At 40.3% G+C, this 72,089-nt stretch overlaps 1 protein-coding gene across 3 annotated transcripts; it reads left to right on the top strand.

Annotated features, from left to right (window-relative positions):
• Positions 1 to 24,597: 24,597 nt before the first annotated feature.
• On the top strand, positions 24,598 to 57,825 carry LOC147438367 (uncharacterized). Of its 3 annotated transcripts, none has more exons than XM_086487665.1 (4): positions 24,598 to 25,161; positions 56,395 to 57,364; positions 57,458 to 57,559; positions 57,661 to 57,825. In XM_086487665.1, exons 2-4 carry the CDS (start codon positions 56,813 to 56,815, stop codon positions 57,703 to 57,705), a joined length of 699 nt encoding a protein of 232 aa, XP_086343791.1. In that variant the 5' UTR covers positions 24,598 to 25,161; positions 56,395 to 56,812; the 3' UTR covers positions 57,706 to 57,825. The 3 variants fall into 3 exon arrangements, 2 of the variants coding, with proteins under 2 accessions (XP_086343791.1, XP_086343790.1); XM_086487664.1 differs by lacking the exons at positions 56,395 to 57,364; positions 57,458 to 57,559; positions 57,661 to 57,825 and adding exons at positions 54,725 to 55,280; positions 55,377 to 55,734; positions 55,816 to 56,257; XR_015184976.1 differs by lacking the exons at positions 56,395 to 57,364; positions 57,458 to 57,559; positions 57,661 to 57,825 and adding an exon at positions 26,905 to 27,102.
• The last annotated feature ends 14,264 nt before the right edge of the window (positions 57,826 to 72,089 follow it).

Below are 72,089 nucleotides of genomic sequence, written 5' to 3'. Positions count from 1 at the left end.
TAGAGAGAGAGAGAGAGAGAGAGAGAGAGAGAGAGAGAGAGAGAGAGAAGAAGAAGAAGAAGAAGAAGAAGATCACAAGAGACCTAAAAATTTTAGCCGATGAATGTTGATTCTTGAACTCAAGGGATTACAGCCTCACATACTTATACAAGGAGAGGGGGTCACCATAGGGGGGGGGGGGGGGGGGGGGGGGGGGGGGGGGGGGGGGGGGGGGGGGGAGAGAGAGAGAGAGAGAGAGAGATCAGATTGACGTATGGAATAGAGTACAACATGAAACATGCTTGAAGACTATGGATATAAGGGTGTTCACTGACAATTTTAATCCATGAGGTGGCTAGGAGAGAAAGGTATTTAGGCCATGGTATGGGCTAAAATGTGGGTAAAGCAAGTTTGATGTGATCAAAAGCTGAGCACTCATGTAGGATATGATGATCGCACTCATGTAGGATATGATGACATAATCCGCGCATAGACTCTCCTCCATGTAGTGCCTCAATGCTCTGTCTCACATTTAAGGGAGTGGGAGCTAAGCCAAATGGCTGCTATGGTATAAAATATGGGTAAGGGAAAGCATGTGAATGGTTGAATACAGTTTGCTCTCTCAAAGAAGAACATGCATGTGTGTGTGTGTGTGTGTGTGTGTGTGTACTTTGCAGCACGCTCTTTCTTTTAGCATGATGCCCAAAACTCTTGCAAAGAGAAACAATTGAGTGAACTTTTCTGCTTTCATTGCTCTCACATTTTAAGGTGCCAATGTGCCCAAATGTACACAAACAAACAATATGCGCCTTATATTACTAGCCTGCTTATGGTCAATTGCAAAAGACCTCAACATCCATGCGACAAGTCTCGGTAGATGCAAGTGTACATGCTAGCTAGATTGAGTGCAATCCAACCTGTAAATTTTGAAATTTACTTACATATAGAGACAAAGTTGCTATAGCCATGCAATTACCCCCAGGTCACACACCCATCATGAATACTGCCTTTGCAAAGTGAACGACACACTGCTCACCAAATCAATTGTGGATACCAAAGGAAAAGTTTCTTTTACTACTATGTGGTGTAATGTTGGCATGTTGGGCCATGGCTGGTACATGCATTCTAAGTGCCAACAAATAGCAGTTGATGACTTAGTTGACTGTGATACCCCAAATGCAAGACAAAACTACACGAGAGAAGCATGGGAGAGTTGCTATCATGACCAATGCCTTGATTGGTAAGGATGGTGAGAGGGGATGCTAATGCATCTAAAGAATTCTCCGTTCAATGCAAACACTATAGCCAAAGAAGGATACCAGCTCTCTATTAGTCTATTTAGAGGGCCACTACCACTCACAAGGGTCCCATATCAATTGTGTGAGGGGACGTCTCTAGCCTAATCACAAATTCGTTGTCTCCTTAGAAAGAAACATAGGATGTTAAGAAAAGACATCATGCGAAGGGATCCCATTACTTAATTCATTCCCAAGAGACCTCAAATTGACCTGATCATTCTTGAACTCAACACACACACGCACACACGCACAGACACAGATAGAGAGAAGAAGGAGGGAGGGAAAAACTTGCCATGATTGGGAGGAGTATGCTGGAGCTTGGCATGACCAACTAGAACTACACTTCATTAGTTGTTCGATTTTACACTCGAAAAGGTAGACATAGTGTTGATCCAAAAGATAGATTTGTGCTTGGTTGATGTGAATGTGGAAGGCACTTAGACTTTGTGTGTTGTCATACATTGTCATCTAGAAAGTCGTTATAGTGGTGGTTGATGCATAAGTGTATTAAAGAGCTATAAAATCTCACAGGAGAATCATAGGCATTTGCCAACATTTTCCCTCTCTGCGAAGGAAAGGAGAACAATGGTTGCTTCAATTGACACACATGTAACCGCGGCAACGCACGGGTCACATACTAGTAACAAGTGAAGTGAAAGACATAACGATTTCCTACTTACCAACGAAATATTTCCGTCTCCCAATAAAAGTTTTTTGCATTGAAAGAAAGGTGAGCACCATGTGACTACCACTATCAAGAAAGTAGCTATCAAGTAAGATATTTTAGTAGTCAAGGGACTCTAGTAGCATATCTAAAAGTGACCACCAATAGATATATTGTCAACTCCATTTATCAATAAGTAGAAAACACTCACTTTATTATAGTTTCTAGCGAGTCTTAGTTCTAGTAAATTGATACCTACCATTTTCACATGGTATCTACCGTCCTTGGCCTAGGAAAAATTACTATTAACATGGCATGGTCACAAATGAAGTCATTGTTCATAGGAGGAGACATGCCACGTGCGAGTAAAGAATCTTGGAAAACATACTGTTTAAAATATGTGCAACATATTATGATCATTTTTTTTACACTCGCATTTTTGTTGGGGAGGGGGGGTCCTCACTCATAGGTTTGTTAATAACATGTGAGTTCAACAAACGAGGTTTTTGATTGGGCAAAATTAATAGAATTACACTTACAAAAGAAGGTTTTAATTTCATTTTGTAAAAAAAAATCCTCAAATTTTTTAAGAAAAAAAAATTGTTTTATTACCTTAGAGCATGTAAGTATAGGGGTTTTTTAATATCCTTTGAATGCATATGATATAGGTGATTTCTTGAAGTGAGAGTTAGCGACAAGTTGGTTATTTTGAAGGACCCATCGGCCCTTTCAAAATATGATATGTAGGAATCGATTATGGGACATCAGCGAACCTAGTCTCCAATGGCTACCTCAACTAAGGTTAGATCTTGGTCGCTCGATGCAAGTACGATCTTTGCTAGTAGCTTTGGCTTAAAAATGGCCATGTGCTATCGTGCAAGTGGAACCTCTTTTTCTAACAAGCGAATGTCAAGGGCTAGCGCTATGATTTGCACGCATTTTTGCTCGAAATGTGAAGCGTGCAGGAAAAGCACCCGTGTACAGCTTAAAGGTAGTTATATTGGCCCCTTTATCCTAGGAGATTCCCATAATGTTACTAAGGGTAGTTTTATTAGGAGTCGACTGTCCCACAAGATTTATATTCATACTTGTGGATTCAATTGAAGTGGAGGGAGAATTTGACGCATGGAAAAATATGACAAATTTGATGGCTTCCCAAGACGCGATTCTCTCTCAGCATTTCTACGAGCGACTATGAGAGGGTGATGTTTCCATAGAAGACTGTGTGTGTGCGTGTGCTTTACTGATTTGGGTGAGAAGGAGGTGGGGGCGAGGTGAAGCAGAATGGGGCAGAGCAATAGGGGGCAAAGGGAGGCAACTGGTCGTGACGTTGTCCCTCCCTTGATGACATTCGAGACTTTTTTTAAGAAGTGAGCGCCTGTCAGAGGCAATGTTGCCACTCTCTGTGTGTGTGCGCGTGTGCATGCGCGTACGTCATGCTTTGCGGATTTGAGACGTACGTGAAGGAGACGAATGCGTGGCGGAGGAAAAGGAGAGACAGAGGAGGGCATTACAAGGCACAAGCAAAAATAAAAGCAGAGGAAGGGGTTGAGAACAATTGCAATGGGTTGTAAGCCCAAATGGGTTGGGTGGAGGATGTCGGGACAGCTGCAGTTGGAGCCGGCCCCATGAAAGCTTCCATAAAGAGCTATAGGGAGCAGCTCAAGGTGGATCCTCAATCATGGGGTTCTGGAGTGAGCGACAGAGAGCTAATAGGTTTATGATAGAGTTATGATTGAAAGGAGGGAAGACGTGAGAGCAAAAATGAGGAAAGTGTATGGCATGCCTCGTAGTTGCACGAACAAGGAGAGAGCGGAGCCTTGTCTCTCGCGTTCTCTGAACTTCTCTCGCATTGGCCTTTCAGCCAGGGCACATGAGATTGCAAGGTGTGTGTGTGTTTCTCTTTGGAGTGATGTAGCGTATCAAGTCAGGAACCGATACAAAAATGGGCAAGAGATGTAGCGGGGATTGCGCAGGCACTATAACGTGCACTTTGGAGGGGGGTTTGGGGGGGGGGGGGGGGAACGTGTGCCCTGGTTTGGAAAGGGTGAAAAAGGTGAATCTAAGGAGATTCAACTTAATGAAATTAAAATTGAGCGAGTACGAGTATGAAACGATACATATGTCTCTTCCATGGAGGCGTGGTGTTACTAGTTGTAAACTTTCTCAAGGAGTTGGAATCCATCAAAGAAACGTTTATGCAGCTAGATCTCACTTCAAACAAAAATAGAAATTGCTATTATTGCAATTTTGTGAGCAACAACCAATACATATATTGTCAGCTCCAATTATCAACAAGTAAGTAAAATTTCTAATTATAGTTTCTAGCAAGTCTTAGTTCTAGTAGATTGATACCAACCATTTTCACATGGTATTTACCATCCCTGGCCCGGGAGGAGCTACTATTAACATGCCATGGTCTCGATTGGATTCACTGTTTATAGGAGAAGACATGCCACCTATGAGCTAAGAATCGTGAAAAACCCCCTATTTATAACATGTACAATTTAAGGTATTTATGAATCCTCTTTTTACATTGTGGGGTGGGGTTTCACTCATAGGTATGTTAATAGCACGCGAGTTCAACATAAGAGCTATTTAATTAAGCAAAAATAACAGAATTACACTTAAGAAAGGGGATTTTAATTTCATTTTGAAAAAATATCCTAAAGTTTTTTAAGAAAAAGAGAATGTTTCATTACTTTAGAGTATGTAAGTATAGGTTTTTTTTAATACTCTTTGAATGCATGTGATATAGGTAATTTCTTTTAAGTAAAAAACCCAAACCACCACCACCACCAAAACACCCCCCCCCCCCCCCCCCCCCCCCCCCCCCCCCCACCCCCACCCCCAAAAATAAAAAATAAAAAATAATACATTTATATGACAAATAGGGACCGATATATCTTACATGTAAGTTTTCTTTATGGTTACAATAAGTTTGTTATCTTCCATAAAGAGGATTTGTGCATTTGTTTAAAGGGTACATGCTTTCAAGAAATAAGCCTTTTCTTTCAATGTCTTCCTTTGCTTGCCATGCAATGACATGGAGCAAAACAATCCAAGTGCCTCATATGTTGTAAATAAACATTGGCCTCAATCAGTACCTTGTTTACATTGGTGATGTTAAGAAGACACGAACCAATCTACTTTTATTATATTGCACATTTATAGATTTCATACACAGTGTTCTATATCATTACCAGCCATGTTACCACTAAAGATTGTAACTGCTTGATTGGACAATTTAAAAGATATATTGTGTATCTGAACTTTTCCTGTCCCATGAATCCCATTTTCTTTGTAACTTCATACCATACCATTCCCTTAAGTTTCAAGCTCATAAGCCATTGCTTCGATTGTGATCCTTGGTCGAGATCTTGAGCATGTTATCCTTGATCGGTAGAAGAAGTTGAGGTCCCACCTGGGTCTCAAGAGACTGTCAAAGGAGATAGGGATTATCTAGCCTTTAGCAAAAATGCTTCCTCAAAGTGTAGAACTGGAGAATGCTATCACAATAGTAGTCCCTCCCACTCTGATCAAGAAACAACTAGTTGCCCTAGCTAAATCTACGTTGATCTTTGGATTCATGGTAGGGTACCGGCGAGAGTTGAACTTATCAATTGGCTCCATAGTCCCAATGTCCTGAAACTGGGTGGTTGCATTTCTTACACTTAGTATCTGGAAAAAGTCTTCTTCTCCGTTCATATTAGTGACGAGGCAATGTGGCCAAAATTCTAGCCAATAGCCCGCTATATTTCAATCGGTTGCTGACGTATGTACTCCCTTAGGACCCCTGATTTGAATCCCTGGATGCATTCCCGAATATGTTTCCGGTATGGGTAATTTTTCAACCTCCCGATGTGGTTGAGAAGTAACTTGAAAGACATGGCAGTAGCCTTAGGCACTACATTGTTTGTTGTTGGTAACAAGGCACTAGGCAGTACTGCCAATAAAGTCTGCATCTGGTGGGATCTCAGGAAGCCCCAGCCAAAGAACCTTGTAGTGAATGAAGGGGTTGGGCTTTAGGTCCTTCCCTTGAACTTTGGCACCTTCTTTGGAGTATGTTTCAAGTGTAACAAATTCGGTCACTTTGCCTAGCTGAACGCAAGGTTTGGTGGTAAAAAAAAAGGACCAAATTTTTTTATACCTTATTAGTACTAATGAAAAAGTGGGGACCGGTAAAAGTTTTGTAGTTTGTCAAAAACTTGTTAGAGTTTGGTTTTTTATGTTCTTCTTTCCAAGGTGTATCCAATGATATACAATATGATAAGTGATTTCTATTGGGACTTTGATAAATTGCATTGCAAAGATTCTTCAAAGGTGTTGTCAAGGACAACCAATTTTGTACCACCATCCCTTGCTTTCAGCTACCAGTCTTACCCAGATACTATGGTCACAACCCCAATCACATTTATGGGTGGAAAATGCATACTCGTTACGAGCCAGATGGATACTGAAGATGAGACTCCACCACATAAGGCTATTGAGAAGGAACAAGAAGCTGGACAAATAGATAATAGCAAGGATTCCCTAGGGAATTTGGAAAAAACCAACAAAGCCCATCTTAGCAATGGAAAGGGAACTAGTGGGGATACCGTTCTACATCCACTACCCATAAAAAATGTCATCCCTAGTAGTTCAAAAGATTGTTTTGTCTCCCACATTTTAGGAAGAAAGCACCATGGCCATTCCACCCTTTCGAGTCAAGCCACTAGGTGTGAACTCATCTTTATATTTTTTTCTCTATTTTTTTGTGTGATCTATTGTCCTTCTATTTTTGAATTTTAATACTTGCTGCTTGGCGGAGGCGTGCATGGCACGTGAGAGAGCATTGGAGACCTGAAGAGCTTTGGTGGGAGCCTATGGGTGGTGGCACCAAATATCTAATATTCCATGCAAACGCTTCAAATCCCAGGTACGAGTAGTGGGGCAGTTGAAAGAAGCCCCGCGTGGTGTTCCCAAAACATCCTACCTCTTTGATAATATCTTTGAGATATTTGGGATACCAACCCCAAAAACTTCATGGTTACCAAGGGGGAGGGGAACGGACCAAGGGAGGAGGGAAACAAGAAAGAGGGCAAGGAACGTGAGTGCCTAGCAAAGGTGGAGTTTGCACCCCTCTCTCAATAATGGAAGAGTTTGCACTCCATTTTTGGAATTTGAAGGGTCTCATAACCCAAAATAAGAGCCTCCTTTTTTGGAGGAAGTCAAAAAGGCAAGGGTATTGACTTTTGGGCTAACCTTGATGCTACAAGCAAAAGCGACAAGTTGTAGAAAAGAAGATTCTATTCTATGGGGAAAGTGCTGATGGATACAATGGCATCCTTTATGTGGTGGGTGGATATGGAGTTAGAGCCTAAGGTGGTGCACAATCATCCCTCTAGAAGAGTGTTAGGAGTTAGGATAAGTGGGTAGATCAATATTTCGCCATTATCAACATATATGGACCGTGTTCGACAAAGAAAAGAGAAAAACTATGGGAATACCTAAAAGACAAACATATTTAAGGGGAATGGCTCCTGGTTGGAGACTTTAATATGGTGGAGAAGAGAAAGGACATAATTGGTACATTCAACATGCTGGTTGGATACGAAAGGTCCAAATGGCTAAGCGTGTGTGAGAATTGGGCATTGGTGGGGCCATGTGGGAGATGGGCCCTTGGAGTCACACACGTGGGTTCATATATACTAGTATTCAGTATGTCAGCACAACTTCTCAACTGGACCACTGCTACTTATCTCACCAAGCTAACTTGCTACCATCATTGGTGGAAATGAAGGTGGTAGCCTCATAGTCTCTGTTAGAACCAAAGAAGAAGATCTTTGCCCACAAGGGTCTAAGAAGCTACTTATGAATGGGGCTCACCTTTATAAAGACACGCTATTCAAAAATCTAGCCTTGAAAGCTATGAGCAATGTCATAAAAACTCATATCTAATACTTGCAAATGATTCTCTCATGTTAAACTGATCATTTAATATGGGGAAGTACCAGGGGAGGAAAAGCTATAATATTGGTGAGGCTGTCAGATCGGTCTCTATCAGAAACCCAAAGGAGGGAAAATAGGGATCCAAAGGGGGTCAGTCTTGATGATGCATCTGCCTCTCAAAGGAGAACCTAAGTTACAACGGTAGAAGCCCAACCAAAAGAACGAGAAAGAAGTGAGTCTCCTGCCACCTTGGCGGAGATGGCTCCACAAAGACAGTGGGAAAAATGCTCTCCAACACCCCCCTAAACAGAGAAGACCATCACATACTTCTCTACACCATAATTCAAAGAGGGAAGAGAGAAAACAAAAGAAGAAAAAGGCGAGAAAGAGGTCACCCTCTTCTCCATCTTCCTCGTCCTCTTCCTCTTCTAAAGAAAGTGATGGTGCAGACAAGGAGGAACAAGGGAAGAAAAAGGCGAGAAAGAGGCCACCCTCTTCTCCATCCTCCTCATACTCTTCCTCTTCAGAAGAAAGTGATGGTGCAGCTCTTGAACCACCTAAAAGAAGAGGCTTTAAAGAATCCTATGCCGCCTAGAAGAGGTCATTCAAGCTCAAAAAGTTCAAAGAGGGAGGAAAGAACATCTCTTTCCTTACCTTCGATGGCACTTTTGGTGCTACGGACAAAGTCTTGGCCTTTATCCAACAATTCGATGCGGCTTTTGGAGATAAGGGCTTCATGGAGTCCTCTAAGCTATGTCATGTAGCCATGCATTTTTGAAAGTTTTCCAGGCAATGGTGGTCTAAGTCTACGAGAAAACGGTGAAGCTCCATGACCATGGATTTAAGAGCTTCCATCATGAAGCAATTTTTGGCTACCGATGCCACAGACAAAGTACTCACCGAAGCTTGAAGCTCTCTTCCTATGAATCTAGACAAGTTTTGGGATTTACATCTCAAAGTGGTCTTCAAAATATGGATTTTGGAGAGAAAAGACAACAATTTTGTGCGGGTTTATAACCGAGGATATGGCGGAGTATGTTAACTCCCAAAGGACACGCACCATATCTGCGGTCATAAACCATACCATGGTGGCTTCAAGAATCAACTTCCAACAAGGGGCTAAGAGAAATGTTAAGCCCACAAAAAACAAGGACTGTAACGAGCCTAAGGGGAAGGAAAACATCCAAAAGTCCCCCAAAGGCAACGCCAACAACAACAAAGCTAAGGAGAAGGGAGTTTATAAAGCCAAAAATAAACTCTTTCCTGAAGAGCTAGAGAGTTATCGGAAAGATAACCGTTTCTTCAAGTGCGGGGAGCAAGGGCATGCCTATTGTGCTTGCCCCCACAAGAATACACGTAATGAGCCTCCTAGAGCTACCTTGGTCGAAATTCAAGAAGAGGATGCTCATCACAAAGGATCTCCTCTATGCCATGCTTGGGGCATGATAGGAGAACATGATGCTTTTATTCTCTTTGACCCTGGTTCTACTCACAATTTCATATCCACAGAGTTGGCCACCAAGCTAGGCATCCAAGACTATGAGATGGGAGATGTCCTACCAAGAAGCCTCAGTCGCTCCCTTAATTGGGAATTTGAGGCTCCATGTCCAAAGCTATGTGGACAAGGAGGATTTCTTCATCTCTCCTCTCAAGAATGAGGATGTAATCCTAGGGGCACCATGGTTTGATTGCATGGATGCCAATGTTAAATTCCCTAAAAGGAAAATCTACTTTAGGTTCAGGGGAAAAGATATTTACATAGATGCTAAGGAGTTGGGTAGTACTATACCCCTTGTACATAAGCAAGCTTTAAATAAGTCAATAAAGATCTCTATTTTCATGTACATGATATTTGCTAAAGATTCTCAAAATGAACCTTCAAAACTTCAAATACCATGGCTTGCCAATGTCTATAGTGTTGGCTAGAGATCCTGCAATTTATAACACAAATCTTCAAATACCATGGCTTGCCAATGTCTATAGTGTTGGCTAGAGATCCTGCAATTTACAACACAAATCTTCAAATGCCATGGCTTGCCAATGTCTATAGTGTGTCGGATATAGATCCTAGAATGACCAGTAATTTTTGGAAGGGTCTCTTTGAGAATTTAGGTACAAGGCTAAACTTCTCTTCGGCCTATCATCCCCGAACGGTTGGCCAAAATGAAATAGCTAACCTAACCATTCTTGATCTACTAAAAGCTTATGTCACAGAATTATATCAAAAGTCCCAATGGGAGAAGTACTTACCCTTAGTGGAGTATGCCTACAATAACACTGTACATATTTCCACGGGAAAAGTAGCTTTTGAGGTGATAGAGGGAAGATAAAAAAGTCTTCTGCTACTCAATATACATGGTAAGATCTTCGTTGCAGATGAATATAGCCAAGACCTACAAGAATATTTCCCAAGATGAAGGATGCTATATCCATCTCTCAACAAAGGCAAAAGGCTGTTGTTGATAAGCACAAAAGAGCCCTAACATTTTAAAAAAATGATTGGATCTTGCTTAAGTTTCCCAAGGTTTGATTAAGGCACACAACAGGCAAGAATCCTACAGGACACCAAAAGTACTATGCTAAATTAGCAAAAAGGTACTATGGTCCCTTTCGGCTAATCAATGAGATGACCTATCAACTTAAGCTGCCCAACCATTGGCTCATACACAATGCTTTTCATGTGAGCCTACTAAAGCCTTAAAAAGGAGAGCCACCTCAAGAAGCAATCATTGAAGACCCACTGGAGATCGAGGAGCAAGAAGAGGTGCTGTAACCCGAGTCCATTCTCCGACACGAAGAAAATGTATTACGAGGTGATAAGACTATCCGATCATATCTTATCAAGTTGAAAAATTATCCTTTTGAAGATGCTAGATGGATGCAAGGCATACACTTAAAGGATAACCTAAACCTTATCAATGCTTACAATGATTCCCTAGAGTAAGCAAATGTAAATATATATAAATGAACAAAATTTTTGTCTTATAAGACTCTCTTTTTCTTTATTGTGCACAAATGTCAATGAGTATGCATGCTAAGGATCATGATAAAAAAGTTCTCTTTATATCACAAATCTTCAAATACCATGGCTTGCCGATGTCTATAGTGTCGGATAGAGATCCTAGAATGACCAGTAATTTCTGAAAGGGTATCTTTGAGAATTTAGGTACAAGGCTAAACTTCTCTTCGTCCTATCATCCCCAAATGGATGGCCAAAGTGAAATAGCTAACCTAACCATTCTGATATACTAAAATTTTATGTCACAGAATTATATCAAAAGTCCCAATGGGAGGAGTACTTACCCTTAGTGGAGTATGCCTACAATAACACTGTACATATTTCCATAGGAAAAGTAGCTTTTGAGGTGATAGAGAGAAGATAAAAAAGTCATCTGCTACTCAATATACAAGGTAAGATCTTCGTTGCAGATGAATATAGCCAAGACCTACAAGAATCTTCCCAAAGATTAAGGATGCTATATCCATCTCTTAGCAAAGGCAAAAGGTTGTTGTTGATAAGCACAGAAGAGCCCTAACCATTAAAAAAAATGATTGGATCTTGCTTAAGTTTCCCAAGGCTTGATTAAGGCACACAACGGGAAAGAATCCTACAGGACACCAAAAGTACTATGCTAAATTAGTAAAAAGGTACTATGGTCCGTTTCGGCCAATCAATGAGATGGCCTATCAACTTAAGTTGCCCAACCATTGGCTCATACACAATGCTTTTTATGTGAGCCTACTAAAGCCTTACAAAGGAGAGCCACCTCAAGAAGCAATCATTGAAGACCCACCGGAGATCGAGGAGCAAGAAGAGGTGTTGCAGCCCGAGTCCATTCTCCGACACGAAGACAAGGTATTACGAGGTGATAAGACTATCTAATGATATCTTATCAAGTTTAAAAATTATCCTTTTGAAGATGCTAGATGGATTGAAGGAATACACTTAAAGGATAACCTAAACCTTGCCAATGCTTACGATGATTCCCAAGAGTAAGCAAATGTAAATATGTATAAATGAGCAACATTTTGGTCTTATAAGACTCTTTTTTTCTTTATTGTGCACAAATGTCAATGAGTATGCATGTTAAGGATCATGTTTGTGGAGATGACGTCTCCCGAATACCAAGTAGAGCTTGTTACTCTACTATGGAAGATTGATACGGACTAATGTGCAGACATGCTTGCGATAGCTAACACTCTCAAGCACCAAATGGACTAGTCATCCATTCAAGAACAGTGTCGTAGGGTAAAATAGGGATCCTCTACCCGCTAGCAAACGGACTAATGACTAGGCTTTATCTTCTCTACCTCATAGTCAAGGACGACTATGATTTCAAGAGAGAGGTAATGTCATAGAAACTAATATCTAATACTCCCAAATGATTTTCTCATGTTAAACTAATCATTTAGTATGGGAAAGTACCAAGGGAGTAAAAGCTAGAATATTGGTAAGGCTGCCAGACCGGTCTCTATCAGGGATCTAAAGGAGGGAAAATAGGGATCCAACAGTCTGCAAAAGAGCAATGTGCTCCAATGGGGCTTAAAAGACCTAAGGATCAACCCCATTAAGAATTCCATAGACTAAAGGTCCTAATGTTAATTGTATTGTCCAAAGGCCAAAGTAGGGGAAATATTGGATGGTCATGGGAAGACTAGAAAGTCTTCCCACATCCCTAGGTAGGAGGGGGTGAGTTCTTATCGTAGGGGATAAGAGAGAAACACACACACACACACACACACACTCCAAAGCTCCCCCTTTACACAAAGAGAATACTGGACACATGTTGCTCCCAAATCCTATTGGATGGCCATAGTGGTGGACCAATGAGAACTAGGCTAGAGTAAAATTAGTCTAATCAATTTAAAAATTCTTGATAAAAGAATCAATAGAAATTAAGCTCCCTAGAAGACTATTGGACATTCTACCAAGGGGTCCAATGAGCATCCAACAACCCAATGGCTTGCCTGATTCCTATTGGCCACAAGACAAAAAGGTCCAATGAGAGTTTAGATGAATTATTTAATTACCTAAAGATCTCACAAAAGGGGAAAGGGGGACACTTGTCTAAAGGCTATCAATTATGCTTCTAATTTGTGATTGGCCAAGCTTTACAGGAGCCAATGGGAGGCCAACATGAGCAATTAGGAAGAGGGGTCGACCAAGAAGAGAGAGAGGGCTGCATTTTACTCTAACACAATGCTACACACACACACACACACACACAACCCATGTGTGCAAGAAGAACTCCATCTCCTTCTCCAAGTATTGAGAAGTAGTGGCCTACACCAACAACTCTTGGCTATGGAATGCAAATCCCACCAAGAGCCAAGCTTCAATGGCATGCTCATCTCCTCTACCATGCTAATTACTAATCTAAGCTATGATATTAGAGTGATTATGTGAGGAGAATACTTCTTTCTTGTAAGATATACCTTCTTCCTCTCAATCTATCCTCATTCCCTGCTAGCTTTCACCATTTTTGAAGGTGTGTGAGGTCTTGGGAAACTGAGGCTAGGGACACTAGGTGTGTTTTTCAAGCATAAATTGGTGAATGAAGCTATAATATAAGAATTGCATTGTACAAAAGTCTCCTTTGATGGGAGAAGCATAATACAAAGTGTTTATGGAGGGGGGATCGGCTCCATGTAAATCCTGTCCTCAAGTGTTGTCAATTGTTCTATTTCTCTCTCTTTTCAAGTATTGTCAATGCCAAATTAGCTAGGTGTAAATTTCTATGTTGCTTTCTCAAATTAAGTACTCTCTCTATGCTCATTAGGAACTTGTTTTTAATGAAATGCTCACTATGTTATCAATTTCCGCTACACACAAGTTACTAGTGCATTAAATGTTACAAGCAAGCTTCTCAAAGATGTGGATTTGGCAAGCCCTTGGTCCTGGGACATCTTTGCCAGGAATAATAAAAAAGCAATCAAAATTGCAAGCTTGTGAAGAAAGAAATACAAGGAAGAGTGCCTGAAGCAGCTACGGATGAAGTAATGGTATTAAACTTGAAGAAATAGGAAGGGTCTACCTCAAAAGCTAAGCATAAAAGATGGCTCAAAGCTAAAGGGAAGCTAATTGATCTCCAACGTGAGGAGGTGAGGAGGTGAGGAAGGGTAGAATTCTATCTAGAGAAACCTACCACAAACTGGATGAGGCCAGTCTTGCACATTTTTTAAGGCCCTCAAAATCAAGAGACATCAGGGGGCCTTGTCCACTCACTCACTGATGGAGAAGGAAATGGTGTTAAGGGCCCACATGAAATGGCCCAGTTAATGCTCGACTACTTGGGACAGATTCTTGGCCAGACCGAGACCCACTCCCTTGAGATTGAGAATGCAGATCTATTATTATTGAAAGCATTAAAACAACGGTTCCCTACTCTCAAGCCAACCTTTTGAAGGTGTCCACCAAAGAGGAGTGCTCTCTTTCGCCTCAAGCTTTAGGCAAAGAGAAGTTCCCTAGTTGGGATGGTTTGACTATTGATTTCTTCAAACAATTTTGGAAAGACCTTAAGTCCCCTATCACACAAATGGCTAACCAAGCTCTAACTGATGGAGTCATGGACTTAAGCATTTAAAGAGGCCTCATCAAACCTATCCCCAAACAAGTTTGTTTCTCTCAACTGAAACATTGGTGCCCCATAACTATGATATTAGTAGCTTATAAAATCATTTTCAAAATGGTTTCGTTCAAAATTGCCCCCCTCTTGGACAAAGTCATCACTCCCCACTCTAGTATGGATCTATAAAGGGAAGGTCATGGGCCAAGGATGTGTAGCTTGGTTAGCACACTTGGTGCTGGTAGCGAATCTGAGCTACTGTTTAACGAGAGAATTGAGGGTGCCTTTGAGTTAAAAATATAAATCAAACAAGGTTGAGTGCTAGCCTCTCTAATGTTTGCTATTTATTAAAACCCATCCTCTAGTAACATTACTCAAAGAGAGTGTTGCAAGAGGGGAGATTCAAGGGAAATCTTTGTCAAGAAATAGCCAACTTCTGGCAAAGCTGGTTGCGGATGATTCCTTTTTTTTTTTCAAAGCATGTCCTCAGGTAATTAGGAAGTGTCTAGAAATTGTACACTTGTATGCAATAGTTTCTGGCTCAAAGTGTACTATAGAAAAATCGAGATTGATTTTGCTCTCCAAGAATGACTCATTTAATCCGTCGACGTGGACCGGGGAGGTTGTATCCATAGGAAAAAGAAATTGAGCACTTGGGAGACCCTCTGGGGTGGATTTAACCAACAAGAAAAGATTTTTGTGGGGCATGGAGAAGGTAAGGATCAAGATGAGAAGATGTGAGTTTGTGCTTCTCCCTTTTTTGAGCAGAGTTAAAGTGATTAATTCATTCATGATCCCCTATATGGTCTTTAATGGTCCTCAGCGGCTTAAGCTTGACAAATGCAACTGGAAAGAGTTCTTAGAATCGATGAAAAGATTTTTGTGGAAGAAAAACACTAAAGACTCAACGCCTTGGCAGTGGGAAAAATGGGAGTTGGTTGCGGGATATGTGAAGAAAGGTGGCCTCAAGACGCTTAACCCTAGTATTCATGTGGGGGCCCAGTGCGCCAAGTTTGTGGTTGCACTTGCAAAACAAGACCAGGCATGGGCTATTATGACTAAATTCATGTTGGCCAATGCCAATCTGTGCTTGCAAGGAGGCCGATGGAAAGGATTCAAGCTACATGACAAGCCACTTGCCCATCGGTGGCCCAACCTGAAACTTGGAGGAATAACATGCACAATTGCTAGAAAATGCAAGAAAGCAACAGAGACTCTTGAATTGGAAGAGCTAACAAGGCATTTTCACAATTCAATAACTCACTAGTCCCCTTGTCTCTCTAAGGCGAGAAGCATCCTTCTGAACCCATTTTGGAGGGAAGGGGCCAAAAAGGTCAATAAGAAAGGTATTCAACACCTGGGACAACGTTGGGATTACACCTCTTTGAAAAAGAAATGGGGCAATCATTGCCTGAGTCAAGATGGGAGGCTGTTGTGAAGAATATCTGGTGCCCTCAAAGGCCACACAGGATGAAGGTCTTCTTATGGAAGGTATTATCGAGAGCCTTGCCATAGTGGGGTGAAGGTTGGTATTAGGGATATTGGTCTAGATAGGTGCTCGTAGTGTAGAATAGCTAGTGAAGACCTCTTGCATCTTTGTAAGGGTTGCCAAATGATTTGTGGCTTAGCCAGAAAGATCTGCAAATGGGTCCAAAATGTTGGAAGAAAGGACTCTTTAAAACAATCTTTTCTTGGAAGGGAATGTATTCAAGAGGCAAGAGACCCTTTTCATAATTCAAATTGTTAGATTTTGTTACTTCAAATAGGTATAGAAGGCCAAAAACTATTAAAAGTCTTTGAAAATACCATGGAACATCTAGGTTCACAAAGATAATTCAAGAAATAAGGGGGGTGATTATCACGATTGGCAAACAGATGACCATTACTAAGTGGAACAGGGCTTGTGCTTCAACAATGACTTACTCTCCTAGATAAGGGCATAGGTCCTATCTCTTTCACGGGGTGATGCCCCTTTCAATCGATGTAACTATGGTCTTTCAAAGATGTCATGTCTCAACATGAGCATGGCATGACTTTGTATTTTTGTGGTCTTTATAATATAACCCACTCACCATTGTGAATTTTGAAAAGAAGAAGAAGTGTTGAGCTCATAAGGATAATTATTGGAGGCCTACCCCTAGCTTATACACTTAATGTATCATCCCCAAAAAAAACCTCCCTTGCATTTATATATTTTTGTAAGTTTCCCATGATCAATCCCCCCTAGGCATGGTGTCTACCAACATATGTTAGAGGTCATGATAGACTAGCAATTGCCAACAACAATTTAGTAGCTACCATAATTTCTCTAAAAACTACAAGAGCCACCATGTTGATAGGGTCTAAAACAGCCAGCTTAGTAGATGAATCCTTGTACCACCATCTATATTACAGCTACCTTTACATGCAATGGTACCTTTACAATTGTACCAATTCTTCAGTAGAGTCTAGGAAATTTAGCTACTCAAGTGACAATGCTTGCTAGCAGCTTACATGGTAGCTATATCCTTGCATCTCAAAGATTGGCAAAATTCTGGTATAATATCTCCTATGTTAAGCTCTTGTACTATTGATTAGATTTTTTCTTCTTCATAGTTATGCTTCAATGTCAAAACCAAGTCTATTGTTTTGGCTATTGTGTAAGTTTAGGCACCTTTTGGGCATGATAACAAGACCCAGCTTCTAAATAGACAACTTACACGATGTAGAATATTTGCATTTTTACTTGCACATTTGTGTAAACATTGTGATTATTTTAGGTGTGCAAGAAGTTGCATAAGCCTTGTGATCTTTTCAAGCTAGATTGTGGTCCATCTGTGCTCTATTATGTACAAATGGGTGAAAGCATATATAGGTGGTAACCCTTTTTCTACCTTTGGGTGGTACCACCAATAGCTAAGAGAAGGAAGGAACTTTAGTGTTTTTCAAATTTGTAAAACGGAGAGAAATTTCCACCCTAAGGAAAGAAATTTGTAAAAGCGAGAGAAATTTCCCCCTAAGAAGAGAAATTTGTAAAAGGGAGATAAATTACCTATTCTCTATGTACCTTTTTTGCATGCATGCGAGTAATCATTAGACGAAGTTGGGATCCTCCTCCCATTAATCCGCATGTTTCATCCCCATTAATCCACATGTTGCTTTGCCTTGATTCTTCTAACCTTGGACATGGGGGTCATACCTTCTCTATTACTCCCTTCCTGCCTTCCCTCTTTCTAAGCGCTTTCATGCCCACTCATCCCTTTGTTATCTCGCACAGGTTTTTGTGCACAGAGATGAGTGCTACCACCCCCCCGGGAGGAGCACCCCCTCCAAGAGGAGCAAGAGACCCTTCGAGGATGCCGACTCTGTCATGTAGACCCCTTCCCTGCCTCCAAGGCAAGGTGAAGCCTCCTTGACAAAAAATTCTCCCTCGGCTGCAAAGTCTGGAGCTCAGAAAGGTATTGTGATCTTCTTCCATGTCTGCTACATGCACATATGCATATTACATGTCTCCTCCATTGGATTTTGTTTACACATTGTTACCTTTCAGATGCATGCATTCCCCCTTAGAGAATTAATGTTTTCTTGTTCTCTTTCTTATTGCTAGAATTGTCCGAGCACCCCAAGATCTCCCGATTTTTCAACTCACCTATTGAGCTACATGCTAAGTACAACTTGATCCTAGAAGGCAAGCTGCCTAAAGACTTTACAAACTAGGATTTTCCACCTAAGAAATGGCTGACCGTATTCTTCAAGTTTCCCAAGAAAAAGAATTCAAAGGTCTTCTTGCATATGGTGCAGGATCATCTCTACCATTCTTGCCATTGTTTCTATCGAAAAGTGTACAAGGTTGTGCCCCCTACTATGTAGAATCTCAAGATAAACACAAAAGTCAGAAGATTGCATGGGCTGTGGAGGGTGGTATTGTCTTGGAGAATGTAAATGCCCAAAGGGGAAGCTTGGATCGCAAGGTAAACAAGTTCTTCTTTGATTATGGTGTATCCATCTTACATGGACAAATGGAGTATGTTGTTGACTCCCTACGGTGTGATAGTGTCCAATCACCCTACAAAAGCGAATGAAGTTGAATCCTAGCCCCTATACATATATTGGCTGCATAAAATTACCAAAGATCTTGATGGACATGTTCATATTGTTGAGGAGAAGATCACTTCTACTAAATTTCTCTTAGCAAAGAAGAGGGACTTGTGGCTGCACAACGTAGGGAGTTGCTTGTCTTGTGCTCCAATTATAGTAGAGATGGAAAGACTCAGTGTAGACATGAAAATATTACAAGCATCTCCCCCAGAAAATGAAGTTGTCATTGTCAAGATGGAAGCCGAGATAGGAGTGTTGGACAGGGTCTTGTCAAGGGCTGGTGCCTTGATTGATGATGTACAGGCGAAGGAGGAGGTGTCCACCCTACAAGTACTTTCAAACACCCAAGAGTATTGCTATGTTGAGAGTAGCGGTCTAAGCACTTGCAAGTGCTAAGACTACCTGCAAGTGGCTAGACCATGTGCGGTGTATGGAGCTCATGCATGTTCTTAGACTACTTACAAATGCCTAAACCACTTGCAAGTGCTCATACCATTAGCAGGTGATAGACCACTCACATACATGTTCTTAGCTACTTGAAAGGGCTCATACCACCTAAAAGTGCTAAGACCACTTACAAGTACTTAAACAACTGTCAGGAGATTTATCTTGAGTATTGGCTCTTTACCGCATTTTGTAGAGAGAGAGAGAGAGAGAAAGTCCAAGATGGGGTGGCCAAAGAAGAGAGAGGAGGACGGGATGACATTCTTTTTCAAATTGAACATTATTGCATTTATTGTTGGCGCTATTACCACATTTAATTTTACTAGCACTATCACTCATATTACTTGATTTGGCGCTAAAATATTCAAATTTGGATACTTCTTTCTTTTTTTTTGTGAAAAAATTAAAGAACATTATTTTTTTTTCAAAAAAATGGTATTGAATCATGAAACGGTGGTTATTTGTATAAATTAGTTTGTGTAAGGTACATGGCCGCTCTATCACTAATTCTAGCCCACAAGTAAGACACGCAATGTGGTTTGATGTGGACAACTCTACACGAAATAGAAGAGGCTTGCACTCTTCTTGCAAACACCGCATGCATTCTACCTGAGCGACTACATCCTTGCATTTGACACATATTTTGGAACGCTTTACATAGTGGTGGAAATGAGCTCTCTTGTTATGAAGAGATGTTGAGCAAGAAGCATAATAAAGGAGCTCTTTCTCAAAGTAGTCTTTAGTAGTAGAAGCACTCTTGCACTACACACAACACAAAAAGTTGCTACACTTGCACCCATAACTCTTTATAACAACAAAAAAACAAAATGTGTGAGGGTGGATGTCAGAAAGGGAGAGAGGTTATAACCATCATTATTACCTCTAGCATTATCTTGCAATGCTTTGGAGCCAAAATATTTGAATTTGAGTACTTCTTCTATTTAGGAAAAAAATTTACAAAGCATTTGATATTTTTCATAAATTATTATACAAAAAAGTATAGATCTTTTATCATTAAATTAACCACACCCACTTGATTAACATAAATTAGCATGCTTGATAAATTGAGAGAGAGAGAGAGATGAATGGGCAACATGATAAAACCTTTTCATAGAATAAAATATATAAAATGTTTATAAATCATCTTCCAAAAGATCTCTACAATTAGCATCATCTAAATCTAAACTTGAGGCTCCTAGATCAATAATGAGAGAGACCAAATCGTCATTTGTAGATGTGTTGGCTTCATCATCTTTGAATTCTTCATCTTCCATCTCATCATCATCGTCATGGTAATCATCCTCCGGACTAACATTGGCAATAGTGGGACTTGAATCATTAATCTCTCTCTCCTCTGTCTCCTTCTCATCCAAGGAGGATTCACGCCATCCGAGAAAAGAATTTTGAGCGAATACAAAACCGAGCAACTTTTAACAGATAAACCCTGCAAGAGTAGAGAGTTTACTCATAATAAAAAAAAATAGGGATTAATTTCTTGAACTTATCTATCTGTCAGACAAAGAGACATTTATAAAGTAGTCCTTTCAAAAAAAAATTAGTGATCGCATATTGTCAATATCAAGATAGGAGGCATTTACACAAGCTTTAAACACTTCTCCAAATTTCTATAGATGTGGCATGGTATGTGCACATGATGACAAAATCATAGTCAATCTAACGAAATGCATACCAAACGCTGCAAAAGAACAAGATGTAGTTGGATAAAAAAATTCGAGATAAAGTTCATGGACCCATTCATCTATCAGTCAAAGAGACAATAAAAAAGTAGTCCTTTCAAGATATGTAGTGATCGCATAGTTTTAATAGATGTGATGGCATGTCACACATGACCACCAAAATATATTCAGTTGAACTATTAAACACACACCAAAAAAATATTATATGTGTCAAGTAAATGCACTTTTCAAAAGACATACTATCCAAGTGCTGAGTTCTACGGTAGTGTGGATGTTGTTACACCCCGTAAGGCGTAGAATAACTCGAACTTGGTGAGAGTGGCTTGATGCATAAAATCATGTGCCAGTGGATCCATACCCAAGATTTGCAAAAAAACAAAGTACATATGCTTGCGTGGCACTTATGTGAGCCTCTTACTCTCACGCCACTGGGAATATTCACATGTGCATCATGGGAAGTCACCAAGGGTAATAGAGTAGTCCCATCCTTCACAAGAGACCCATCTATGCTGATATAAAAAACATGGCTCTCATTCAAAACTACAATTGCTTCCTTGAATAGTTTGGCATTCATTGTTCTGTCCGTCTGAATTCTTTCTTGGAAGTCCTTTGTGAGTTTACTCCTCCACTTTACTATCTTACCATCTCGATATCGAGGATGAAATCCACTTGGTACTCTACTATTTGTCACACCCCTATGCACATGTGGATTTTTGCCTTGTCTACTCAAAACAAAGCCATTGGATTGTAGTGTTTCCACCTCAGTTGCAGTCAAACAAACACCAATTGCCACAAGCCACACTCCTGGCACTGGACCTGGCGTTCCTACTATCATGTCATCAATCTGCCATGTGTGTGTGTTGCTTGTATTGCAAAACCAAATGTAGCCTCCCACAACACCAACTGGCTTATCGCCAACAGAGAGATATTTGCAACGTCCCCAAAAACATGGTGCAGAAACACCAGTTTGCATATTTGTTGATAAACCATTGATCATGCGAGCACATCTTTCATTGTGTCCTATAATCCTCCCAAAGCATGTTACTTTCTTGCCTGGTTCTATTCATCAAATTGCCCACATAGTCTTTGCCACTTCTTGCTCATCCCAAAGGCTATTGCCAGATGATGGTCCTACACTCTTCCCTCTTGCACTAGTGGATTGTGTGACTGTAACATACTTTGGACAATGGCTATCATCATCCAAGATGTCATTAGCATCTACAAAGATAGGCCTTTTCTTTTGCAAACTCTGTTCCCTTATTGTGGATCGATTCATTTCAGGACTATTTATACCCATTTCGTACATCGAGGAGTGTGTGATGTCAACTAGCTTCTTTTTTGGACCAATTCCTGATGATTGCATCATGAATCAATTGGCAAGGTCTTGCATTCCTGGCCCTCTGGAGCTATGGATGCCTTTCAAGTATGCAATGTATTTCACACTCCGAAGGACTGTTAGAGCCATGTCTGCACATGTTGCCTCATATAAACCAAGGCTTGCCTTGTACCCCACAAATGGACGCATTCTTGCATGCTTAGTCTTAGAAAGATTTGTTGTTGAGACAAACAAACCTGAAGCATCTTGTGAAACAAACCTGCCTCCCTAGTGCGCCACCCGGACATCCCACCACGACAACCATGTTTCCAAGGACGGGAGCTCAGTGTCAATAGCATGGCCAGCTTTCCAAAAAATTTTGAGTTCACACTTACAAACATCTATAGCATGTTCGGAAGGAGAATCTCTCCATTTGCGACACAAAATCTTATGCTCTTTTTGAAATGGAGGCAATATGCACTCAGTGGTATGGCACACCATGCTCTGTTCCCAATGAAAACCAAATCACCTTTCTTTTTCAGGGACTTGATTCTCTGACCCACCAAAGTACACAGTTCGCACTGCAATCCAATTTGCACTGGCTTCATCAACCATGAAACCCCTAAATATGGGCATCTCATAGCCTTCTTTTATAACAACACAATTTAGCATGTTCCAAAATTCAATTTGTGCATGCTTATTCTCAACAGTGAACTCACATGTTGCTAGTGTGAGAAGCTCACATACATATGGATCGTAAACATGAGATGACATGGTAGGCCATCCAGGCACATGGTGGACGTGATCAAAATGAGCCCATATTTGCTGCAAGTTTCCCCCATGCCGCATTCTATTGACAAGATCAACACCACTGCCAGGGCCCTGAGTGGACATTTTAAAGATGTGTGGTTGGCTTTCTCTTTCTAACTGCCCTGGGTATAAAACAGTATGAATAAAGACATAACAGCTTCTTGCCTTCAGATCAAGTACAACCTCTAGACCTTTAGCAGTGATCCCTTTTGTCCTCTTAGCATCTTGGAAGGAATGCTCAATCCGTCACTTGTTGGACAATGGAGTAAGCGTATCAAGAAATTCTACAAACTCTTTATCACCCATAACACTAGCATGACCTATATCACTAGAGACAAGTTTATCCATGATTATATCCTCTGTAGCTTTTCTTTATAATTGTTTAGATGTGGTAAGAAGATCCATTGATGCATGGGTACATAAAATTTCTTGAACCTGCTCAGAGACAACTCTACTTTGTCCTTCTGCAGCTGGGTGCTTGTGATACCCCAAGTGAATAACACATCGTGTCACTCCAAATTTGTCTTGAGGAATGCAGTAATAGAGGACATCAAGGCATGTTCCAATACACTCTGGCATTTGCTTGCAGTGAACACACATGAGTGAGCCTAACTCTTTAGTTATCAAACCTTTCCAAACCAATCTAGATAGCCTTCCACGCCACTAGGATTCATTAAACATGGATGCCCTATGATAGTAGGGACAATCAAGATTGGCACAACGAAGAGGACCAGAACATCTACTAAACCTCATTGTTACAGAGAAGCTGTTGCTGTTGCTTGTCACATACTCTATCCATGGACGACTATCATTATTTTTGCTCCATACCAGTCATAGAATATTTATTTGTTAAAGGTGGCAACTTATATGCAATAAACTCATCATAGTACTTATGAAGTTCTTGGACAAAATCTATTTCCTCCACCTGTGAAAGGGCAGCTTATAGGTTGCTTTGCAAGGGTAGTGTGCGAATCAAGTCTAGAATACTTTCTGTTGACTTTCTATTTTTGGCTATTTCCCCCACCTCAAGATCTATTGGTGTTGATTGAGAGCCCAGTTTTTTAGATTGCTCACTGGATTCACCCAAAAGAACTTTATAGAACTCACTAACAACATGGTGAAAAACATATACATACTCGCCTTCTGCATTCTGTAATGGTTCAGGCTTTGTAAGTGGCACTATGCAAAATTCATTGTCAACCAACTCAAAATATTGTTGAACTGTTTGAACTTTTATCTCTTGTCGGGAATTATCAAACATCAAAACAATCTTTTGACCATGGCAAGGCCCAAAAATGGTTACGTGCCGACTCATATCTGCTCTGATTTTTGACAGAACTTTGCACGTGAATGACTGTTTCAACTTCTCAGGTAAACACTCCTTTCAGATCTGATGTGAGATCTATGTTGCTTTAAAGTGTGTTCACATACAACCTTTGAGCTCAGTGTAGCATAAAGTCTTTTTACACAAAACCTTTTTGAAAGTTCCAGAAGCTTTTAGTTTAGTACGCCAAAGTCTTTTTACACAAATGCCTTTGCAATGATGCTCTAGTTGATCAAGTGATCGAGGATCTGGAGAAAGTCCGATCCGAAGATTTTTTAAAAACTGTAAAAATGTCCAAAATGTGGTAATTAAAAAATTTTCACTTTTTAACACCTTAAAAAATATGATATGGAGTTTGAAACAGTGGACACGTGTGAAGGAATTTAATTTTTCTCAAACTGGACAGGTGTGAACTACCTAGTCCTGTTCACCTACCTACTGAGAAGAATGCACAATGAAGTTAATGATCACATTCTGGGAGCCGTTTTTCAATGTCCACCACAGAGAGAGAGAGAGTCAGTGCGCTCTTGGTTTCTAGATTGTGAAGCGCACACCAACACACACTGCCCACCTCTCTCTCTCTCTCTCTCTCTGTGCAGAGTGCGTGTAAAGGTTAGCAAGAACATTGCAGATTGCAGTTCATGCACTGGGCTAGGTTTCCTCTACGAGATTCAAGCCATGGAACTGCAAGCACACATATACTTATACTAGCATGGGTCGCTGCTTCTTCCATTATCGGTGTTATCATCATCTTCTTCTTCATCATTATCAGGGTCGTCTCTGTTGATTGCAGCTACCGACAATTCTGTGTTGCTGCTTACTGCACTCGCGTCACTTGCTCTGCAAGCACAAGCTGCCCCTTGTAGCCTAGGCTTGCCTCTGCTTGGCGAGACGCTGGTGGCTTGACTTGATTTGACTGGATACATTCTCTCCAAAACTTGAGTTGACTTGACTTTTCGGGGGCAGCTTGACTTGATTTGATTGCATAGGACGTCTCCAAAACTGCCTCTGAGTTGGCTTAGCGATGCGATGAGGACGAACCAGGGCTTTGTCCAGGTACTTTATTCATCGCTTGCACCACCCCGTGTTGACGCGGGCAATTAAAAAGATTTTTTTTTTGCAATTTATTTCTCTGCATTAGCTGGACATTTGATCATGGCATGGAATTCCTTGACAAGAGTTTGGAATGCTAGATGCTCATTACTACCCTTGTTTTGCATTGTATTATATTATATAAAAGGTTATAATATATTTAGGATAACCGTACTGTGGCTACGTACTGGTTGCTTCTGCCAAGAGTTGTCGCTTGTAGTGTTCCTTACATGAGGTACCTTGGTGGTGGAGGCAGCAGCCTTGTTGCAGAGCTTGCAGACGCTCAAGTTTTCCATCATGTTTGAACCTTGGCGTTGATTCATTGTCATTGTGCGATGTCTACAGCAATATCAAGCTCTAGCTCTGGCAATAGTGGGACAAAACTCTCTACAGCAAGCGTGAAAAGAGATACACTACTTGTTGATTGGAAAGAGATAGAGAGAGAGAGAGATCCACTAACCAGGCAAAAAACACCCGTGTTGACGCAGGCAGTTAAAAACAATTTCTTTTGCGATTTATTTCTCTGCATTAGCTTGGCATAGCACCCCGTGTTGACACAGGCAGTCAAAAAGAGTTCTTTTTTAGCTTGTAAGATTAGTATCCACTAACTAGCGGCCTCAGGGCTTGTTCTTCTTTTGCCGCTTGTTAAGCCTTGCAAATGACAATAAGTGCACAATCGACACTATTCTTCACAAGCGGTCAGAGCCAATCAATCAGCAAAAATGGAAATTTATGTGCAATCGATCGAAACTGGTCATTATTTCTTGCTGCTCAACGAGCATGACCTAGGTGCCATTTCTTGCTCTAGCTTTCTGTGTTGACGCGGGCACTTACAGACGTTTTTTTGTGTGATCTAATTACTATGATTGCTTTGCTTTTTTTAATTGGCCAGGCCCCATGCAGAGAGCCGCATCAATGAGGTCTGCTTCTAATTATATAGTGGCCTGTAATCCTGTAGCTTGTTCGATTTGCAAAATAGAGCCGCATCGACGCGGTCTCTTTCAGAGAATAAATTGCCTCTAGCTTTTTACCTTTAGGCTTGCAGCATAAAAATTGCTGCTCCATTTAGGCAGCTAAGACTTCAAATTACTAGCATTAAAACACCCCGTGTCGACACATGCATCTTTGGTTAGTTTATAGACCTCAAGAAATAATTAAGTTAAGCACACCTTGTCGGCGCGTGCAACATCGATGAGCTTCAAGATCTTTAGAAAATTCTATTGAAGCAAATTGAAGTTCTAAAAAGTGGCACTTCACTCAGTAACCTTAACAAATTGCAACAATTCTTGAAGATCGTCAAAATTGCCCGTGTCAATGCGGTATGCTTTACTTTGTAATTGAAAATGCAATTGACATGATTGTAAGGTCTTGTTTATATCTGCTCGAAACTATCCGTGTCGACACGAGCAGTTTCATTCCTTAATGCTTTGATATTGTTTTTCAAGGCTTTACAACTTCTATGCCAGATTGTTAGCATTGTAAACAATAATTAGGGCTAAATAAATTTACTTTAGCAATTTATTTCTTTGCAATGTTAAAAAAGGTTCTCTTTTTTTGTTTTGTGATTAAGATATCCTCTTTGAAACTGCCCGTGTCAACACGGACATTTTTCAAGTAGTTAATTTTGAAAAATTATTGAACTAATTTTTTCAATTGTGATAGTGGAATGTATAAATCTAAGAACTTAAAGAGCCTTTGTTTTATTAGAGGACGAGCAGCTGACAGTAGAGGTAAAGCAAAGTTAGACGTCCATGGAGGGGAGTCTAGTGATATTGTGAGTTCTATCTCTGTATCCAATATTGCCACCACAGAGCCGGATATTACCCTTGAAGAAGATGAATTGGAGAGCCAAGAAGATGTGACACTTGAGTGCTTGCATGAGAGTGATCTAGTTCCAAATGAAGCTAATATTTCCATGGAGGTTGTTCCATATGTTGCAAGGCTTGAGGTTGAGCAGATAATTGATGTTGGTGCAGAAAATAAACTTTATATGCAAACAGGACAAAATATTCTTAAAAATACTAGAATACATAGCTGTTTCTCTTGTCCTTTGATACCTCTTTGTAGGCTCATTCCATATGCTCGTGTTAGGGGTCTTCGAGATGATGTCACTTCTGCATTTGCTCGAGAGGGCTACATGCAAGAGAAAGGGGTCTTTATTGTCTCCATATGGACATGTTACAGAGAGGAGACTAATGTTATTGGTATGCTTCGTGCTGATTTACTTGATTTTTTAGTTCTTGATGTCTATTTTCTTGAGTCTTGTTTTTCATAAATATAGATGATATAAAAAAAGAGTCGGATGATCATTGTAAAGAAATCAATGAGAGTTTGAAAAGGAATTAGCTGAGAGACCATATTTGAAATCCATGCCAAATAAGATGCTATATGTATGGGAAGGCAACCATCGAACTATTGCTTGGATTGCTGTCATTAGAGAGCACTTCTCAACAATCAAGGAAAAGCATTGCAGAGTTCTATGCACAATTATTGATCCTTCAAAGGATTTAGATATTGCACTCCTTTTGGGATTGCAATGGATGAATTTGTAGGTTTGGTAGGGTTTTAAGTTTGTATGCTTGGATCATGAGATGAATGATGATAATGCTTTTTTCCGTCTCATGATGATAATCCGTCTCATGATACATAAGCTATGAGAAACCCTAAACTAATGCTATCTAGCTACGGCTTAACTGACATCGTTTAGTCAGACGTATCATCGCGTCCAAGCGACGTATCTGTCGGATTCTGCAAAAAAAAGACAATAAGACAGCTTTCAGTAAGTATAAACATATAACGACATTTATAAAACAATACAAAAAATAGAAAAGAGTAAACCCTAATACTAACCATGTCGTCGCGAGAACTGAGAATGTCCATCAGGGCGTTTAAGCCCTTCCTGCCTGCGTACTCGCGCTCGTACGGTGTGGGATCACGTCCTGTCATCGACCACTGTCAAAACATACAAAGATTTCATTATGTTAGAATTAAAAAACTCATAAACCCTAAACTATCGAACATAAAGAGCAATGCGAAAACACTTACAAAATCGGCCTCAAATGATGCCCATCCACCGCTCCCCAAGTGGTGCGAGCTCCCTGCCTCTACTCGCGCTCTGGCTGCATCCTTTTGTTGCTTCCACTTATCGGGATTCTCACGCGCTGCTTTCTTCGCATTCTTCCAATCTTCTTTGGCCAGCCAATCTGGCCTGTTCCACCCATGCTTGATTGCTTTTTGCACTTCGGAACGCTTGTGTTTGCAGTATTCGCGCATTCGAATCTTCATCAGGTCTTCATTGAAGCGCTGATCCCGTGTTGGAATGGGAAACTCATCATGAAGTATGCTGATGACTCTGTTTTTTAAATCACTTGGTACTTCACTCCATTTGTTTAGTATGTAGTGTCTAAACAGCTGAGAGCAAAGACCACGCATGCGCGAGATGACCTTGCCGTCATCATCCATGATGATGCCGCCGCTGAAGTCGACGGAGTAAGACAACCCCTCTGGCCGGTGACACGTGAACCTGGATGTCCCGACAGGGGTCTCTAGCGGCGTGTCGATGGGGGTACGGACGTCAGGTGTCTCCACCGGCGTCTGGGTCCCGAAGCGAGGAGTGTCGAGTGGGGTGGCTCTTGGCGGAGTAGGTAGAGGTGTGTAGCTGCTAGGAACAGTCAGCCGCGCAAAACCTGGCGTAGATGGCGATGCTGTGGCTGGTGTGGGGGTGGGCAAAGAAGGGGAGGGTAAAGAGCCTCGTCGAACACGAGGCGGTGTGGAGGCATCGGCGGCGGAATCCCCACAACAACCGCCACCGCCACCACTAGAGCGTCGGTGTCTAGACGAGTGTGAAGATCGTCTCGTCGATGCCGAAGCTTCGGAGCGCGCCGAATGCTCCGAAAGAGAGGGAGATGCGGATGGAGTAGGAACGCGCGATGGTGCGCCAGAGCGATGACGCTCCACGTACCACTGTCTCTGCTGCGGTGACAAAGAAGAAAGAAACTCCTCATCATCCATACCTGCATTAAACACACAAATATTTAAACTTAATATTGAATGAATAGAGTAGACAATGACGCAAAGACCATTAAATACAATGACGCAATGAATTGAGTGATAGAAGAGGCAAGTCGAAAACTCAGAATTTTCAATCAAAAGATGTGAGCGCGAGTAGAAAAGAGCGTTATACACCATGGAAGGTACTTAGAGAGCCAGAGCTTTTACAACACGGAGAAAAATTTTTCAAATACAATATTTGTGGCTTTAAGAGATCTCTCTCTCATCCTCGCATAACTCAGCATAACTTCCTATATCTATATAGAGCTCTCCGTTTAAACACATATCCTCTGTTTCATTTTGTAGCTCCTCTGCATGCACCCCATATAGAGTAGTAGCATCTTGATGCTCGTCTGGCACCACCGCAGCGGCTTCTGATTGAGCATCTTCTCTAATCTCCTCCATTGATGCCGTTGTGATTGGCACATGGTAGCCTTCATACGTCCTTGCACTACGAGGGGCTACCTCTATGACGTACCACCAGTTTGATGTAGACTTTGTAGGATGAAATATTATCTGCCAGAGCCACATAACTTACATGAGAGCTTTCGAGCACATAACTTGTAAAAGGGGGATGTTAACTATTTACATACTTGTTCACAATGCTCGGGTAGTACGAAAGTGTCTCTTAGGTCAGTCCATTTCTTAGTAGAATCCACCTCAAGAAAACCAGACTCTCCTCTACGCATAGTAGCATTGCGACCCTCCATGATTATCTTGAACCATTGCACGTCGAACAAGTCGACAAAAAATCCTCTGTAATCGATCCTCAAAATCTCTTGTAGCGTGCCAAGGTAAGTGAGTTCCGCCACCACAGGATCTGCATCAGAGGAACGTCGTCGACTAGACTGTTCAAATTTTGCCATGATTCCACAATCTTGAGTAAAACGCTTTTTGTCGATCCGTTCCACCCTAAAATGTCGACCTTTACACCATGCTGTTGTGTATGACTTATACTACAACGAACAAAGATTATGAGTGGCCGTTCAAACGTTTAGAAATAAAGTCACTAGCTAGTCGTACATTGCAAACTTACCTTGGTCGCGCAACCCCGAGAGTACTCCCACTCTTCCTCGGTCACTTCGTCACCGCATTGTTGTGCGCTTTTCAATTGGTTGTGCAACCATCTTAAGCTCATGAATGTTGGTAGGCTCTCCAGAATCGTCGGATAGTGCATCGGTGGTCGTCTTCCCCGTCTCCACTTGATTCGTGCCCTTTGTCGCTCTTGCTTTGCATCCTCATATTGTGAAATCCACTTTTGCATCACTGGATTGTGAAGCATGCAAAATCGGTTCCTTTTAGCCTCGTCATCTTCTTCTCAACACCAAGATTGCACATGACAATCCCAGATATGCGCTCATCATCTATGGTTCGCCATAGCGTGTCCCGGGCTTTATCAAATCCGTCTAGCCACTCTCCAATGTACACTAGGGACTCTGATACCAACCAACCTTCTGCCATGCTACCCTCCGGACGTGCCTTTTGACGCACATATCCCTTAAGCGTTTTCATGAAACGTTCTAAGAAGAACATCCATCTAGAATGAACTGTGCCAGCTATTTCCACCTCATCAACTATGTGAACAAGAAGATGCACCTGAATGGTTAGCATGGTAGTAGAAAAATGTTTCTCAAACATGCACACAAGCTCCGCAGCATTTAGTTTGGCGAATGGTATGGAGTCTACGTTGATCTCCTTTTGTGAGATCCATTGCACCAGCTTTGCAAGTTTGTAGATTGTGTTACGGATGTCAAGAGACAAACATCCCTCAATGGCAACCGGTAAAATAAACTGTAAAGTATGTGCAGCAATGATATTAAAGTCCACATTTTATGCAATGATATTAAAGTCCACTATGAACGTACCTGACACATTTTATGCCAATCGTGTGACTTCAAACCGGTAAGCTTTCCTTCTTTAGTAAAACACATTCGGAGCGAGTGCATTACGCCTGTGGGGGTCCGCAAAGATCGAATGGTCTCTTTTACTTTGCGTTCTTGGGCTCCTGTGAAAATCCATGGTGCTTTAAGGAGTTTTATCGATCCATCAGATGCTGTTTGCGGCCAATATTGCTCCATACGATCCACATTTCTAAGGTCAACTCTGACTCCCAAAGTATCTTTCTTGCCGGTCAGATGGTCCCATAGTAGATTACCCACATTCTTGAATATGTGCATTGGATCGAGCAAGTGATTGATCATGAGTCGGGGCCAATATGGTAACTCGTACCATAGAGATAGTCTCTTCATCCCTGGAGGCAATCCGTCATCGCACATCTCCTTCTGCTCTAACCATGCTTGTGCAGACATCCTTGGTGGCTCTCTTCCCAAAAAGCCGTCGCGTAACACATGATTCTCTGGAAGATACGCTTGATGACCTTCGTAGATTTGCTTCTTCAGTGAGGGCGCCCTACGTGCATTCAGTCTAGATCCACATGTGACACATGCTCTGTATCTGCTTGTTTGAAGCCCTGCATGTATACACATGATAATAGATCAACTATGGGAAAAAACAAGATTTACAGTGTCTGAGTGAGGAGTGTCAATAGATCACCTGAGCATTCTGTTAGCCCGGGATAGTCATGCATGGTCCACATTAGAATGCCTCTGATCAAAGCATTCCGTCGTCCTGTGTGTCGGCTCATATCCACCACCTCTATGCCAATCCACAATTGTTGTAGCTCTTCCAATAGTGGACGAAGATACACATCCATATTCTCCACTTTATATCGCCCTGGCACAATCAAGCTTAGCCATAGGTGCCCCTTCTTCGTAGTCAACAACGGGGGAATGTTGTAGTTGACGATGACAATAGGCCATACATTGTAAGATGTTGATCTTTGACCAAATGGATTTACGCCATCCATAGTCAGGCCTAAGCGCAAATTTCGAGCTTCCCTGGCAAAATCCGACCATGTTCCATCTATATGTTTCCAGGCTGCGCAATCTGCAGGAATTCGTAGCACACCATCCGAAGATTTATTCTCCTCATGCCATGATGCTAGGGCGGCCATGGACTTACATTCGAAGAAATGCTTGATGCGAAGAAGCAGAGGAAAATGTCGCAAAACCTTTTGTGGAATTTTTGTCCCGTGGAGATCTACTTGATATCTTTCGGAATCACATTTCGGGCACTTTTCCATGTCTATGTATTCCCCTCTGAAAAGAATGCAGTCATTAGGACAAGCGTGGATAGAATTGTAATCCATCCCCAAGTTTCGCAAAATCTTTCTTGCTTCATCTCGGGAATCTGGCATCACATTGTCAGCTGGTAGTATGTGCTCTTTAAGCAATCTACACAACATAAAAATACGATACAGTCGTGTAAAAATCTATCAGATCATTATACATTTAGAGTTTTATTAAAGTAAACTAATTGTAATAGATCACCTGAAAAGCGCTGTGACGCTAGTGTCACTCCATCCAAACTTTTCCTGCATGTTAAGAAGAACCAGGAGTGCTTTCAATCTAGACATACATGCTCCATTATACAATGGCGTATCGGCTTCACTTTTCATATCATCATAGATAAGCCTTTCTGAATCCATGATCGTCTCGATCATTTCATCAATCTCGAGCTCAAACATCGCCTCGTTGGGAATGTGCTCTGCATGATCATCCCCCGAGCTGTCAGAGGCTACATCTTGTGGCCTCACATATGCTGCTTGACCAAAGCGCCTGCGAACACGTCTATTGGGTTGCAAGATTGCTGCTTGTTGGCCAGCGTCAGAGTCCGACGAGTTATAATTGGCAACAACTCGATCTATAATAGATGGATCGAACTCGCCAAATTCGCGAACGTGCTGCAAAGAAACACGTCTTGTCCGTCGCACAACATGCTTGCATTGATTACAAGGACATAAGACCCTCGTTGAGAGATAGGTGTTTCAGTTGGACGGTCCCACATCCTCGTCACTACTCATAATGAGGATAAAAATCTTATAACCTGGACAACAAATTTAATATTCTATTGGCATTCTTCGTCTTATCTCTCTCTCTCTCTCTCTCTCTCTCTCTCTCTTTACCTCACATTCTCTAGTCATGTCCAATCCCCGCACACCTCGGTCTAGAGGTGCACGGAGATAAGAACCACCGGGTTATTATCTCGTCTTTATTGGTCAATACCTATATTTGTGGGTACAAGAAATCTACAGACCCACGTCTACATGATACTGCATGTAGTGGACAAAACCCCTTTGCCTCTTCTCTAGCTGTAGCACTTCACAGCATCTTAACATCTTTTCACAGTAGATCTTTTCACTGTTCGTCTAACTCTAAACCCTAAACCGTAAGTAATTCTTGCGTGGACTCGATCTAACGTAAATAAGCGTAAATCTAAATAAACGTAAATCTAACTAAAAATAAACCTAAATCTAATTTAACGTAAGTCTACATCTAACCTAATCTTTAACGTCTTTTGGGATAGTTTCCTACGACGTTAAAACTCTCTTCTTCTTGTGTGTGTGCGTGTGTGTGTGTGGGGGGGGGGTAAACCTAAATAAACCTAAGTCTAATCTAATATAACATAAATCTAAATCTAACGTAAATTATGTTATATTAAAAACAAAGAACTAAACTAACAGGGATTATAAGAACCTTAAAACTGATTTAACAGATAATTTTTCACATAACTCGGCAAGAGTTGGCATTCTCATCACTAAAGATGTGAGAGTTTACTTCCGGCGGTGACGCTGCCTCATCTCCATCCACATCTGACGACAGCAATTGGCCCTTTGGACCGTTCTTGCTCTTGTTACTAACTTTGAAGTTGCTGTTGAATGACTAGAGGTTGTCTAGATGGTCATTGTCGGGGATGTAGTGACTCTTGCCGCCCTGAAGATCCACCTTCTTCCCTATCTTCTGAAGACATTTCACCAGTACTTTTGGATCGACGGAGCCCACCATGAGTGAAGGCAACAATACCCTATATTCCATTGAGGGCTTTCTTCACCCGCTTCATGCAGGCATCGCAGTCTATGGAGACCTAAATTTAATCTAATATAACGTAAATCTAAATCTAGCGTAAATAAACGTAAATCTAACTAAAAATAAACCTAAATCTAATCTAATTTAACTTAAATAAACCTAAATCTAATTTAACGTAAGTCTACATCTAACCTAATCTTTAACGTCTTTTAGGATAGTTTCCTACGACGTTATAACTCTCTTCTTCTTGTGTGTGTGCGCGTGTGTGTGCCAATAAAAAGAGATAAATGGTATAACCTTTCTATCACCCATGCAAAGTATGATATATTGGTTATGCCATTTCCCTCTTGAATAATAGGTCTTGAGTTCAACTCCTCGTCGGCTAGATCTTTAGGTCTTTTAATTTTAATTAGTTTCCTACGACGTTAATTAGTTTCTCTCTCTTTCTCTCTCAATGTGTGTGTGTTTTTTTGTTTATGCATGTTTTCTCTCTTTTTTTCTCTCTCAATGTGTGCGTTTTTTGTTTATGCATGTTCTCTCTCTCTTTTTCTCTCTCAATGTGTGCGTTTTTTGTTTATGCATGCTCTCTCTCTCTTTTCCTCTCTCAATGTGTGTGTGCATTCTTTGTTTATGTATGTGTGTGTGCGTTTTTGTTTATGTTTGTACTCTTTCTCTCTCTCTCTCTCTCTAAAAAAAACACTATGTGTGTGTGTGTGTGTGTGTGAGAGAGAGAGAGAGAGAGGGAGAGAGAAAGAGGGGAAGGGAACATGAGAGTAAGGAGAGGGAAGGAGCATACGTGGCTCTCCTTCCTCTCCTCGTGTGTGTGTGTGTGTGTGGAGAAGAAAGAGAGAGAGAGAGAGAGAGGGAGAGAGGGAGAGCGTTACCTGCTCCTTGCTTGAGGGCGCCGAAAAACTCAGATCTGAGATCTGAGTTTTTGGGCGCTCTCTGTTATTTTTTTTAGCCCAGCCGGCGTCGCTATGAGCGTCGCAAATTTACTTGTAAATTTGCGACGCTCATAGCGACTGTAAATTTGCGACGCTCATAGCGACGCCGGGAATTTTTTTTTTGAGCGTCGCTGTATGAGCGTCGCTAATATGAATAGCCTCTTGTAGTGAGAATATTTTGGTCAGGTTGTTAGATAAAGCTTTTGCAATTTTATCGGATTTTGTTAAGGCTCTTGATGGCATTGTAGAGATAGAGGACTGCAAACTATTGCACTATTATGAAGAAGTCAAGATTGAAGCTCGTGTCTATCTCTTTCCCATAGAGACTACATTAGAGTCTAGAACTAGGATGTTGACATGCAAGCTTTAAAGAAGTAGGATTTCTTATTGCGGGCAGGACAGAGAATTCAATATAGGTATAATATAATTCTTGCAAAATAAGCTTATATTTTATTTTTTATTTGCTTCCTATATATATTCTTTGTGTCCTACATGTACTTTTTATACCTTTTGCCCACCCACCACATTGCTTCCATTCCAGTTCTTTCAAAGCAGTGGGTTAATGCTTCTAGAGGAGATGGATGTATGGACAATTACAATATGAAAAATATTACTGGTTGGGAGCGTGAGCATTGTCCATGGTGGATAGACATGTCACCCGGCCATTTGTTGGAGCGTGAAAAAGAGTTGCACAAAGCAATGCATAGAGCTAGGGTTGATCCTCCACCTCGACCATCGACTGGCAATGTTCACCAAGAGGCTTTGATGCAAAAATAAGTATTTTTTGGCAATGAACATGGAATTTAAAACATTAATGTGGATTATACTTACCACATTTTTATATTCAATAATATTGTGGTAGAGCGAAAATCAATTTCTGCGGGGAAGCGACCCGTGTTAATGTCGGAACATCTGTTTTACCAAGTGGAGTGGGCTATATAGCGGTTAATCCTTTGGCTTTACATGGTGAGATTAAGAGTTCTGACTACAATGTGTCGTTTTTTTTAACATTTTGTAATTGCATCTATCTTTTTGTAGATGGCTCGATAGACATTACTAGACACGATTCTAGCTTTGCAAAAATTATGGACGATATTGCTCCAACCTTTGGTATGATACCTTGGATATGGTTAAACCGCCAAAATGCTACCAAAATTTTTGTAGCCATATTATGTGCCAAACTGGTCTTGCAGGATTGCTTGAGTTGGGTGGAGTGTTCATCTATGTGTGTGACTGGATTATGGTTTATGGTTTTGGATTGGACCATGAAGTGGTTTTGATGGTTTACGATGGACCTATAAGGGTAGAGACTCTCTACAGTCTGAATGCCTGTAAATATTGTTTGTGTATATGGAAGATGCTATTGTGATTGGACTCATGTGCTATGTTTCTAATGGCAGCGTCGCTACAAGATTAGGATCATCTACATCGCTTAGCCTTAGACAAAAGGGTCGATGAATTGGGGATTTGTTGGATCGGGGATGTTGCTTAGGTCTTATTTTTTATTAGTCTCATCTACATGGTTAGTGCATTGGGAGTTGAACGACCTATATGGCTAACGCGTTGGGGATCTTGTCTTGGCTTTGACTAAACATCCAATGTTGAGCATTGAAGAGGCGTGATTCTTAAACTGGTATGGTTGGTGTTGATGCCCTACCACCTGTTGGTATTTGGAATCGTTTCAGATCTCGGATTCATGGACGGAGGCAAAGCAGCTTCAACCTATGTCTAGCTCAGGTAGGTTGGAGGTGTTCTGGCTCGCTCCGAGCGAAGTGAAATTCTCTCTATGCGTATTAGAGCATAAGTGGATGGGTGGACCGGTCAATCCCTACATAGGGGGGTGCTCTACTAGTCATTCTATATATTTTTTGACATTATGGTATATCTAGATTTTGTTATTGCATAATACACGATAGCTTGTTTCATTTAGATGGGGCATTTAAAAATTTTCTTTTGTCATTGTCTTGTGTCTCTGCACACTCTATTTCATCCTCCACTACTCTCTCTCTCTCTCTCTCTCTCTCTCTCTCTCTCTCCGCAATGCGGTGTACAAATATATTCACCCTCCATAATGTTATTTTTCTTTAGTACGCTTTCATTCATATCACCCATTCAGAGGTAGCACTAGTCGCTAGGTGCCTTTGGATGCATTCTGGCTCATGGCCTAAACTCCATGCTAGGTCGAGTGATGAGAACTCCTCCCCTATGCAAACGCTTTTGCAACTCTCATGTATATTTGTAATTGTATAAAAATGTAAATTGTAATCTATGCATAGACCCCTAGGGAGAATTATCTCTCACCAGAGAGAGAGAGAGAGAGAGAGAGAGAGAGAGAGAGAGAGACTTCTGAACCAATCAACCTTGGCAATGAATTAGTATATCTTACAAGAGAGGCTAGGTGTGATTATATGCTCACCTTAGCAAATTGCCCTACCTAGGATTTGAAAATAAATAACATGAATACCTAAGCCAAAATAAATATTGGTATCCTATTGGGCTATTTACTTGAGATGGTATAAACTTTAACACCCTCTCTCCATCTCATAGTGGACATAAACGGTGAGATCTTGTTTTAAACATAAATAGTGTATTCAAGTCCTTGTCACAACACTCTTTGGTAGATCCTGTAATCACCATGCTCCGAGAGACTACATCTTGGATAGAAAGCTCAATAAGAACTTAGTAAACATTAAACCAACTTTAGTTTTTGTGGTTGCTAGGATTTCCATCATCTCAATTCCTCTTGCTTTTCATTGTAACATAACCATGATGTCTACCATAACCGTGGCTTTTGCTATGATGTCTACCATAACCATTGCTTTTGTGTTGTTCCTCTTCTTTCAACTTAGCCTCATGTGCATGCTCCCTTTGCATGTGCTTTAGCTTGTCTACGGTCTTGCTTTTAGGAACAACAATCATGCTAAAGAATTTAAGAAACTCCATCCATGGTATGAGCAACAAAGGTCTCCACCACTTCATTGCCCTAGGGAGACCTAGTGAAGTAGACATAGAAGTCCTAGGTCCTAAAATTCTAGCTCAAAAAGTAATGGCTATGAATTAGTGCTTGAAAAAATGTAAAGTGTAAACCTTGGAAACTCATAGCTGGAGAATTTTAGAGGTATGAATAATCATTAATTTTTTTGCAATCCTAAGTAACATCTTAGAGTAGTTACTTTAAGTGGAATAATTATACACCGTTTCTAGGATGCATATGTAAAAACAATAGTTATGTAGTAAGCATTGGGCTAGCTAGTTTATCTTAGGTTTTGCAAGATGAAGACAAAAAAAACTATGCAAACAATGTAGGCAATGCTCACGTTACATTTTTTGCTCACATGTGTGATCACCTCTTTAGTGTCGAGATGGATACTGATGTTGTTCTTGTTCCAGATGGAGCTAATTATTGTACTTTTTTTTGGAGCGTGAGACCTGGCCCTAAATGTTTTAGGTGGGAATTCACTAGATAGGGCGGGCGGCCAGGGATTTAGTTGCTCTCTCTCTCTCTCTCTCTCTCTCTCTCTCTCTCTCTATTGACTAGCTGCTTAACTATAATAGCTGGGCGGGAAATTGATATGAGTGGATATGGCTAGGGCTCAGTGAAATTGCTATGGATGCTCTGTTGCTACCCACGTGGAGCTCAGTGCCTGTTGCAAAGGCTTCGAGCTAATTATATTAGCTTATTGGGTACTATACTAATCATCATGTTAATGTTAATTCACAATGTTTTTTTCACAATGAGTAAACTTTATATTTAGACAATGAGATATAGTGCCAAACAAAAAACCTAAGACTAATATACTTTTGTCAAAAACCCACGGCTTGCCAGAAACGTTTGTACTAAAGCAAAGAAACTCTTTAGATCAAAATTTGAAGCATTCGTCAATATTTAGACTAAGACTCCAATAATTTTTAGTGTAATTTTTTTAAAATCTGTAGAGGATTTGTTACTACATGGTGATAGATCTTCTATTATCTATTTTGTGATATGCATTTATGTGCTCTAACCTGATGTGTGTATCTAGAGAGAGAGAGAGAGAGAGAGAGAGAGAGAGAGAGAGAGGGCTTACCAAAAATCTTTTTTCTAACCATACGAAATAAGGGCAATTCTTCTGTTTTTAGGTTAAATTTGAAGCCTTTACTGACAATTACACTAAAACTTCTTAATTTTGCCGGTTTAGGGTAAAGTAGAGGTCTAACCCTTTGGTGCTCTAACTTGATGTGTATTGAGAGAGAGAGAGAGAGAGAGAGAGAGAGAGAGAGAGAGTGAGATTTTTATTATAATCACTAAGTTTTTGTACCCACATTGTCTCTATGGAAAGCGATCAAGAATTACATTGGAATGTTATGAAAGCAAGAGCTTATAAGGTTCGTCGCAACATCGTGCAAAACATTGTCGATGGCTTGAAGAAAAACGAAGTCAATATTGATCATTGCCTGGAGACAATTCTATAGTGTGTCTCATAAAATTAGGCATGCTATCATTGAAAGCATGTCTTGGCCTTGTATCTGATTACAAAATCTTTTACCTAGGATTCCAAAGTATGCCGATTGATGCGATTGACTCTATGTTGAAGCTTTTACTCAACCTCATACCCGAGAGGAAGATTTGGAGTTGTCTTCTTCCTCCGTTGGTTCTAGAAGATGCTCCACACTATGAGTATGATTTGTACTCAAGAAAGTTCTTAGAAAATGTCTTATCTCATCAAAAAATGATTAGAACTTTTTATCTAAGCGATATTTTATTTCTAAGTGATGATCTTGAATCTGCCCTTGAGTTAAGACTTCTTCTTTGACATGTCTTTTTTTCTTAGTCATGAATCAAAGTCTATCTTTGAATTGCTCATGCACCTATTTCGCTAGAATGCCCTATGGAATATACTTTTTGATGTCTTTTTGCTATCAAAAGAGCAATTTTGGCTCCACGGAGATGCGACTAGTCTCTTGAGAAGAGTCAATGATTTTTGGGATGGATCAAAGTTCAAAGAAGTGAAGGGACTTTTGGACCCAATAGCATCATATGAGTTGCCTGTAATTCACTCTTACCCATATTGCAATAAGTCTTACAACACTTTTCCACTTGGGAAGTTCTCTCTAAAACTTGAAGAAGGATGGAATGCTAAAACCAAGATGTAGAAGTTTATCTGTATAGAGTGCAAAGAAGAAATTGCATGCAAAAAGAAGCTTTGCAAGATAACGGTGGTGTTGTTGTTATCCTCTTTTCTAGAAAGGCTTGCGTCGATGTAAATCTAATATTCTTCTTTGTTGCTCTAATCTAGGGTGATCCTAGAAATCTAGCGCTTTGATTGCATTAGCATGGTTTTTAAAAATCACAGACCACACAAAAGAATTGTGGTGTGGTGGAGATTATGTTGTTGAATCTAGGAAAATACAGCTCCTAGACACCATGCCAATTTTATTTATTCCACAAAGTTGCAAGAGGCTCATCAACAAGTCATCTAGTGATGTCTTTGGAACATTCTTGAAGCCTCTAGTGGATGAGCTGGATTCATTATATCTAAATGGAGCGAGGTCTCATTTGAGTATCCACTAGATAATATCTTTGATAATGCAAATCCATATAGCCAATTTTGTAAGGTTCGGCGGGCTATGGTCATCATGATTACAGATGGCCCCCCTGCCTAAGTGCAAGACAGGTTTGTTAAAAAAAGGAGTACAAGAGTCATGATGGTTACAGATGATCACCCTGCCTACGTGCAAGATAAATCTGTTAAAAAAGGAGGACAAGAGTTTTGCAGGCAAGACAAGGCTCAAGCTACTCTTGAAAGAGCTACAATTAGACCAGGAATGAAAATATGTGCATGACTAGAATCATCACCAAGCTAGGCATCCACCAATTTGAAAGAACAAGAGAAGAAATGATTGTAGCTTTATGAGTAGAAGCAAAGCGGTGTTGTACACAAGATGAAAAGGAAGAGGTGTGGAAGAAATCTGGTCTATCGAGTGAGTCAATTCTCTAGAGACTCTCTGATTTGTATGGATTTGATCTCTCTCTTGATCTTACGTACAACGTGATGCACACCCGGTCGCTAAATGTTTTCAAGAAATACTTTGCACAGTTATTGCAGAACACAAATGCATCTATGAAAAGGAAAATAGACAAAGTTGATTCGTTACCAAACTTATACCGCTAGCAATTTTCTATGGTCACTCGTGAAACTCACCTTGTGTGTATTATGAATGTTTCAAGGCAGAGGAAAATCAAAAATTCATGCAGTGATGCCTACCATATATCCTTAGATTTTTTGATGGCATTTCTTCAAAGATGCAAATTTTGGGATCTTTATTGATTGACATAGCCCAAAGCTTTTATAATTACAATCAAGACTATGGGTGGTCTTCCAACGACATTGAAGTTGAGATCATTGTTACAATCTTGGAGAGTTAAAAAGGAAGAATACTTTGGTGCACACTCTTCATCCTAAGAGCATGTAGCTGGCAATGGTGAGCTTCTTGATGATGTTTTGTGACATGGTTTATATGATCGGTTTTTGTGTTATATGTTTGAGTGTCTCGTGAAAGCAGTTAGTGCTATCAAAACCAATAATCTAAATGATGAGGAATATTTTTTATAGTTTCACATGCGGTGCCTCTTTACTAAGGTTTTCCAAGAAATTCAACGTGATAAAGATAGCTTGCTTCCTTGTGATAGGGCCTTGAGACACCTACATGGTGCAATGACATGTACCTCCTCTACTGTCAACAATGAAACACATGTATGGTCACCTTCACATCTTGAAGGCCTCTTCATTCTTTCTTCTGTAGGAAAGGGTAGATCCCTATGGAACAATATTTTGAAGAATGAACAGAGTGCACCCTATATTGATAATGTTCTCTAAAGGGTATTGCAATATCAAAGAGAAGAGGAAATTTTAGAGAGCCAACACCTGAGGAGAACACTTACTTAAAGAGATATAGGAACATTGAGGAGGATACCTTCTCATTCAATGATGTACGAACATATGATAAGGTTTTCTATAGAGAAAAACAATTCAAGGTTGGTAATGATGTAATTGTGAAGGTTAATGCTTCGGAGACATTGTTCAAAGAGAGAATCCATTGGAAGGCTCGCATAACCTCATTTTTCTCTATACAACTAGAAGGAAAAGCAATGTTGTTTCTTGTTGGAATGTACTACAAGCAATGCATTGTAGGTGATGCAGTTTCAGATGAGTTATTAATTGACAATGTGACTGGAATGAGTGTCCTTGAGAGAGCACCACTTGCCTTTACTTGGGATTGTGTTAGACCTATCTATTCTATGCTTCACAATTCATCCCATTGCCACTCCCCGGGAGCCAGAAATTGATTGCCTATAAGGTTAAAGACTTAAAGCAGAGAGATAAGTTAATTATGGAGGGATCTTGTGGAAACATTCCACTGTGGCTAGAGCCACACTAGCCACATGACATTGTGAAGGTGTGCTTGGATAGTGATGTACAAAAGAATTCAAGAACGATGTTGTGAGAGAGATACAATGTGAGATTAAAATAGAAAAGCTTGCCATTCTAAAGTGTGATAGTAGTGTTTGTTTGATCAAGGGATGGCATGTAGTGAAAAGAAAGAAAATCACAAGTCTTGGTCAAATTGCTCAATGGATGCCTATGACATGGAGATCTCCATAATTGAAGAATTCTTATCGCAATCAATTTATGCTTTGTGAATTGTACTCATTTTATGTTCTATAGATTGCATACAGAGTGCCAGCAGTCTTTAAAATTAAAAATCAAGGTTTACACTTCGCTAATAGGTCATCTCTAAAGATGATATTTGTAAAGTAAAGATGATGAGACTACTACTTTTCTTCTACAATTTTTTTCTTAGATTATATCAATTATTTTTGTAGACTCGTTGATTTCCCACAATCACTATTGCTGCAGCCGGTTTCACATCCTCATGTGATGAGGCCTTGAAAATGCTCGATCCTTGGAGAGAAAAATGATTTATTGGGGAATAAAAGGGTAACGGTAGATTCAACTACCAATGCCACTTATGAACCTATAATCTATGATCAAATTTTTAGACACCCCCCCCCCCCCCAAAAAAAAAAAAAAAAAAAAAGCATAGAGAAACTAACAAGCTTTATGGTAGATAGTTTTTAAAGAAGGAGGATAATGATTAATATCGAGTTCTATGTGTAAACTATGGGATTGTACGACGATGGTTTGCAAAATCCAAGCCAATCGCCCACTTGAGACATAGTAGTGAGGGCAAAGACATGGTCTTACAAATCATGGGAGATTTAAAGTCCATCAAGGTACATGGTGTGGAGTATCTATGGAAGGAGTCGGACATCTACAATTGGTGCATCAAATCTCTTGCCTCAAAAAGAAAGTGGAGCAAGGAAAAGTCAAGCAAAGGACTTGTGGTATAAGACTTGGTTTTTGTTTTTATCTTCATTTTAATCATGTATTATGTATAAATTTATCTGGTTCTTGGTTTTTTATTGCAATATGATGTTGAAGATGTTGAGGATGATACAAAGGGAGAGAATATCCGTATGGACAAGTAGGTAGTGGTTGTTGATTGTGAGTTATTTTCTTGAGAGACATGTCCCTTTTACAATGTGATTATACTTATATCATTTTTAGCAAGAGGATGATGTTATGGACGTCCATGCTGAAAATAAATTAGATGGAGAAGATAACAATAAAGATGCCTCAACGTCTGTTGAGGTAATTGACTCTAAACTTGTAGTAACACACTTGTCATTTTTATCTTTGATTATATTTTAAATTATTGTCAAAGAAGTTTATTTTTTTTCAATCTAGAAGGAAAGTGAAGCATATGTTCCTTATGATGAACATCATGTGAATGCTTATGAAGTATATATAGATAGAGTAGATTGTTCTCTCTATATTTCTCTATGTGTATATACATAGAAGTTTGATTATGAATGAACTTTTGCTTAGGAACATTAAAAATTAAGCAAATAAGAGAACTTTCTGAATTCATTGGAAGAGGAGAGTACAATTGATGATTACCATGAGGTTTCTATAGACAATGAGGTGAAGATTTTTTTAATATGACTTTTGTATTTTGATATGTCTTGTTTGAAAGATGAATTAATAAATATGATGTTTCTTTAAAAAGGTGTTTAAATACCTCAATCCAAGTGAAAATACATGTCCCAAAAGTGTTGAGGTGCACTCTAGGAAAAGCTATTTATATATGTTGCATAATGGGGTTTTTATAGTAACCTTTATATGCTCACTATATTTTATATATTTACTAATTTGACCTATGTTGTAGGCCACAAATAAATTTTTTGAACATCTACATGAAAAAAAGTGAATCATCAAAAGTGATGAAGAACAAAAAATCAAAGGTAGCTCCAGACAACATTCAATATGCTTCTTATTGTTGTGAGTTAAGACACATATTGAAATTTTATTTAAATTTCTTTTTACGAATCTTTGAAAAGAAACCAAGCATCTAATTTTGAGAGCTTGACAGAAATGGAGGTTGGTTTTATCTTAAAATGACAACATCTATTTCTTTTAATAAGGATAGAAGCGATTTTTTTTTAAAAATCCAATTGTTTTATGTAAGTGATGATGTAGGAGCATATACTAAGCAGAGATGATGAAGAAACCATTTTAATAAAAAGGTTTGGTGGGAAGAAAATTGAAGAAGTGTATCACTTGGTGAAGCCAACTTACACGGCTCTAAAAAATCTCATTCTATTTTTAGTAGGGAAGCATGTGACACAAATTCTTCTTTGATGCAAGAGGGTTTAGCAGCTTGTCTACTAAGTGAATCCATAGTTAGCATTAGGATAGAAAACATTGGTTCTCTTTCTTTAAAGGATGTAGAGATATTGAGTGACCAAGAGGATTGATTTCACTATGTATGTCCATACGTTATTAAAAGACAGGTCTTTGTGTGATTAATCATAGTTTGTGGTTTGTATGGATGTTTTCTTATAAGAAAAAGGTAGTTATTATGTGTAGAGAGACTCAATTAATCACATATGAAAGTGTCAATTGTTAAGTGCTAATGTTTAGAATCAAGTCAATTGGTTAAATTGATATATAATCTAACCTTAATTAGATGTTAAAGACTTACCATATTGGACTTATTAAAGTCAAACTAGCAAGAAAAATTAACTCCTAGAGATATATTTGCTCATTTTCTTGCTACTTGGTTAGATAAAACTCTTGTACAGGTAGAATATTATGGCTACAACCATTTAGGAGTATTCAAGTCAAACTAGCAAGAAAACACAACTCCTAGATATGTTCGTCCACTTTCTTACTATATGGTTAGATAAAACTCCCATATAGCTAGAATTTTGTGGCTACAACCACCTAAGAGTATTCTCATTATTACATGTTTACACTCTTAGTAGATATGTATAGTCAATCTAGTAAGCTGTCTAGTAATTATATTTTTTTCTATATAGAAACGTGTCCAAAGCTCCTTGTATTGCCACTACCTCTTACTTGATTGTGACTGCCACTGTGTACATAGCATGGTGATTGCACCCATGTGCTCAGCTTTGTTCTAAGAATGTTCCTCTCATTGCAAGCCAGCTCATAGGTGCACGCCCTCTTCTCATGCCTCAAAGCTATAATGGTATGTTGCTTCTCTCTCCTATGTTTAGTTGTGTTGGCCCTCTCTCTTCTATATTTGCGAGTCTGCATAACTCTCCACATTCCTATTCCTAAAGGAACAAGTATTTGGCTTTTTCTAAGGAATTTAAAGTAATCCCTCAAGTTCCTTGATCTTCATGATAGTATTTATACTTTTTTGAAATTATGGGTGCCTGATAACAATAAAAAAGAAAGAAAAGTTATGCATAAGGTGATGCAACTCAAGCAACTTAATGTGGAACATTTCATGAATGAAGGGTAGTAAAAAATTTTCACCTTTTTTTTCTGCAAAACTCACAATCTGTGGGTGAGAATTATCAAGAAACCCAAAATTTACAAAGCGTCCTTAAGCTCGTACGGAGCCTTGAGGTATCTACCAACCAAATCAAATTACAAGGGCTACCTTAGGCAAGACGACATCCAAAATCACCTACCCCTCAAGACGGAGGATGACCTGACTCCACTCTTTTGAGTTTCTCCTTTTTTCAAGGTCTAAAATTAATCATTGCCCTGAACTCCTATACAGTCTCCGTGAAGTTCACAAAATTGAGGAGTCAAGATGATCTCTCTTGATGAGAGCCTCTCCCTGACATAGTGGCAATGCACCTCAATGTGCTTTGTGCAAGCATGAAAAATAGGATTCCTCACAACTACAATGTGCTCTGGTTGTCAGTGTAGATAGTGTTGGCAGTCTAAGCCATACACACTCAACCATATTTGTGAAGACTGCCATGTACTCAGCCTCACAATTGGAAGTGTCCACAATAGGTTTCTTCTTGCTCAACCATGATATGCATAAACTATCGAGCATCAAACAAAAACCACTTTTGAGTTCCAAAAAGCATGTAAATTTGGCGGCAATGACCCCCCCTTGGGATAAAACAAGCCAAGATGTAAAGTGCCACTGAAGTAGCAAAAAATACTCCTGACAGATTGCCAATGATTAGACCCTGGGCTATGCATAAATTTGCTGACCTGTGAGACTCCAAAGTGAATATTCAGCCTTGTGTTGTATAGATAAATAAGGCAACCAATAGTGGTTTGGTAAAGAGTGACATCAGCATGGTCGCCAACATCATGAAGAATCAATTTCAAACTTGTTTCCATGGGAGTGGCATTAGGTTTGCAATACTTAAGTTCAAACTTACATAGCAATGTCTCTATGTAACTTGTCTGACACAAGGCAATACGACCATCACAATGCTTAAATTATATACCCAAGTAAAGATGCAACAACCCAAATCTTTCATCTTGAAAGTAGCATTCAAATTTAGTCTTAACTTCAGCAATATGTCTTTCATTTGGCCCAATGACCAGCAAACCATCCACATAGAGAACGACAATGAGAAGTACATCACCCTCACACTTTACATTCAATGTGCTTTCTGTTGGACTATTTCCAAAGACTCGTTTGACCAGATGAGTATCATCTCTCTCATACCAAGCACGAGTAGATTGCTTCAACCCATACAAAGCTTTCTTACATTTGCACACTTTATCCTCTTATCCTTTCTTGATAAAATTGCAAGACTGCATTACATAAAGTTCCTCAAATATGTCACCATTCAAGAAAGCAGTAACAATGATGTACATCTCAACCAAAATGAGGCACCAATGCACATAGAAAATGCATAGTAGTCATATGCCCAGTGGGATCAAAAGTCTGTTCATAATCTATGCCTTTTTGTTGTGCATAACCCTTTGCAACAAGTCAATCCTGATAGCAATCAATCTCACCATGCAGCTTACGTTTCAACTTGCAAACCCACTTCATACCAATGTCCTTTTTACCAGGAGGAAAATCACATAGAGTCCATGTGTCATTTTCCATAAATACATTATATTTTGATTGCATGGTAGCCATCCAATTTTTAGAATTTTGTGCTTCATCAAAAGACAGAGGTTCCTCAACATCACATAAGCTAGTAGACATAGCCAAATCTTAACAATCTAATGCATAAGATGCATGGCAAGAACCTGAACGAGTACGACTACACAAAGGTGCATCCAATTTACTGTCACGCAAAGTACCAACCATTTTGGCATACCTCTAGCCTGCTCATTCCCACTTATTTTCGCATCAAGTATATTATGTATATCTGCATCAGTAATAGGTTGATCTGTAGCATTTTTTGAAACTCCCATAGGCTGTACATTTGCCTCATTTGAATTTACAATCAAACTTCCACCATTGGAAAAGAGGCAACATAAATGTCCTGTGAGCTTACATTACTATCTCTAGTACATGACAACAAGGGCTGAAAAGAATCGTTTACAAACACAACGTCCCTTGAAACCAAGATATGCTTTGTTTTTGGATGGTACAACCTATAAATTTTGCTTTCAGCACTATAACCAACAAAAATGCACTTGATAACCTTATCATCCATTTTTATGCGCTGTGTTTGTGGCACCAAAACATAAACCAAATAGCCAAAAACACGCATGTGCTCAATAGAAGTCTTTCTATCATGCCATGCTTCATATGGATTCGTAGATTGCAAAAGCTTTTATAGGACATACACCTGTTAAGTACATAAGTGGCACACATGATGGTCTCAAGCTTGACTTTACTTTTGACCATACATCGTGCCATTTTTGTAAGTGACCTATTTTTCCTCTCAGCAACACCATTTTTCTGAGGGGTATACTACACTGTACATTGGTGTTTTATCCTTGTACTAGCTAGAAATGCATTAAATTCATGAGACATATACTACCCCCCTTGATCTGAATGGAGGGTGCCCATAGTACATTTTGAGACATTTTTGGCCATAGCCAAAAATTGTTTGAAGCACATAAACACTTTGGACTTCGCTTTAAGTGGATACACCCATGCATGCCTAGAGTAATCATCAATAAAAGTCATGAAGTAAAGGAAATTTCCCAAGGACCGAGTTTGCATGGGCCCACAAACATCACTATGCACAAGCTACAACCTGTATGTGGCCCTAGCTAAACCATCCTTTGGAAACTTTGAATGTTGCATCTTATCCAAAACACAGAATTCACAGACATGTTTGACAGGTGCTTCAAGAGGTGGCGAAGAAGCAACCATAGAGAGAGGTAAACAAGTCACAATGAGACGTAATGTGTTTTTTAGCACCACTATCAAAGTACCCCACATGAGTATCACTACAAGAGGTTATGTGCTCTTGTGACGCTCTTAGCGACGGAAATACACTGGGTTTTTATAACCCCCGGCGTCGCTATAAGCGTCGCTAAAAGCGTCGCTACGAGAGCGTCGCTATATGCGTCGCTATAGGCGTCGCTATAGGCGTCGCTATAGGCGTCGCTATATAGCGACGCTTATAGCGACGCTTATAGCGACGCTCTCACAGAAGAGTATAGCGACGCATATAGCGACGCTACAGAGCCATAAATAGCGACGCTTATAGCGACGCCTGAGAGAATATTTTTTTGGTGACAGGGCATTGAATGCCCTGCCACCCATCAACCATATTGTACTTGATTCACTTTTTAAAAAAAGTGCAAAGATAAATAATAGACCCAAAATAGTCACCCACAAGACGCATTGTTTGCAAAATTGACAATTGTACACATCATAGACAAACTGAATTGATTGGCAAATGTAATAATGACAATTGTACAACATCATAGGCATAAAGAATTGATTGGCAAAAGGAATTGCGGTGACAAATGTAATAATATACATGGTTCAAAAAGACGTATAAAATCCGTCTCATGATACATAAGCTATGAGAAACCCTAAACTAATGCTATCTAGCTACGGCTAAACTGACGTCGTCTAATCAGACGTCTCATCGCGTCCAAGCGGCGTATCTGTCGGATTCTGCAAAAAAAGACAATAAGACAGTTTTCAGTAAGTATAAACATATAACGACATTTATAAAACAATACAAAAAATAAAAAAGAGTAAACCATAATACTAACCATGCCGCTGCGAGAACTGAGAATGTCCATCAGGGCGTTTAAGCCCTTCCTGCCTGCGTACTCGCGCTCGTACGGTGTGGGATCACGTCCTGTCATCGACCACTGTCAAAACATACAAAGATTTCATTATGTTAGAACTAAAAAACTCATAAACCCTAAACTATCGAACATGCATAAAGAGCAATGTGAAAAGACTTACAAAATCGGCCTCAAATGATGCCCATCCACCGCTCCCCAAGTGGTGCGAGCTCCCTGCCTCTACTCGCGCTCTGGCTGCATCTTTTTGTTGCTTCCACTTGTCGGGATTCTCGCGCGCTGCTTTCTTCGCATTCTTCCAATCTTCTTTGGCCAGCCAATCTGGCCTATTCCACCCATTCTTGATTGCTTTTTGCACTTCGGAACGCTTGTGTTTGCAGTATTCGCGCATTCGAATCTTCATCAGGTCTTCATTGAAGCGCTGATCCCGTGTTGGAACGGGAAACTCATCATGAAGTATGCTGATGACACTGTTTTTTAAATCACTTGGTACTTCACTCCATTTGTTTAGTATATAGTGTCTAAACAGCTGAGAGCAAAGACCACGCATGCGCGAGATCACCTTCTTGCCGTCATCATCCATGATGATGCCGCCGCTGATGTCGACGGAGTAAGGCAAGCCCTCTGGCCGGTGACGCGTGAACCTGGGTGTCCCGGCAGGGGTCTCTAGCGGCGTGTCGATGGGGGTACGGACGTCAGGTGTCTCCACCGGCGTCTGGGCCCCGAAGCGAGGAGTGTCGAGTGGGGTGGCTCCTGGCGGAGTAGGTAGAGGTGTGTAGCTTCTAGGAACAGTCAGCCGTGCAAAACCTGGCGTAGACGGCGATGCTGTGGCTGGTGTGGGGGCGGGCAAAGAAGGGGAGGGTAAAGAGCCTCGTCGAACACGAGGCGGTGTGGAGGCATCGGTGGCGGAATCCCCACAACAACCGCCACCGCCACCACTAGAGCGCCGGTGTCTAGAAGAGTGTGACGCTCGTCTCGTCGACGCCGAAGCTTCGGAGCGCGCCGAATGCTCCGAAAGAGAGGGAGATGCGGATGGTGTAGGAACGCGCGATGATGCGCCAGAGCGATGACGCTCCACGTACCACTGTCTCTGCTGCGGTGACAAAGAAGAAAGAAACTCCTCATCATCCATACCTGCATTAAACACACGAATATTTAAACTTAATATTGAATGAATAGAGTAGACAATGACGCAAATACCATTAAATACAATGACGTAATGACGCATATAAATACAATGACGCAATGAATCGAGTGGTAGAAGAGGCAAGTCGAAAACTCAGAATTTTCAATCAAAAGAGCTAGAGCTTTTACAGCACGGAGCAAAATTGTTCAAATACAATATTTGTGGCTTTAAGAGATCTCTCTCTCATCCTCGCATAACTCAGCATAACTTCCTATATCTATATAGAGCTCTCCGTTTAAACACATATCCTCTGTTTCATTTTGTAGCTCCTCTGCATGCACCCCATATAGAGCAGTAGCATCTTGATGCTCGTCTGGCACCACCGCAGCGGCTTCTGATTGAGCATCTTCTCTGATCTCCTCCATTGATGTCGTTGTGATTGGCACATGGTAGCCTTCATACGTCCTTGCACTACGAGGGGCTACCTCTATGACGTACCACCAGTTTGATGTAGACTTTGTAGGATGAAATACTACCTGCCAGAGCCACATAACTTACATGAGAGCTTTCAAGCACATAACTTGTAAAAGGGGGATGTTAACTATTTATATACTTACTTGTTCACAATGCTCGGGTAGTACGAAAGTGTCTCTTAGGTCAGTCCATTTCTTAGTAGAATCCACCTCAAGAAAACCAGACTCTCCTCTACGCACAGTAGCGTTTCGACCCTCCATGATTATCTTGAACCATTGCACGTCGAACAAGTCGACAAAAAATCCTCTGTAATCGATCCTCAAAATCTCTTGCAGCGTGCCGAAGTAAGTGAGTTCCGCCACCACGGGATCTGCATCAGAGGAACGTCGTCGACTAGACTGTTCAAATTTTGCCATGATTCCACAATCTTGAGTAAAACGCTTTTTGTCGATTCGTTCCACCCTAAAATGTCGACCTTTACATCATGCTGCTGTGTATGACTTATACTACAACGAACAAAGATTATGAGTGGCCGTTCAAACGTTTATAAATAAAGTCACTTGCTAGTCGTACATTGCAAACTTACCTTGGTCGCGCAACCCCGAGAGTACTCCCACTCTTCTTCAGTCACTTCGTCACCGCATTGTTGTGCGCTTTTCAATTGGTTGTGCAACCATCTTAAGCTCATGAAGGTTGGTAGGCTCTCCAGAACCGCTGGATAGTGCATCGGTGGTCGTCTTCCCCGTCTCCACTCGATTCGTGCCCTTTGTCGCTCTTGCTTTGCATCCTCATATTGTGAAATCCACTTTTGCATCACTGGATTGTGAAGCATGCAAAATCGGTTGATTTTAGCCTCTAGATCTTCCGTCATCTTCTTCTCAACACCGAGATTGCACATGACAATCCCAGATATGCGCTCATCATCTATGGTTCGCCATAGCGTATCCCGGGATTTATCAAATCCGTCTAACCACTCTCCAATGTACACTAGGGACTCTGATACCAACCAACCTTCTGCCATGCTACCCTCCGGACGTGCCTTTTGACGCACATATCCCTTAAGCGTTTTCATGAAACGCTCTAATATATTTGTAGCAACTGACATACATGCATCATAGGCAGAAGGATCATAAGTGCACTCTGCACTAAAATCCCATTTTGCATCAACATCGGCAACACAATCTCCTTTCACAGAAGACTCAACAATAGCTGCACTTGTAGTGGAGCCAGACTCTTTCCTCTTAGCCTCTTTTGCTTTTAACTTTGGACACTGCTTGATCAAGTGATCATTAGCTTTACAATAATGGAGACACATCTCCATTTTTCCCTTTTCACCAAAATTTCCAGACGAAGTGTCACTACAAGAGGCTATTCATATTAGCGACGCTCAAAAAAAAAATTCCCGGCGTCGCTATGAGCGTCGCAAATTTACAAAGAAATTTGCGACGCTCATAGCGACGCCGGCTGGGCTAAAAAAATAACCGAGCGCGCCCAAAAACTCAGATCTCAGATCTGAGTTTTTCGGCGCCCTCAAATAAGGAGCAGATAACACTCTTCCTCTCTCTCTCTCTCTCTCTCTCTCTCTTTTTATTCTCCACACACACACACACACACACACACACACACACACACACGAGGAGAGGAAGGAGAGCCAGGTATGCTCCTTCCCTCTCCTCATTCTCATGTTCCCTTCCCCTCTTTCTCTCTCCCTCTCTCTCTCTCACACACACACACATAGTGTTTTTGAGAGAGAGAGAGAGAGAGAGAGAGAGAGAGAGTACAAACATAAACAAAAACGCACAGACACATACATAAACAAAGAATGCACACACACATTGAGAGAGGAAAAGAGAGAGAGAGCATGCATAAACAAAAAACGCACGCATTGAGAGAGGAAAAGAGAGAGAGAACATGCATAAACAAAAAACGCACACATTGAGAGAGGAAAAGAGAGAGAAAACATGCATACGATCCAAAAAAACGCACACACATTGAGAAAGAAAGAGAGAGAAACTAATTTAACGTCGTAGGAAACTAATTAAAATTAAAAGACCTAAAGATCTAGCCGACGAGGAGTTGAACTCAAGACCTATTATTCAAGAGGGAAATGGCATAATCAATCTATCATACTTGGCATGGGTGATAGAAAGGTTATACCATTTATCTCTTTTTATTGGCACACACATCCACACACGTGCACACACACAAGAAGAAGAGAGTTATAACGTCGTAGGAAACTATCCTAAAAGACGTTAAAGATTAGGTTAGATGTAGACTTACGTTAAATTAGATTTAGGTTTATTTAAGTTAAATTAGATTAGATTTAGGTTTATTTTTAACTAGATTTACGTTTATTTACGCTAGATTTAGATTTACGTTATATTAGATTAGATTTAGGTCTTCATAGACTGCGATGCCTGCATGAAGCGGGTGAAGAAAGCCCTCAATGGAATATAGGGTATTGCTGCCTTCACTCATGGTGGGCTCCGTCGATCCAAAAGTACTGGTGAAATGTCTTCAGAAGATAGGGAAGAAGGTGGATCTTCAGGGCGGCAAGAGTCACTACATCCCCGACACAATGACCATCTAGACAACCTCTAGTCATTCAACAGCAACTTCAAAGTTAGTAACAAGAGCAAGAACTATCTCAAGGGCCAATTGCTGTCGTCCGATGTGGATGGAGATGAGGCAGCGTCACCGCCAGAAGTTAACTCTCACATCTTTAGTGATGAGAATGCCAACTCTTGCCGAGTTATGTGAAAAATTATGTGTTAAATTAGTTTTAAGGTTCTTATAATCCCTGTTAGTTTAGTTCTTTGTTTTTAATATAACATAATTTACGTTAGATTTAGATTTATGTTATATTAGATTAGACTTAGGTTTATTTAGGTTCACACACACGCACACACACACACACACACACAAGAAGAAGAGAGTTTTAACGTCGTAGGAAACTATCCCAAAAGACGTTAAAGATTAGGTTAGATGTAGACTTACGTTAAATTAGATTTAGGTTTATTTTTAGTTAGATTTATGTTTATTTAGATTTACGCTTATTTACGTTAGATCGAGTCCACGCAAGAATTACTTACGGTTTAGGGTTTAGAGTTAGACGAACAGTGAAAAGATCTACTGTAAAAAGATGTTAAGATGCTATGAAGTGCTACAGCTAAAGAAGAGGCAAAGGGGTTTTGTCCACTACATGCAGTATCATGTAGACGTGGGTGTGTAGATTTCTTGTACCCACAAATATAGGTATTGACCAATAAAGACGAGATTATAACCCGGTGGTTCTGATCTCCGTGCACCTCTAGACCGAGGTGTGCGGGGATTGGACATGACTAGAGAATGTGAGGTAAAGAGAGAGAGAGAGAGAGAGAGAGAGAGAGAGAGAGAGAGAGATAAGACGAAGAATGCCAATAGAATATTAAATTTGTTGTCCAGGTTATAAGATTTTTATCCTCATTATGAGTAGTGACGAGGATGTGGGACCGTCCAACCGAAACACCTATCTCTCAACGAGGGTCTTATGTCATTGTAATCAATGCAAGCATGTTGTGCGACGGACAAGACGTGTTTCTTTCCAGCACGTTCGCGAATTTGGCGAGTTCGATCCATCTATTATAGATCGAGTTGTTGCCAATTATAACTCGTCGGACTCTGACGCTGGCCAACAAGCAGCAATCTTGCAACCCAATAGACGTGTTCGCAGGTGCTTTGGTCAAGCAGCATATGTGAGGCCACAAGATGTAGCCTCTGACAGCTCGGGGGATGATCATGCAGAGCACATTCCCAACGAGGCAATGTTTGAGCCCGAGATTGATGAAATGATCGAGACGATCATGGATTCAGAAAGGCTTATCTATGATGATATGAAAAGTGAAGCCGATACGCCATTGTATAATAGAGCACGTATGTCTAGATTGAAAGCACTCCTGGTTCTTCTCAACATGCAGACAAAGTTTGGATGGAGTGACACTAGCGTCACAACGCTTTTCAGGTGATCTATTACAATTAGTTTACTTTAATAAAACTCTAAATGTATAATGATCTGATAGATTTTTACACGACTGTATCGTATTTTTATGTTGTGTAGATTGCTTAAAGAGCACATACTACCAGCTGACAATGTGATGCCAGATTCCCGAGATGAAGCAAGAAAGATTTTGCGAAACTTGGGGATGGATTACAATTCTATCCACGCTTGTCCTAATGACTGCATTCTTTTCAGAGGGGAATACATAGACATGGAGAAGTGTCCGAAATGTGATTCCGAAAGATATCGAGTAGATCTCCACGGGACAAAAATTCCACAAAAGGTTTTGCGACATTTTCCTCTGCTTCCTCGCAACACTATTGTGCGTAGAGGAGAGTCTGGTTTTCTTGAGGTGGATTCTACTAAGAAATGGACTGACCTAAGAGACACTTTCGTACTACCCGAGCATTGTGAACAAGTAAGTATGTAAATAGTTAACATCCCCCTTTTACAAGTTATGTGCTTGAAAGCTCTCATGTAAGTTATGTGGCTCTGGCAGGTAATATTTCATCCTACAAAGTCTACATCAAACTGGTGGTACGTCATAGAGGTAGCCCCTCGTAGTGCAAGGATGTATGAAGGCTACCATGTGCCAATCACAAGGGCATCAATGGAGGAGATCAGAGAAGATGCTTAATCAGAAGCCGCTGCGGTGGTGCCAGACGAGCATCAAGATGCTACTACTCTATATGGGGTGCATGCAGAGGAGCTACAAAATGAAACAGAGGATATGTGTTTAAACGGAGAGCTCTATATAGATATAGGAAGTTATGCTGAGTTATGCGAGGATGAGAGAGAGATCTCTTAAAGCCACATATATTGTATTTGAACAATTTTGCTCCGTGTTGTAAAAGCTCTGGCTCTCTAAGTACCTTCCATGGTGTATAACGCTCTTTTCTACTCGCGCTCACATCTTTTGATTGAAAATTCTGAGTTTTCGACTTGCCTCTTCTATCACTCAATTCATTGCGTCATTGTATTTATATGCGTCATTACGTCATTGTATTTAATGGTCTTTGCGTCATTGTCTACTCTATTCATTCAATATTAAGTTTAAATATTCGTGTGTTTAATGCAGGTATGGATGATGAGGAGTTTCTTTCTTCTTTGTCACCGCAGCAGAGACAGTGGTACGTGGAGCGTCATCGCTCTGGCGCATCATCGCGCGTTCCTACTCCATCCGCATCTCCCTCTCTTTCGGAGCATTCGGCGCGCTCCGAAGCTTCGGCGTCGACGAGACGAGCTTCACACTCGTCTAGACACCGACACTCTAGTGGTGGCGGTGGCGATTGTTGTGGGGATTCCGCCACCGATGCCTCCACACCGCCTCGTGTTCGACGAGGCTCTTTACCCTCCCCTTCTTTGCCCGCCCCCACACCAGCCACACCATCGCCATCTACGCCAAGTTTTGCACGGCTAACTGTTCCTAGAAGCTACACACCTCTACCTACTCCGCCAGGAGCCACCCCACTCGACACTCCTCGCTTTGGGGCCAGATGCCGATGGAGATACCTGACGTCCGTACCCCCATCGACACGCTGCTAGAGACCCCTGCCGGGACACCCAGGTTCACGCGTCACCGGCCAGAGGGCTTGTCTTACTCCGTTGACTTCAGCGGCGGCATCATCATGGATGATGACGGCAAGAAGGTGATCTCGCGCATGCCTGGTCTTTGCTCTCAGCTGTTTAGACACTACATACTAAACAAATGGAGTGAAGTACCAAGTGATTTAAAAAACAGAGTCATCAGCATACTTCATGATGAGTTTCCTGTTCCAACACGGGATCAGCGCTTCAATGAAGACCTGATGAAGATTCGAATGCGCGAATACTGCAAACACAAGCGTTTCGAAGTGCAAAAAGCAATCAAGAATGGGTGGAACAGGACAGATTGGCTGGCCAAAGAAGATTGGAAGAATGCGAAGAAAGCAGCGCGTGAGAATCCCGACAAGTGGAAGCAACAAAAGGATGCAGCCAGAGCGCGAGTAGAGACAGGGAGCTCGTACCACTTGGGGAGCGGTGGATGGGCATCATTTGAGGCCGATTTTGTAAGTGTTTTTGCATTGCTCTTTATGTTCGATAGTTTAGGGTTTATGAGTTTTTTAATTCTAACATAATGAAATCTTTGTATGTTTTGACAGTGGTCGATGACAGGACGTGATCCCACACCGTACGAGCGCGAGTACGCAGGCAGGAAGGGCTTAAATGCCCTGATGGACATTCTCAGTTCTCGCGGCGGCATGGTTAGTATTAGGGTTTACTCTTTTCTATTTTTTGTATTGTTTTATAAATGTCGTTATATGTTTATACTTACTGAAAGCTGTCTTGTTGTCTTTTTTTGCAGAATCTGACAGATACGCTGCTTGGACGCGATGAGACGTCTCACTAGACGACGTCAGTTTAGGCGTAGCTAGATAGCATTAGTTTAGGGTTTCTCATAGCTTATGTATCATGAGACGGATTTTATACGTCTTTTTGAACCATGTATATTATTACATTTGTCACCGCAGTTCCTTTTGCCAATCAATTCTTTATGCCTATGATGTTGTACAATTGTCATTATTACATTTGCCAATCAATTCATTTTGCCTATGATGTGTACAATTGTCAATTTTGCAAATAATGCGTCTTGTGGGTGACTATTTTAGGTCTATTATCTACCCTTGCACTTTTTTTAAAAAGTGAATCAAGTACAATATGGTTGATGGGTGGCAGGGCATTCAATGCCCTGCCACCAAAAAAAAATTCTCTAGGTCGTTGCTATAACCGTCGCTATTTATGGCTCTGTAGCGTCGCTATAGTCTTCTATGTAAACGTCGCTATAACCGTCGCTATGAGCGTCGCTATGAGCGTCGCTATATAGCGACGCATATAGCGACGCTCTCGTAGTGACGCTCGTAGCGACGGTTTTAGCGACACTAGGGGTTATAAAAACACAGTGTATTTCCGTCTCTAACAGTGTCACAAGAGCACACAACCTCTTGTAGTGTGTTTCCCATAGAATCATTAGAAATAGTTACCTTTCCACTTATAGAAGAACCATGAGAAGTGGTTGCATTACTGTTACCACTTTTTCTTTGATCAAAAATAAAGTCATGTTCAATTACACACTGTTTATCTCTATTTTTTTTGGGAAGTGACTCTTGAAACATCAACATGCATAATGCATCAAACTTGACAACTTCATGATTTCCTTGGGTCATATTTCTCCAAGTACTCACAAAATTCTAGTAAGAATCTGGCAAAGAATCAAGAATTGTCTACACAAGGGAACTGTCATAAAAAATGACTTTGCCTCAATAAATAAGTTGCTCATTTATATCTTTGACACTAGCAAGGAAAGTTTCCATTTCATCTTACTCATGTATAAACTCTAGCTCTTTACACATCAATGCAATTTAAGCCTCATTGCAACTTGCATAAAGACCGGCAAGCATATCCCAAGCTTGTTTTGCATATTTTGCTAAATGGACGTGAGGAGTAATTGTGCACTTCACAAAACACAATCAATGCATGAGGTTGCACATCTCTTTCATCCCAAATGAGCCTGCTTAGCCCATAGGCAAAACCTTTCTAATAGCAGTAATCCTGCCAGGAAAACTTGAAGCATCCTCAAGATCACTTGTATCCACAAAACCAAGACGTACATCATTTCCCTACACAATTTTCCAAACATCCTTTGACACAAGGAAATATGCATCATGTAAGCCCACATAGGATAATTGTCCCCTCAACACAAAACATCTTGAACACATTTGTGTCGTTGTCAGCCATGGTGAATGTCTGCACCTGATGTGAAAATTGCTTAAAAAGACGAGAAACAAAGTAGGGACAACATGTGCTATATAGCACAAACCATAGAAGACTGTAAGCTCACTTAAAGTTGAGAAAATGATTGGGTGTGTGCACACAACACTGATGACTAAGACCGAGAAGATACAACCTGGTCTGATACCAATTGTTGGAAATAGGGTTGCAGGGAAACACACACAGCTTGGAGAAGATGAAGAAAGCTCAAGGTACACAACAAAGAGTGTGTTACTTAGTGTGCAATAGAAAGATAAGGTAGCCCTAGAGTGATCTGCGTATATAAAATCACGAAGGAAACAACATCGTAGTGAGGCAAAAAATGTCCCGACGGTTCTAAGTGAGTTCACACACATCACTACCACATGTATATAGTAACAGTATTTTCCATGAGGCGTGGTGTTACTAGTTGTAAACTTTCTCAAGGCTTCTTGGACTCCATCAAAGAAAATTTTATGTAGCTAGACCTCAATTCAAACAAAAATGGACATTGCTACTAGTTTATTTGTGTGAGCAACAACCACAACCTTTGGGAGGTTAACTACCTATCTTCTTTTTTCTCAAACTCACAATAGTGAGTATATTTATATATTAATAAAAAACAAAAAGTGACAATAAAGGCCATGCTCCACCCAAGCTATGGCGTCTAACAACCACCAATCAAAAGGATCACCTCGTACATTGGTTGATAAAGGGAGCCACACTAAGACCATAGATAGCATTGGGACACACATCCTGACTTAAGGTTTCCAACAAGGAGGAGGCCCTGCCACAGCCCACCGCTTGATCACCAAGCCAAGGCATTGAGAGTTGAAAGCTTCATTTTTTTTCCCCTTTTGCTAATGCAAACTGACAGTGTTTGTCTTGTTACACTTGACCTCCAACAGATGGCTAATGAGGTTCGTTTGCATGCCCTGCATTTCACTTGCATTCGACTCAAGCTGACTATATACACTTGATAATTGTGTCTCAATGACAGGTTTATCCATCAACTCTGGTTTATCCTTCTTCTCCTCAGTATGATTCTCCATGCTTGCCTCATCAGAGGGACCAATCGGTGTTGCCAATTCCTCTTGCAGCTTCCATCTTGTCAACATCCACTGAAGGAATGACCTCTCGCCTCCAAGTAGTCTTGATCCCATAGATAGGGGCAACTAATACCTCTGGACAATCCCTGGCATAGTGTCCAACTCTACAGCACTTATAGCATGCATTTGGGAAAGATAAAAATGCTAATTCTTATGAGTATGTGCCCAAATTGCCCATGTTCAAACCCAAATATTTAGGGATGGGTTTGCTCATACTCCACAGTAAGAACATCCTTATGTCTAGGTCGGACCTGTCTCGTTGCAATTTTGGTGTGGAAAACACCCTTCCTAGCAATGCAGCTATGGAGTCCACATGGTTCTGAAGCCATAGAGAAGAACCCTTGAAAGCGACCCATACCGGGAAATAGTCCATAAATTCCTCGTTTGGACAAGACTCTAGCGTCCACAGCATAGCATACGCAGAATGAGAAGTTTCCCATATGCCCCCCCTCATCACCAACTCTTCCACAATTTGCTTAGAAGCATAGCAAGATAGAATCCTTTTCTAGCTGTCGTGAACTGGCAGATTTCATTTTTGTTGTTGGTCACTGAGCTGTCGCCGACTCCCATAAGCCTGGGGTGGCCCATAAAATATAATTCCACTGAGTGCACATCTCCATTCTGCTTTGCAGTTTCTAGACTAAATTCCACCTGCATCATGTACCCATCCGCCATTTTATTTTGACTTTGCCTAATCGGCCCATGGAGAACTTGTTCTGCTAATGTGCTAGAACCAAATGTCGATCATTTTCTTCTTTACCTAATTTAGCAATTTTCAAACTTAGCTCTCATTCATTCAATAAAACATAAACATACACTAATCAAATATTCTTTTCCCCTCTCTCTCTCTCTCTCTCATAATTAAACATAGATATACATTAATCAATCAATCTTTTCATCTCTCTCACACACACATTAATTACACACTATTCTTTTTCTTTCTCCTACACTAATCATATTATCTCCTATACAGCTAGTCATATTAATCACACACTTATCTTTTCCTTCCTCTCATTTCCTCCCCCCCCCCCCCCCCCCCCCCCCCCCCCCCTCTCTCTCTCTCTCTCTCTCTCTCTCTCTTCATAATCACGCATCACAAGCAAGCAAAGCAGGAAAATAGATCACAGCACAAAGAGGACAAACAAATTGATTGCAAGAAAAAGAGAAAAAATGCAAGAGGTGAGATTTACTTCTACTCTTTATTGTGTGTGAGTGTGTGTGCATTTCAAACAATAGGGTAAAGCGGGGGGGGGGGGGGGGGGGACTTACCGCTTAATTTCTTCTCCTTGCGATCAAGCTTTCCTTGATGGTATAGCTTCTTACTTTGTTGCAATGAGGCTCCAAGAAATCCATAGAGAATTCTCCTCGAAAAAAGAGTTTGTGTGTGTGTGTGAGTGAGTGAGAGAGAGAGAGAGAGAGGGCTTGAGAGGGAGAGATGGTGCTATTTTGGCTTGTAGGTGCAATGGCAGGGAGATAAAAGGAGCAAGGTATGCCAAAAACGTGGCATACCTTGTTTTGTTTCTTTTTTAAAGTGCTATATTTTACCATGGATATTATCACGTTTTCTATCGCATTGGATTTTTTTTTGTAAAGTTGTAAAAGTTATCAGATGTTGCAAGGCTAGGATTTTCCCAATCCTTTCTCTAACCAACATTACCTTTAGTAAAATTTTTTATAAAAAATATTATATCTCTTTCATCTCTTTTTCGAAGATTCTTGAATTTAGCTAAGTACCTTTCATGTGTGTACAGGGAAATAGGGATGATGGTGGACATTCAAACTCACTCAAATGCAAGCGATGTCTCAAGGACAAACTTCCTTGCCCTTGCTCCAAGTGCAAAGGGGAAATCACTTGCTTGAGGCACATTGTCTTGGAACATGTGGAGAATGAGGGGCTGACATACAAGATTTCTTTGGTTTTTAAAACAAGAGGATCCCTCAAAAAAGTGCTCGAGTAGATGGGAGCACCATCCGGCCCCTTTCTTGAGGATGATCCCCATTGTTTTGTGTTTGGTGGTGGTGATGTGGCATGCAAGATTGAAAGGAAGTGGCAAGAGCAGGTGAGCGAAGACATGGCACATGATGATTGTGGCACTAGCTCTACTTTGGAAGCTCCGCCATACGCCTCTCATGGAAACTTTGAGTTTGAGGATGAACACATGTTCTACAAGGTTTATGAGTTGTTTACACATGAATCCAATATTTGCAAAGAGGATTGTAGAACATACACTAAACGAGTACAAGAAATGAAGGATAGATTGCTATCGAGTGCTTAACACCTCTTACGATGGTGCACAGTACTCGATCCTTTGAGCAGCATTGGAAGTTCTTAGCTTGCAAGAAAAATTTGGTTTAAGAAATGCCAATGTAGATGAACTCCTCAAGTAAATTTTAGTAACTACTCTTTTTGTGAACTGCAATGTCTTCTTTGGTCTCCCTAGCATTTGATTGATTATTAGTTTTGTTATAGTTTGACATGAAAAATTCTTTCTAAAGGTCATCACAAGCCTTTAGATCATCAACGGGCAAGGTCATATGTCATTGCACTTGGCACATGGAGTATGAGCACATCCATGCATGCATCAATGATTGCACACTTTACTGCAATGAACATGCACATGCCACCTCCTATCTCATGTGTGGAGAATCATGGTACAAGACCGGTGTGAGCAAGGTTCACCAACCCATAAGGTATTGAGGCCTTTTCCACTTATCCCTTTGATTTAGCACATGTTTAAAAGCAGGTCTATGGTGGAGATTCTTACTTGGCATGCCAACCACCACTCAAATGATGGAATGATTCGTGTTCCTATCAATTCACCTGCATAGAGGATCATTGAGACTCATGGCCAGAGTTTCAAGTAGAGCTTTGGCACTTGAGGCTTCGATGCACAAGTGATGCTATCAATCCTTTTGTCACCATGTCTATATCATGAAGCACTTGGCCCTTGGTGATCATCAACTACAATATTCCACCATGGGAGACAAAAAAGAAGGGAAATATACTTCTTTCTTTCCTTGTGCCAGGGAAGTAAAAAGTGGAAAAAAATTATGTCTACCTCAAGCCACTCATTGAAGAGTTGGAGGAGTTATGAAACACTATCTCCGTTGTTGATGCCTCACTTCAAAAGAAAAGGAGAGAGGCCATTGTGGCTGGTATCCTTATGTGGACTACAGTGCACGACTATCTTGGCCTTAGAGATATTTCTTGCATATTGTGTTCATTATTATCACTCTTTACCATTTGAAGCTTCAAGATTTTTCCTAACGATATGAGTGTAGGGTTGTCCACATTGGGCCAGAGCTTGTCCTACTTGTGGACCATCATTGGTGACGAAGCATCCAAATTCCTTGCACAAGGTAATCTATCCAAACACCCATCATTTCCTGCCCCAAATTCATAGAAAATACAAGGCTCAAACAAATGGGAAGACACCTTTAAAGTGCACAATGGTAGATTGAGAAATCATTTGGGAAGAGCACTACATCAGTCATCCATCCCGGTCTACTCCACAAAAAGGTATGTCAAGGTACTCCATATTTTAAAGGCTTCCATATTGGAAGGACTTAAAAATACAAAACCTCTCGGGCCCCATGCACATATTCAAGAGTGTAGCTCACACCCTATGGGACCACCTTACAGAAAAAGGGACTCTTTAGGGATGAGGGAGGATTTGAGGGCCTTGAAATGTCTCCTTGCATCTACATCTCCATGTCAAACACCCAATGGAAATATTGTGCTTCCTAAAGACCCATGGATTCTAACCAAAGATGAGCTTGATCAAGTGAAGGGTTCCATTGAATCTATTCGCACACCAACATAATACACGAGGTCACTAAAGGGAGATTCACAAAGGCAAAGAAAGGTGAAAGCATTCAATTGTATGGGTTGAAGTCTCAAAATTGGCAATAGATGCTACAAGTAATTCTTTCATTCAATTTCTATCATCTCCCTCATTTTGTTTAGATATTGAATTTTGTGTATGAATAAAACCATATTTTGTTCTAATCATTTGATATTGTAGTTTATTTTGCCCGTGAGTCTGTGTACATGCGGTGACAAGAAAGTGAGAGAAGCTACTTTCAAACTCAAGGAGTTATTAAGATACACCATATCTCTATTCAACTAAACTTTTCTGTATACAATGTATCCTCAACATGCACTTAGTGTACTATTGTGTGTTAAATGGTAAATTTGTAAGCTCCAAAAAAATTAAAGTAGATGCCATCTATGTTGCTCAAACGCTTGCCGTGGAAACAATGTGTGCCATTGAGGATGCATTTCTTCATCCGTTCTTGTTAGTCAAGTCCACCTCCTGGTCGTTCACGTGGTTGAGGAGATATATGTGGAGTAGTGCATGCTCGATGGATGTTCTTTTTAGAGATCTTTTTAAAAACTTTAAAAGATTTTGTGCAAATATGGACCCAGTGAGAGGCATGCATGGCCAAAAGATGGATCGTATAAGAGGAATTTTTACATTTTAGAGTATTTGGATTTTATTGATCCCTCTGTCCCTCGCATGCAATCATATGAGGAGGATGCAAGGATGACTTCACACTTGCCAAGTGGAAAGGAAAAAGTATTTGACATGGATATGGATTTGCGCCGAGTGGTCAACAAATTTTGCATCCTCAATGCAAAGGCTATGACCAAGTGGGTGGACTTGTGGACAATGGAAAAGGCCTCATGGAGGCAAGAGGGCAGCCTTGGTTCCTCAACACCTTGCATGTTTTCTAGATCTAATTAGTGCCAAGTGGATCCACGAGAGAATGACCGAAGAAAAGGCACACAAATAGAACATCAACAACAAAGAACGGGAGTATGCATGAGGCTGTGTGCCAATGGTAGAGTACTTATACACCATACTGTATTGTTTATTCTTGATTTTATCTATTGATTGTATAACTTTTTTGTATTTTATAGTGTCTTTTCTTTAACTCTATGTGGTCAAAGGGTCAAAATTTTTGTACATGGCACATTGACGAGCGCTGGGATTGTGCCATCATGGGGAAACTTTGACATAAATGGTGATGAAGCCAAGTACTATGGCACTATTGAAAGGATACTAAAGGTTGATTTTAAAACCTTTTATACCTTCATCTTCAAGTGCAAGTGGCTTGCAAATGTGTCTAGATGGCATGAGAATGGAATCTACATGGTGGACTCTAGTGTGCATCACATAGAGAGGTAATTTTTCTACACAATTGTGAGTAGGTGAGTGATTATCATTTTTACCTTTATTTTCTTGTAACATAATACCAATGTCACTCTCTTTGAACTTCTCTTCAATAGGTCATCTATATCCCATCAATCCACCAACCAAAACTTTGGTTCGAAGTTCCAGTAACACCTCGAGGAAGAATCATTTTTTCCATTAATAAAGTGGAGACCATGTTTGACCCTCTCCCACCTACTACTTTGGATGAGGAGGAGACAAATGAGAGGGAGATCAATGATTCATGTCCCACCACTGCTATTCTTAGAGAGGAAGATGATTTCCATGATGATGATGATGAGATAGAAGATGAAGAATTCAAAGATGATGAAGCCAACACGTCTACAAGCAACAATTCCATTTATCTCTTTATTGATTTAGGAGTCATGGTTTACATTTAGATGATGCTACTTGAAAGATGATTCATACATATTTTTTATATTTTACTCTATAAAAGGCTTTTATCGTGTCGCCCATTTATCGCTCTCTCTCTCTCTCTCTCTCTCTCTCTCTCTCTAATTTTTTCAAGCATACTAATTGTGGGTGTGATTCATTAAATGTTAAAATATCTACCATTTTTTGTACATTTATTCATGAAAAATATCAATTGTTTTGTTTTTGTTTAAAAAAATAAAAAGAAGTACTCAAATTTGCATCTTTTGACAAGGTGTGGTGATACATAAGGGCAAGAGCTAGTCGTGTGGACATGAGCTAGTTCACATGACTGAATCATAAGATAGAGGAAAGTTCAACCTATAATCCGTTGCCATGCCACGTACTTTGTAAGATTCATTTTGTCGTCCCTTCCATATTAACTTGTAGACTCTTGATCAACATATATATCCATCTATTTTTTATTGATCAATGACATATGTTTAGAGGATGAATGAAAAATAGACATGTTAGCGGCAAAGCTAACAAATGATCATATATTCACATCTATGAGCCATCACCATTGTTGTAATTTTGCCATTTTTTGGAGCAACTTGGACATTTATAGCTTCATAATTATGTAATTTGTTAATTTTTTAGTCTACATGTGTAATTATGAGCCGAGTATAGAGAGGCCAAGTGCTTCCAAGTTGTATCAGCTTGATTCTAGGCTCATAAGGGTCAAGTATCATTTATTTTTTTACCTAAAACCTCACGATAAGTGTAGAGGTAATAAGGGTGGTTATAATCCCTCTCCCTTTCTCACATTCACCTTCACACATTTTCTTATGTTGTTGCTTTGAAGAGTTATGAGTGCAAGTGTAGCCAACATTCTGTGTTGTGGGCAAATTTGAAGTGCTTTCTCTATTGAATAATGCTTTGAAGAAGAGCTCCTTTAGTGTGCTCCTTGCTCAACGTCTGGAAAATAGAAAGAAGTAACCAAATTTGACTATTTTAGCGCCAAACGGGGTCCAATAACATGAGCAGTACTCCTAGCCTCAATAATGAACATGGTAATAGTGACGATTATAGAGGCAAGAATAAACTTGGTAATATTTAATTTGTAAAAGAATGCTTTCTTGCCCCCCCTCTCTTCTTTGGCCACCCCATCTTGGACTCTCTCTCTACAAAATGTGGTAAAGAGCCAATACTCAAGATAAATCTATGAAATGAATTTTAGATAATCCTTATGATTAAAAATGGAATTAGGGGTGATTCACATCACTAGTGGATGATTACTTAGCGGGGTTCGATAATATGAGCGATATTCCTAGCGGCAAAAATAGAGGTAAAAATAAATGTGGATATATTTATTTTGCAAACAAAATGCTCCTCCCACCCCCCTCCTCTCTTCTTTGGCCACCCCATCTTGGACTCTCTCTCTCTACAAAATTTGGTAAAGAGTCAATACTAAAGATAAATCTTTGAAATGCACTTTGGCTAATCCTTAAAAAGTGGAATTAGGGGTGGTTTACACCACCAAAGGATGATTGCTTAGCGGGGTCCAGTAATATGAGCGATACTTCTAGTGGCAATAATAGAGGCAAAAACAAACATGGTAATATTTAATTGGCAATAATAGAGGCAGAAACAAACATGGTAATATTTAATTTGCAAAAGAATCCCCCCCACCCTCCTCTTCTTTGGCTACCCTGTTAGCCTACTCACTGTTAGTCACCCAAAAGCCTAAGAGAGTATCCTTATTTAAAGTAGGCTAAAATACTCTGTTACTCACCCAAAAGCCTAAGAGAGTATCTCATTGGTTGAAATCCTAATCTATAGGTCTTTGACTAATACCATAGTATGCCCAAATCCATAAATAGCCAAATACCCAGTTAGGGAATGGAGGCAACAAGAACTTGTGGGGACCTTGGAAAATAATATCACTGTAGGCTAAAATGAATACTCTCTCAAATATGACCCCAATATCATCAAAGGCTATACTACGAACGCAAGTCAATCTCTACCATTTTTTTGATGAAATGATATTTAAATGCAACCAAACTTTTAGGGATGATAATCAAGGCTTGGATGACCAACCCTGTGTGGTCTCAAAATCACCAAACAACATGCGGTTGCAAAAACAATATTAGAAGTTATCCTTATTTAAAGTAGGCTAAAATCCGCATTTAAGGTACCCTATGGCTTAGGAATACCGATGCCTACCTAATGCAACTAACAATTTGTCAAACAGATGACTAAATCACAAGTTACAACACCACACAACTCATAAAAAGTCACAAATCAACTTGAGAAACAACACAAGAGGTTACAACAAATTAAAGAGCCCTCACTTGGGAACACATAGAAATGCTCTGAACTAAACTGCAAAAACATATTTGGGAGAAATGAGTAGATAAAGCTTATAAATACACAGGCTCACTATTCTATGCTCAACAAAGTTCTTTGCAGTAAAATCTCTCTCTTTTTTTTTTGCGAAACTCACAATTGTGAGTGATTGTATTAGAATGTCATACAAACAATTACAGAAAAACCTCAAGCCCATGCCGAGCCTTGGGATTCTGAGATTACATCCGATTCAAGTTGGAAAACTACTGTCAAGGTCACTATTCACCGAATGGTCCAGGTTGCCCTGAGCTAGTCATCCAAGCTGTGACTTTTACCTAGAAGCAAACTAGAAGCTTATGGCCCCAACTTAATGAAATTGGTTCATCATTACATCCATAATAATTAGAATTTACAAGTCAAGATGACAAAATTAAAGTTGTGGACATAATATATTAATGATAAATACTACAAAATATGGCACATGATCTTCAATTTCTTAGCAACTATTAGCTTAGCTGCTAATAAACATATCATGTGCATTCAATAAATGTCATAATTTCCAGTTTATCCCTAAATGTATTTGTATATAATAGAGCACAAATGGATCACAATCTAGCCTGAAAATATCACAAGGTTTATGCAACTACTTGCACACCTAAATTAATAACAATGCTTATGTGTGCAAGTAGAATATGCAAATATTCTACATCGTGTAAGTTGTCTATCCAGATGTTAGGTTCTTTTGCCAGGCCCACAAAGGTGCCTAAACTTACACAAAAGCCAAAGATACACCTGGTTTTGACTTTGAAGCATAGCTATAAAGAAGAAAAAAAACTAATCAATATTACAAGAGCACAACATATGCAATATTTTACCAAAATTATACCAATCTATGAGATGCAAGGATATAGCTACCATGTAAGCTACTAGCAAGCATTGTCAATCGAGTAGCTGAAAGTCCTAGACTCTCTATTGCAAGATTGGTACGATTGTAAATGTACAACTGATATAAAGGTAGGTACAATACAAATGGTGGTACTAGGATTCATTTGCTAAGCTCATTGTTGTGAACCCTATCAACATCTTGTAGTTTTTAGAGAAACTATGGTATCTATTAAATTGTTGTTGGCAATTGCTAGTTTATCATGCCCTCCAACATATGCTGGTAGCCACCATTTCAAAAAACTTGGAAGATATTCTTTAAGAATGATCTTTCCTGGGAGGGAAGCTGTTCAAGAGCCAAATGTTGCTTATCACAATACAAAACCTAAGATTTTGTTACTTCAAATAGGTTTGAAAGGCTAGGAATTGTCCGGTCTTCTAAAATGCCATAGAAATAGCTAGTTTCACAAATCTAATACAAGAAAGAAGTGGGACAATTATCACCATTGAAAAATGGATGAACACGGATGAGTGGAACAAGGCAATTGGCGCTGCAATGACTGAATTACATGGTTAAGGGTGTGGACCCATGTTGTGGCTCCCCTATCATCCGATGTAACAATGTTCTATTGGAGCTGTCATGGCTCGGTAGAAGCATGGAAAGAAATTGTAAATTTTTTTAATGCTATTATAAGCTACTCACCATTGTGAGTTTTGCAACAAAAAGTTTCTCAAGGCTTATAGACACCATCAAAGAAACTTTTACGTAGCTAGATCTCAATTCAAACAAAAAATGGGAATTGTTACTATCTCAATTTTTGTGAGCAATAACCAAACCATGTTATCTAAAAATGACCACCAATACATATATATATGGTCAGCTCCAATTATCAACAAGTAGATAGAATTTCTCAAATAGGCACTTATCTAACTATAGTTTCTAGCAACTCTTAGTTCTAGTAGATTGATACCGACCATTTTCACATGGTATCTACCGTCCTTGGATTGGGAAACATCTATACTCTTTATAATGCAACTTAAAATTTTGAAGCTCAAAGAACCCCTCCACGTGTTGCACTTTGGGAAGCTGTGAACTTTTCTTGGCTTTGAAAAAGTGTTAACCTTCAAAAAATAAAGAGTTTTGAAGCATAAAGAGTTGACGTTTGGTACCACTTGCTGACCTTCATCACCTTGGAAAGGACAAATAATCAATGCATCCTACGATGATGCTTGGGTCAACGTGCATGTGTGTGACCAATCAAGCCTGCTCGCAAAGGGGGAGAGAGAGAGCGCGACAACCAATGTTCGAAAAAAATAATTTTTCCAAATATACAAATTTCTTTTATTGAATTTGGCAAGAAGAAATTTTAGAAAATTACTTTTATTTTTTAGGTTTCTACACTATTTTTCTCTATTTGGGGACAAAATTTCTCCTTTTCTCCTTGCTCTCAATGGGCATTTTTGAAATTGAAAACAGCACGATATTAAGATGAGACACATTTTTCCGTTGTCACTGACAACGTTGCGGATCTCTTGCGCATGGGAGACAGACAAGGGGAGAGAAGGGACTGGGAATGTGGGAGTTAGCGCTTGAATTTGTTTTTCCCAAAAACTTAAAAAACTGCATATAAAGAAAAATTATGGGTAAATCAACTATATTGAAAGTTTTTTACACAAGAGAGTGGGTGCTATGATTGGTTTTTAAAAAATAGCAGCCGAATCAAAGGAGATGCACGAAGCAGGGGAGTAAAATTGAAGAAGATTCCCTTTTCGAGCGCCGAAGCAGGCATAAAGCAAGAGAGGGCGAGCAAGTGCAAGAGGCGACGATGCTCGAGGGCGATGGGCAGAGGAGGGTGTGCATGCAATCCGCTCGCTGTGATGGGTTTTTTTGAAATTAGCATGCTTGCCAGCTGCAGCAAGCATCGCGTAGAAGGTTGGCTGGTCATGAGGGTCGTCACAAATTGTAGGTTTCTATCCATGTGGGTTCAACACTCCTACGTAACACTTTTAGAGGTCGAAGGAATGAGTTCCTTGGTAGCTGCTAATAGCTGCTAAAGGGAAGGAGTCGGGGAATCTCCTCAAGAATTGAATAAAATAAACATGGAGCAAGTGGGTAGTAGTGAGAGTGAGACAAAGAGAGAGTGAGAGCTCGAAATCTTTTTTCCCAAAACTTCAAAAACCTTCATATAAAATTTTTTATTGGTGATTTCACTATATTGAAAGGTTTTTACACGAGAGAAAGAGAGAGCAAGAGCACTTGCGTTGTTGATGCATGGAGAGAGAGAGACGGAGAGGGGCTAAGATGTAGTGCTCTCACACACACACACACACACACACACACACACACACACACACACACACACACACACAGAGAGAGAGAGAGAGAGAGAGAGAGAGAGAGAGAGAGAGAGAGAGAGAGAGAGAGAGAGAGATTTTATTATCGTCCTTCGAGGTCAAATATGATCTATGGGACCAAAGTTACATGTGATGTAGTATGTGTATGGCTGATGAGTGACTCTCGATGCTCCAAAATTGTAGTGATGAGAGTTGCAATGGAGAGCCCACACTTTGGCTGGGAGAGGAAAGTGTGTAGGTCTAAGTTATGGCTGAAAATGTGAGAGAAGCAAGTTCGGATGTGATCAAAAGCTGAGCACTCTAGTAGTGTGTGGTACTCAGACTCTCGAACTTGTAGTGAGCATAATGTGCACAATTGATTTGACTCTTCTCCATTGCCCCAACGCCCTATCTCGCATCGAAGGAAATGGGAGCTAAGCCGAATTGCTGCGATAGTGCGTATCGCGGACAAGGGAATAGGCTCAAGCATGTAAGTGTGAGTACGGTTTCCTCTCTCAACGAAGAACATGGTTTTGTAGTTGGGGGCAATATAGGTGGTGTAATGTATGAAGCGTGACCCACCGGATTTCTCCCAAGCCGTAATACATTGGCGTTGTAGAAAAGCTTCATTCACTTGAGAGTCAATTAAAGCATCATGTAGCAAGTGTAATGCATCCCATCTCCCAAACCACTTCTTTATGTCTTGCATCCATCCCGTGCTCAAG

Source organism: Adiantum capillus-veneris, chromosome 17 (assembly GCF_014529385.1).
Source record: "Adiantum capillus-veneris isolate H3 chromosome 17, ASM1452938v2, whole genome shotgun sequence".
NCBI classification, from domain to species: domain Eukaryota; kingdom Viridiplantae; phylum Streptophyta; class Polypodiopsida; order Polypodiales; family Pteridaceae; genus Adiantum; species Adiantum capillus-veneris.
The sequence above is the reverse complement of the archived record's forward strand: the minus strand, read 5'-3'. Positions and strand labels throughout refer to the sequence as shown.

Bases quoted from the DNA above. Each gene is read 5' to 3' on its own strand.
- LOC147438367 (XM_086487664.1), top strand. From the start codon at position 54,748: ATGAGTAGTGACGAGGATGTGGGACCGTCCAACCGAAACACCTATCTC. The intron at 55,281-55,376 runs GTGATCTATTAC...TATGTTGTGTAG, and splicing joins AGCGTCACAACGCTTTTCAG to ATTGCTTAAAGAGCACATAC. The intron at 55,735-55,815 runs GTAAGTATGTAA...TGGCTCTGGCAG, and splicing joins TACCCGAGCATTGTGAACAA to GTAATATTTCATCCTACAAA.